General features: G+C 38.6%; 2 protein-coding genes across 2 annotated transcripts; one reads left to right on the top strand and one right to left on the bottom strand.

Moving 5' to 3' along the window:
* The first annotated feature begins 25953 nt into the window (after nt 1-25953).
* LOC104247919 (aminopeptidase M1) lies at nt 25954-35504 on the top strand. The gene is made up of 19 exons (XM_009804068.2): nt 25954-26246; nt 26582-26727; nt 27473-27575; nt 27805-27991; nt 28063-28156; nt 28410-28563; nt 28668-28772; nt 28861-28977; nt 29123-29236; nt 31818-32000; nt 32084-32366; nt 32448-32569; nt 32646-32743; nt 33742-33919; nt 34000-34114; nt 34206-34273; nt 34392-34466; nt 34783-34860; nt 35060-35504. The coding sequence occupies exons 1-19, from the start codon at nt 26022-26024 to the stop codon at nt 35243-35245; spliced, it is 2631 nt and encodes an 876-aa protein (XP_009802370.1). The 5' UTR covers nt 25954-26021; the 3' UTR covers nt 35246-35504.
* Nucleotides 35505-36382: 878 nt separating this feature from the next.
* Nucleotides 36383-42857, bottom strand: LOC104247920 (protein phosphatase 2C 50-like). Its single transcript, XM_009804069.2, has 4 exons — nt 41889-42857; nt 41483-41800; nt 41281-41386; nt 36383-37050 (listed from the first exon to the last, which is right to left on the bottom strand). Exons 1-4 carry the CDS (start codon nt 42720-42722, stop codon nt 36716-36718), a joined length of 1593 nt encoding a protein of 530 aa, XP_009802371.1. The 5' UTR covers nt 42723-42857; the 3' UTR covers nt 36383-36715.
* Nucleotides 42858-72089: the final 29232 nt, after the last annotated feature.

Below are 72089 nucleotides of genomic sequence, written 5' to 3'. Positions count from 1 at the left end.
AGCAAACAATGCACGGTATCACCCTTCGTGCTTTAACACTCTTCCTCACCCAAACAACAATCACAAACAAAGGAGCAAGGGAGTAGACAAATAATGGTAGAAATCCCGGCAAGGGAATACAATTAAACAGCTAAATCCCGGCAAGGGAACAATATCAATAAATCTCAACATCCCGGTAAGGGAGATAATCAACAAAGCAACAAACATCCCAGCAAGGGAACAATTCAATAACTCTTTCTCTTTCTTTCACTTCTTACTTTATAACTCACTTTACCACTTGAGTCAATGCTCCAAAGGGTTCAATTATCTCATATACTTTCACAATTCGTATTATAACTCGAGCCAATGCTCCTCGAAGTTCAAAGATCACAATTTCTTTCACATGCTTTTTACAACATATAGAAATCATCATTTAGGGCATGAAAGATACAACAAAAATCAGAATATCCGCAATATAAAGACTCACGATCATGCTAGACACCAACGTATAGATACTCGTCACTATGCCTATACGTCGTACTCGACAATTAGCACGTAGCAAATAAGACTCAACTCCTAATCACTCAAGCTAAGGTTAGACCAAATACTTACCTCAAACTTCCACGGCCAAATCAATCCTCAATCACCACTTTTCCTCTCGAATTTGGCTCCAAATCGATTGTATCTATACAATAATGACTTTAATACATCAATAAATGCTAAGCAATTCGAACCCAATGCCTAATTATAGCTTTCCAAGCATTCTTCCCAAAAATCGACCCCGGGTTGCTTGGTCAAAACACGAGGTTCAGACCAAAATCAAATCACATATTCACCCACGAGCCCGAATATATAATTTGTTTTCAAATTCGACCCCAAAACGAGATCTAAATCAAGAAAAATCAAAAAACCCTAACTCTACTCAATTCCCTAATTTCTACCCTTAATTACATGTTTTAAGCCTAGAAATTCAATAGATGTTGATGAAAAAAATGAAGGAAACGAGTTAAAGATTACTAACCCATGAGTTAATGGTGAAAAGATGCTTTAAAAGTCGCCCTAGAACTTTGGAGAATAAGGAGTTTGTGAAGTTTTCGTGATGGGTCAGGCTGCAATGGCCTTCGCATTCGCAGACAGCGGCTCGCATTCGTGAAGCAGGAACTGCTCGAGCCTCGCGTTCGCGTTCAAGAGACCGCGTTCGCGGTTAACAACTTGGTGGCCCCTCCCCTCAACCTTATGCGTTCGCGAGTGGAAGGACGCATTCGCGAAGGGTCTTCCCCCCCCCCCAGCTTCGCGTTCACGTCACAACCTTCACGTTCGCGAAGAAGACTTTGGGCACCTGGGATCTTTGCCTTACGCATTCGCGAAGGGGACCACGCGAACGCGAAGGGTAAAATACCTGGGCACTGACTGCAGAAAATCGGCAACTTCTCTTAAACTCAAAACTTCCCGAAACACACCCGAGCCCTCGGGGCTCCTAATCAAGAATACGTACTAACTCAACAACATCATACGAACTTATCCGTGCAATCAAATCGTCAAAATAACCTCAAAAACAATGAATCAAACCACAAAATCAAAGGATTTTTCTCAAACTTCATAAAACATCAACTTTAGCAATTTAGGTCCGAATCACGTCAAACGGACTCCATTTTCAACCAAATTTTACAGAAATGACTTAAACCATATATAAGACATGTACCGGGTTCTGGAACCAAAATACGGGCCCGATACCATCGCTTTCTAATCAGATTTCATTTCAAAATTACTTAAACAATTTCAAAAAATAATTTTACTTAAAAAATTCACTTCTAGGGCTCGGGACCTCGGAATTCGATTCCGGACATACGCTCGAGTCCCATATTTTCCTACTGACCCTCCGGGACCGTCAAATCACGGGTCCGGGTCCGTTTACCCAAACTGTTGACCGAAGTCAAATTTATTCATTTTAAACTCAAAACTTAGCATTTTTCACAAAATTTCATATTTACGCGCCCGGGCTGCACACGCAAATCAAGGCGGCTCTAAATGAAGTTTTTAAGGCCTCGGAAGCACATAATGGATAAGAAAACAGGTGATGACCCTTTGGGTCGTCACAGCTTTAAAACTCAACTGAGTTGACTTTGGTCAACATTTTGAGCAAACGAACTCAGATAAAAGTTTTGACCATTCTGGTAGTTCCATATCGTGATTTGGAACTTGGTCATATTCCTGAAATTGAATTCGGAGGTTCCTAGATCAAATTATCGCCATTTAACGGAATCTAGAAATCTAAGGCTAAAGATTTCTTAAGTTTGACCGGAGATTTGACTTTTGAGGAAAAAAAACCCCGGAATAAAATTTTGATAATTCCAATAGTTTCGTACGGTGATTTTGGACTTAGGAACATGTTCGGATTTGGATTTGGAAGTCTGTAGGATAATTCGGCACATTTTGGCGAAAGTTGGAAAATACAAGATTTTTGGAAAGTTTGACTGAGGGTTGACATTTTGATATTGGAGTCGGAATCCAGTTCTGAAAATTTTCATAGCTTCGTTATGTCATTTATGACTTGTATGCAAAATTTGAAGTCATTCGGACTTGATTTGATAGGTTTTTGCATCGAATATAGAAGTTGGACGCTCTTAGATTCATTAGGCTTGAATAAGGTTGTATTGTGGTCCGGGCCAAACGGGCCTGGGCTTTGGTGGGCCGAGCTTTGGCGGTCCTGGGCCTAACGGGCCAAATGAGTGGAACCGGCCCACTACGGTCCTAAGCCCACATGGTCCCAGACTAAATAGGCCGGGCCCGTGGGCCTAAACGGGCTTTTTCGTTCCGGGCTATTTTTTTATTTTTTTTATCTAAGGCAATTTCTTGTAAACTATATATGTATATACTAATATAAATTACTTATATATAGTTATACAAATATATATAGTATGTATATATAATTATATATTGCCTTATATAATATATATATATATATAGTGTCTTATATATAGCTTATATGTATGTGTATATATATATAGTTCAAATTAAAGTTTAGATTTAATACTCTGTATCAAAGCTGCAAGTTAAAGTTTACATTTAATACTTCAAATTAAAGTTCAATACCTTCAATATAATACTTCAAATTAATCTAACAAACTAGAACATTAAGCATAATACGTCTAATAATTTTAAAATAACACAAATTATCTCAAATCAATTTAAAATCTTAAATACGAATGTCTGGAGAATGCGCAAGACAACTCTTTATATGCCTCCTTAAAGAGCATGTGCCCTCCTTTCGACGACGAGTGTAGACTCGACCACAGTTCTTGCACTTTATTATGTAAACTTCTTCATTTTCTTCTACCACATTAAAGTGTTCCAAAATAAATGGGTGCAATCTAGAATCACCGGGCATGATTTAACTTGAATTAAGAATTAGAGTCGTATGACTATTTTGGAGGCCGATTTGAGCGAAAAAGGCATTGCGAGTAAGATTTTGCTCGGATTGAGGTAAATAACGGTTATAAATCTGGTCCTGAAGGTATGAAACCCCAAACATTGTGTCGTATAACTATTTTGGAGGTGATGCACATGCTAGGTGACGGGCGTGTGGGCGTGCAACGTAGGGATTGGGACTTGGTCCGTCCCACGAGACTATGGAATTAATTGGCCTATTGTTTAATACATGTCCCCTCTGTTTTCATAGAAATTGACTGTACTTCATGTTAGAAATCATGTTTAGGCCTTATGTGATCACCGTTGAGACCTGCGAGGTCGTGTACTTACTGAATTAACTGCTAATTGTTGTTTTGTACTCAGTCATAGCTTTTCTTGCTTATTATGTCTTCGTCTCTTGTTGTTCATTGTTGATACATGACATTACCTCTGTTTGGGCTATTTATATGATTTTGAGAGCCCGAGACACTGGAGAGATTGATGACCGAGTGAGGCCGAGGGCCTGATCTGTGAGGATATTTATGGGATTGAGCTGCACGTCGCAACATGTTGTTATTGATTTATGACTGAGTGAGGCCGAGGGCCTGATCTGTGAGGATATTTATGGGATTAGGCTGCACGCCGTAGCATGTTGTTACTAATTTATGATTGAGTGAGGCCGAGGGCCTGAGTGATTTATGCCACGAGGTGGCTTGTTATAGCGCTTGGGCTGAAGGAGCCCCTCCGGAGTCTGTACACACCCCCAGTGAGCGCAGGTACCTACTGAGTGCGAGTGCCGAGTGCTGAGCGACTGGGAGGAATGAGTGAATGTGAGGAATGAGTGATTGTGAGGTTGGAGTGAATGGGAGGACAGAGTGATGTTATTCTGAGAAAATACATTTACTTCATTACTATGGCATCGCAGATGTCATATCATTGTTTTGAAAATTATTGGAAGATATTATTTACTGCTCAGTCAAATTTGATATCTGGTTTATTGAGTACGTACTGATGTGACTTAAACTGTTAAATTGAAAGTATCACTACTCTTATTTGAAAGTTATTGAGATAATTGTATTTGCATAGCTCGTCACTACTTCTCAGTTCCTTATTTATTTCTGTTACTTACTGAGTTGGTGTACTCACATTACCCCCAGTACCTCGTGTATAGATCTAGACACTTCTGGTCACGGCGGTTGCTGATTGTGGAGTCAGACTCATGAGACTATTGAGGTAGCTGCATGGCGTTCGCTGACCTTGACTCTCCTTTCCTTTCATGTTGTACTGTTCTATATTTCAGACAGTGTTTTATTAGTCGGATGTTGTTATCATTCAGATGCTCATGCACTTAGTGACATCAGGTTTTAGGGATGGATTATTTAGTACTTTTGGAGTTATATTCTGTTCTAAAAGTTTTTATTTAATATTAACTGCTTCCGCCTTTATTTAAAAGTTCTATTGTGTTGAGATGTTGAGTTGAGGCTTGCCTTGTACCACGATAGGCGCCATCACGACGGGTGAGATTTTGGGTCGTGACAATAACTTTAATGATTGCCCCAAAGTAGCTAAACCTCGAGTGATTTGCACAAATAGGATTATTTCCATCGCCGTTTAGACTTTGTCCTTATTCAAGGAAGTTGAACAAAAATAACCTTGAAGTATAACTTTAATATACAAGTCTTGTCGAATTAACAAACTTGCTTTGTTTGTAAGTTACCAAAAAGTCTTATATAAAAACTTTTTGTAAGAAATTTCTTGAAAAATGGAGCTAAGTTGAACCATCCACAAAAATAAAGGAATAAATACGTACAGCTTATGAAATTACTTTGTCTTTTATCTTTGTCTATATGAATCTCTAGTAGTCTAGTACATAAATTTAGTACATACGAAAAAGAAAAAAGCATAACTTAGATACAAAGGCATAAATCACAATAGGGAAGAATTTCACCAATTAATCAGAGCATTTAACTTGCGTGTTTGTGTTAGATATAATTGATTGAAAGTCAGTGTAAGGTAATAACATGTTAAAGTTTTATTAATAATTTTGAGCAACGTAATATTAGTAATTAACTACTAATTCCTCCTTTCCAGTTTGTATATGAGCAGTGCTACAGCCACCTCTATTTATTAGGTTTAAGAAACGACGCCTTCTTTTAAAATACAATTTTATATGAAGATAGAAAATTATATTCCCTAGAAAATCATAATGTTACCCTCTTTTTCCTTGTCCTTCTATTTTTGTGATATATTTGTACCTTTTAAAAAAATTAATTTTAAAAAAGATTTGATGAAATGTTCTAGAATTTTTATTGATTATTTGTTTGGTGAATTAAAGAATAATTTTAAATTATAATTTCACTATAATAGGAGCTCTCAAATGATTTATTAAATTAGTCGAAGCAATATTCCAAAATAAAATAGAGGCAGAAGTGACTTACCCTAAAATCTATTGCTAGTCTTATTGATTTTGTGAAATGTATATATTAAAAAAAACTATTAGAAAAGGAATAAAAACAAACAAGCATCCTAAAAACTGCGACTCAATAGAAAAAGAAGTTAAATTAAGTGCTTTTTTAGATCTAACACATGGACATTATTAATTAGCATAATTACATGAAGATATGATTCCTAACTATAGAAGACGTGCAAGAATAATGTCAACAGTTTTTAAAAAGGGGAAACATTTATCTGTATTAAATTTTTTACATCAAGTCAAACAATTTAATTTTAGTCAAATTAAGGTAATAAGTATGTGTGTGTATTTATATATATCAATTAATCATGATTAGATAATAAAACTTGATATATATATTATGTATTTACAGAATGAATGTAAACCGACTCCATCTTTTCTTTATTCATAGAGAAGGGAATAAACTATTGTTGGGCGACATGAATAACCTAGTGTAAAAAGGAAAAAGAGAATTTGCATTTGTTTTTTCAATGGTTCTTAATGTAAAACATTATTCCCATACTATATGAAAAGCCTAGTGTGAACAGACAAGGAAGAAAGAATTTAAATTATTCTCTTGCTAGGATTCTTAAACTAAAAGCCTAATAGGATTTGGTACTCTTTTATTAAAGTAATCATGCTTTAATGTGAGTTATACACATCAAATTTTTTATAATAATAAAGTTATTCTTTACTTGCTAAAAGGTCTCGATCTCCCTTGAAAGCTAAGTTAGCCACGTATCCTAGGCCACAAAGTGACAGCTAATAATATTTTTAAGTTTCCAAATATGATGAGGAAAAAAGTGGAAAATTATCTTCTTTATATTTGTAGAAAATACTTATGAAAGTAATTGCAGACACATAATATTTCAACTCTCTGGGATGTTAGCTTTATTCATCGTTTTTAAAATAAAATAAAAAAATAAAAATTCACCCGGTCAATACGAAATTACTGAATTGCAATTCATAAATTAGAACTTTTACCCAAATAATGATACTTTAGTAACTTAAAAGCTTTAAATAAACTTTGTAGGTTATCTTAGTTGGGAAGAAATTCCCTACGATTCGTTTATCTTGAAGTAATAATGTAAATAGCATCTAGTTGGCAGATTACCTATATATTACCAAAATAAATGCTAAATTCAAACATAACTGATTGTATAAGATCCTATTATTTATTACAGAGTAGGAATAAGATTTTTTTTAATTCAAGCAGAATTACACATTCTATTACGTAAAACACGTACAAATAAATCGTTACATATGATATATAATTGTCACGACCCAAATGGCCACTATAAGTATTGTGACGGCACTTAGAGCCCATTTGGCTTAGTTGATTTAGAGTAGCCGATAAGCATTAGGTGCTGAAAAGCACTTTTAAGTGCATTAGCAGTTACGTGTCTGGATAAAAGTGCTGAAATTAATAATATTGCAGCTGAAGAACCGAGTATATGAAAAGTTTTGTTTTTAAAAGAAGTATTTTAGGGATAGAATAATAAATTTTGGTCAAACTTAAAGTGCTTATAAGCTGAAATTTGATAAGTTGGGGGAGACCAACTTATGGCTTTTGGCTTATTTTTGGCTTATAAATACTTAACTTATAAGCACTTTTAATTTTACCAAACGCGTCGATAAGCCAAAAAGTACTTATAAGCCAGTTTGACCAGATTATAAGCTTAGCCAAACACCCTCTTAGTCTCTAAGACTAAGTAAGCCGTTTATAATAACAATTCAAGCCATTTTTTTAGGATAATCGAAACCAACAACGAAATAAAGATACAATCTCCCAAAACTGGTAGTACTGAGTCACGAACTCTAACTTAATACATGAAATGATCTGAAGAAAATTAAATATACATTACTGCTCGAATAATAATTAACAGTACGATAAGAAGGAAAGACTCCAAGGGACTGCGATGACCAAACAGCCCTACCTTGAATCCTTGCGATCACACTCTAACTCTGTCCGAGTCCTATATCTCCAATACCTGGCTCTGTACAAAAAAAAAATGTACAGAAGTGTAGTATGAGTACACCACAACGGTACCCAGTAAGTATCAAGACTAATCTCGGTAATAATAATAATAATAATAATAATAATAATAATAATAATAATAATAATAATAATAATAATAATAATAATAATAATAATAATAATAATAATAATAATAATAATAATAATAATAATAATAATAATAATAATAATAATAATAATAATAATAATAATAATAATAATAATAATAATAATAATAATAAGAATCAATCAATGATATAAACAACAAGGCAACAAGAACACCAATAATATTGCTCAAACGAATAAGGAACACAAATAAAGCAAATCAATCAAGTTACTCAGATATATGTCTTTCAAATGCAAGTACTTCAATAAAATCCTTAGGATATAATCCTGCCAAATAAATATATATTTCAAAAATACTCTTTTAAATAATTAGCTTTCAACAAAAATTCTTTCAAATAATATTTTTGGAATATAATTCCTTCAAATAAATGTCACATAATGACACCTCACTTCCTAATCACACAATACGGGTCTCGGTCCACTTTCATATTTCCACGGCACCTCGTGCCCATATTTATTTCATAACTGCACGGATAACTCACGTGCCAAAAATATCAATATATATATATAAATCTGCACAATCAATTTATTTTAGAAATAGTTTGAGTGAAGAAAATGACATTGTACTTAAATTAAAGTATTAGATAAAATACTGATTTGGATATAAAAATTATTAAATTAAAATATAATGGTAATTTCTTTTATTAAAACAACTCAATCATCAAAAATTATTAAATCCAAAAATATAAATCTTTAAAGTCTCGTACTAAAAAGTCAAGCCAACACAATGCAATAAGGAGCGCAAAACACATAATCATAAAGTCAATTAGTACATCACGGAAGAAGACAAGAATTTACATATTAATGAAATAAAATCACCAAAGACAAGAACATAAATAAAGAAATATCAACGGGGCACTCTCGAGGTACCGCCTCGTAGTCCCAAATCATAAATAAACTCACAATATCCCATATCCTTATATCACCGCGGGAGCCTTCACATATAATTTTAAAGAAAATATTTTTTCCCGAAATAGCATCCCGCATTTTAGCCACCCTTATCATACCACATGACTTCTAGTAGATCCCCTACTAGCCACGTGTTTCAAGCCACCCTTATCTCACCACATGCATTTCAACACCCTGGCCTTATATCACCGCATGCGTATCAATATCACAATATTTCACAAATCGCACCTCAAGTGCTCAAATATCACAGCATAATACAACTTGCACCTCAAGTGCCCAATTATCGCAGCAAAATACAACTTGCACATCAAGTGATGACAACTTGTCACGACCCAATCCCTGAACCCGATCGTGATGGCGCCTCTCGCGGAGACAAGGCCAGCCAGACCAAAATGGAACACCTCTTTTAAACAGTTAATCATCATCAACAATAGTAACATATAATATAATATTCATAAATTGCAGAATTTAACGATAATAACAGCAGGAATCATCCCGACACAGCCCAAATTGGGGTGTCACAAGTCATGAGCTACTATAGAATCTGCTATAGGTCTACAAGTACGGAATCCGATACACCAGTCTGAAGAAAACATAAATGATAGAGGATAAGAGAGACAAGGGGCTGCGGACGTCAACAACTACCTCGTAACTCCAAATCACTGCCAAGCCTGGAAGGAATCAGCGCTCAGGTACGGACTCTGCTATACCTAAATCTGCACACACGGTGCAGAGAGTAATGTGAGTACTCTGACTCAGTGAGTAATAATTACAAATAATGGCTGAAAGTATGAAAACACGTAAAGGCACAAAGCAATTCCATATCAAGTAGTAAAATCACTTAAAGCAGTAAATCAGTGAAGAAATCAAATGATATTCCTTTTTAAAACAAGTAAGACAGGTAATTTAACAAGTAATTAACAAGTAGAAATTCGCCCCTCGGGCATAGTATCAATCGCTCAGCATAGTATCAGCCCCTCGGGCTCACTCTTAGTACAGTATCAGCCCCTCATGCTACCTCACAATCACTCAGCATAATGGTCAACCATTGTTACCTGACCAAATTGCATCATACAGTGTCATTGTTACCACTGTTTCAAATCACATGGGTACCCGCGCTCACTGTGGGTGTGCAGACTCCGGAGGGTCCCCTTACGGCCCAAGCGCTATATCAAGCCACCTCGTGGCATCATCACTCAGCATGTCCTCACATCACTCAAGCCACCGCATGGCATAAATAGTATCTCAGGCCCTCGGCCTCATATCACTCAGCATATCCTCACATATGGCCTTCGGCCTCACTCAGTCCAGAAATCATCATAAGCCCCTTGGGCATTAGTAAAACAGTAGTTCTCAGCCCAAAACATGATGTAGAAATGTCATTTAAGTTTCAAATTTGAGTAAAAGTGGTTGAGTTTGTAAAATAGTAGATATCAACAAGACTGAGTTCAAATAATAAGTCAAGCAGTGAGGAAACAGTGATAAAAATCCCCGAAGGGTTCAAATAGTTGGCACGAAGCCCAAATATGGCAATCAGCCCAAATCATGATGATAACAAATGAATTTAAGTCAAATATTCAGTAAAGTCATCAATCGGGATGGACCAAGTCACAATCCCCAGTAGTGAAAGACCCCACGCTCATCATCCAGCGCATATCTTGCCTCAATATAGCACTACGATGTGCAAATCCGGGGTTTCAAACCCTCAGGACATCATTTACAACCATTACTCACCTCAAACTGGCTAATTCTCTAGCTCGCGTTGCCTTTGCCCCTCAAATTGGCCTCCACGCGCATCGAATCTATCCGAAATCAGAACGAATACGTCACAATATGCTAAGGGAACAAAGCCCAAGCGAAAACATTCGAAAAATATCAAAAATCTCGAAATTAGCAAAACCCGAGCCCCGGGCCCACGTCTCGAAATCGGGTAAAATTTACATTTTCAGAATCCTCATACCCTCACGAGTCTAACCATACCAAAATTATCCAATTCCGATACTATTTGGTCCTTCAAATCATCATTTTACATTTTTGAAAGGTTTCACAATTTTCTTCCCAAATTCCATCTCAAATCACGAATTAAATGATGAATTCAGTGATAGATTCATGTATTCTAGCCAAATCTGAGTTAAAATCACTTACCCCGATGAATTTCTTGAAAAACCTTCGAAAAATTGCCAAAATCCGAGCTCTCTAGGTCAAAATATCAAATAAAACCCAAAACCTTATATTTATATAGAGTACCCTTCAGGTCAAACTCATGCGGTCACGTCCCACTTCATGCGGCCCGCGTCCCTCTCCATGCGGCCGCACGCTATGGTCACGCGGTCCGCGTTAGTGAAGTTCAGAGAAGCTGCCAAACTCATTCATGCGGCCGCACCACAACTTTGTGCGATCCGCGCCAGTCTTCATGCGGCCGCATTCCGTCTTTGTGCGGTCCGCATCACCGCGTGGTTCACGCGAAGCCTACCGCGGCAGCACCCCTGCAGTCCTCTTGGACCTGCTATAGCTGCTGCATTTTTTGGTTATATTTTTCAACTCCAAACTTCCCGTTAGCCATCCGAAATCACCCCGAGGTCCCCGGGACCTCAACCAAAAGCACCAACGCATCCTAAAACATCCCCCAAACTCGTTCCAATCCTCAAAACACCTCAGACAACATCAAAACCATCAAATTACATCGAGTTCAAGTCTAAGAACTCCAAGAACTCTTGAATTATGCTTTCGATCAAAAGGTCTATCAAATCTCGTCCGAATGACCTGAAATTTTGCACACACATCCCAAATGACACAATGAAGCTACTGCAACTCTCGGAATTCCATTCCGACCCCTATATCAAAATCTCGCCTATCAACCGGAATTTGCCAAAATATCAATTTCGCCAATTCAAGCCTAAATCTTCTCTACAACTCCAAAACCCATTCCGATCGCGCTCCTAAGTCACAAATCACCTCCTGAAGTTAACCGAATCATCGGAACTCCCTTCCGAGCCTTATAACACATAAGTCAACATCCGGTTGACTTTTCCAACTTAAGCCTTCTTAAAAAAGACTAAGGGGTCGTTTGGTAGGATGCATTAGATAAAATAATGCATGCATTAGCTTTGTGTATTAATAATACATTGTTTGGTAGACATTTTGAACCTATGCATTAGTTATGCAAGCATTAGTTATACATCCTATTTGGTATTATCCTATGCATAACTAATGCATAGAAAACAATGGTATTAGCAATGCAATGGATTTTAATGCATGCGTTAGCTTAGTTAAAGACAAAATTGTCCTTCAACATTTATGCTTGATTACAATATGCTAGTTATTATATTGATGGAAGTTTAAAATAATCCAAATAGTGAGATATGAAATTATATCCCTAGTAAATAAATAAATACTTAGCATATTTCCTTTTTTATAGATAAATATTTAGTTCTATTTTACATATAGGTAGACAAATTAAATAATTTTTTTAAAACTTTTTGCGATAAAAATATTTCTCAACATATGTTTCATTTAGAAAGTTGTGATGGACTAACTGTGAGGGCATTTTTGTAAACAAACAATTCTTTTAGAAATTGCACAATGCTTTAATACATCAAACCAAACAATGGATAAGAAATATGTCAGCATAACTAATACCAGCATAACTAATGCAAGCATAACTAATACCAGCATTACTAATACACCATATTCAGCATTATTCTTATGCACCCTACCAAACGACCCCTAAGTGTCTCATTTCTTACCAAATCCTCTCCGAACTCGAACTAATAAACTCGATCACATAAAACACGGATAACGAAGCGTAAAGAAGCTGAAATGGGGGAAATGGAGCGGTAACTCATGAGACGACTGGCCGGGTCGTCACATCCTCCCCAACTTAAACAAACGTTGGTCCTCGAACGAGTCAAGAAACATACCTGAAGCCTCAAACAGATGAGGATATCTGCTCCGTATCTCCCGCTCGGTCTCCCAGGTAGCCTCCTCCATTGCACCTTCTCTGAAGCTATATCCTTTGACCTCAATTTCCGAACCTGGCGACCCAAAATAGCTACTGGCTCCACATCAAAGGTCAAATCATCATCCAACTGAACCGTGTTGTAGTCCAAAACATGAGATGGATCCCCATTATACTTCTGGAGCATAGAGACATGAAATACCGGATGCACACTCGATAGGCGGGGTGGCAAAGCAAGCTCATAAGCCACCTCCCCAATCCTCCGAAGCACCTCAAAAGGCCCAATGAACCGAGGACTCAACTTGCTCTTCTTCCCAAATCTCATAACACCCTTCATGGGCGAAACCCTCAGCAAGACCTTTTCACCGACCATGTAGGACACATCTCGAACCTTCCGGTCCGCATAACTCTTCTGACGTGACTGTGCTGTACGAAGCCTCTCCTGAATCACCTTCACCTTCTCTAAGGAATCCTGAACCAAATCTGTCCCCAATAGTCTAGACTTGCCGGGCTCGAACCAACCAACCGGAGATCTACACCGCCTCCCATACAAAGCCTCATATGGAGCCATCTGAATACTCGACTGGTAGCTGTTGTTGTAAGCAAACTTTGCAAGTGGTAGAAACTTATCCCATGAACCTCCAAAGTCAATAACACAAGCACGCAACATGTCCTCCAATATTTGAATGGTACGCTCGGACTGTCCGTCCGTCTGAGGATGAAACGTTGTGCTCAACTCTACCTGAGTACCCAACTCTCTCTGCACGACTCTCCAAAACTGCGAAGTAAACTGAGTACCTCTATCTGAGATGATGGAAACAGGAACGCCATGCAACCGAACAATCTCCCAGATATAAATCTCTGCCAACCGCTCTGAAGAATAGGTGGTACACACAGGAATGAAGTGCGCAGACTTGGTCAGCCGATCCACAATCACCCAAATAGCATCGAACTTCTTCAAAGTACGAGGAAGTCCAACCACAAAGTCCCTAGTAATTCTCTCCCACTTCCACTCGGGAATAACCATCTGCTGAAACAAGCCACCCGGTCTCTGATGCTCATATTTCACCTGCTGACAGTTGAGACACCGAGCTACAAATCCCACAATATCTTTCTTCATTCTTCTCCACCAATAGTGCTGCCTCAAATCCTGATACATCTTCGCGGCACCTGGATGAATGGAATACCGTGAGCTATGGGCCTCCTCCAAAATCATCTCTCTAAGCCCATCCACATTGGGCACACAAATCCGGCCCTGCATCCTCAACACACTATCATCACTGACGGTCACATCTCTGGCATCATCATGCTGGACTCTGTCCCTAAGGAGAAGCAAATGCAGATCATCATACTGGCGCTCTTTGATGCGATCATATAAAGAAGACCGAGAAACCACACAAGCCAACACCCGACTGGGCTCCGAAATATCCAACCTCATGAACCGATTGGCCAAGGCCTGAACATCAACTGCAAAGGGTCTCTCCTCAACTGGAATATATGCCAAACCCCCCATACTCACTGCCTTTCGGCTCAAAGCATCGTCCACCACATTGGCCTTTCCCGGATGGTACAATATAGTGATATCATAATCCTTAAGCAACTCCAACCATCTCCGCTGCCTCAAATTAAGATCCTTTTGCTTGAACAAATGCTGAAGACTGCGATGATCAGTGAACACCTCACAAGATACGCCATACAAGTAATGCCTCCAAATCTTCAATGCGTGAACTATGGCAGCCAACTCCAAATCATGAACGGGGTAGTTCTTCTCATGGGGCTTCAACTGCCGAGAAGCATAAGCAATAACTCTACCCTCCTGCATCAACACACAACCAATCCTAACTCTTGAAGCATCACAATACACAGTATATGAACCTAAAGCTGATGGCAAAACCAACACTAGAGCTGTGGTCAAGGCTGTCTTGAGCTTTTGAAAGCTCTCCTCACACTCGTCCGACCATACGAATGGAGCACCCTTCTGAGTCAACTTGGTCAAGGGCGATGCAATGGATGAAAATCCCTGAACAAACCGGCGATAATAGCCTGCTAACCCAAGAAAGCTACGAATCTCTGTGGCTGAGGACGGTCTGGGCCAACTCTGAACCACCTCTATCTTCTTCAGATCAACTTGTATACCCACGCTGGACACCACGTGCCCCAAGAAAGCCACTGAACTGAGCCAAAACTCACACTTGGAGAATTTTGCATAAAGCTTCTCCTCCCTCAGTCTCTGCAACACAACTCTCAAATGCTCCGCGTGCTCCTCCCGACTACGCGAGTACACCAGAATATCATCAATGAATACAATAACGAACGAATCCAGATAAGACCGAAATACACTGTTCATCAAATGCATGAATGCTGTTGGGGCATTGGTTAGCCCGAAAGACATAACAAGAAACTCATAATGACCATATCTGGCCTTGAAAGCAGTCTTAAGAATATCTGAATCCCTGATCTTCAACTGGTGATAACCCGAACGGAGATCAATTTTGGAGAATACCCTCGCTCCCTGAAGCTGATCAAATAAATCATCAATGCGAGGCAAAGGATACTTGTTCTTAATTGTTACTTTGTTTAATTGCCTATAATCAATGCACATTCTCATCGTGCCATCCTTCTTCTTCACAAATAAAACTGGTGCACCCCAAGGGGACACACTAGGCCAAATGAACCCCTTATCTAGGAGTTCCTGAAGCTATTCTTTCAATTCCTTCAACTCTGATGGGGCCATACGATATGGCAGAATAGAAATGGGCTGAGTGCCCGGCACCAGGTCAATACCAAAATCAATATCCCTGTCCGGTGGCATGCCCAGCAGGTCTGCAAGAAAAACATCGGGAAAATCCCTCACAACTGGGATAGAATCAATACTAGGAGTCTCATCTCCAACATCCCTCACAAATGCTAGATATGAAAGGCAACTCTTCCCAACCATATGCTAGGCCTTCAAGAAAGAGATCACTCTACTAGGGATATAATAAGTCACACTACGCCACTCGATCCACGGTACACCCGGCATAGCCAAAGTGACTGTCTTAGCATGACAGTCTAGAATAGCACGACACGGAGATAGCCAATCCATGCCCAAAATGACATCAAAATCCACCATGCTCAATAGAAATAGTTCCACTCGGGTCTCTAGACCCCCAATAGTTACCACACATGACCGGTACACACGGTCTACAACAACAATATCGCCCACTAGGGTAGATACATGAACATGTAAAGCAAGAAACTCACGGGGCGTACCCAAATAACGAGCAAAGTATGATGACACATAAGAAAAGGTGGAACCGGGATCAAATAATATAGAGGCATCTCTGTGGCAGATTGAAACAATACCTGCAATGACAGCATCTGAAGCAATAGCATCTGGCCTGCTAGGAAGTGCATAGAAATGGGCCTGACCGCCCCTTGATCGACCTCCCCCTCTGGGGCGACCCCTAGCTGCATGACCTCCACCCCTAGCTGGCTGGGCGGGTGGTGAGGTAACTGGAGTAGTAGTCGAGGGTTGACCCCTCTGCTGAGATGAACTAGCCATACGACAAGGACACTGCCTCCACACATGTCCAAACTCTCTACACTCATAACAACTCCCAGGTGCTGGAGAAGGGGACTGAAGGGAACCCCTCACACCGGAGTGACCAGCTGATGCACTCGGCATAGAAGAACCCTGAGCTGACGAGGCACGAGATGAACTCTGGACTGGATGGGCACTGAGTGATGACTAGCCCCGCTGAGATCCATGATGACCATGACCCAAAGATGCCCCGCGATACTCTGGGCGGGCTGACTGAGCATGCCTAAAAGGACGACCTCTACCATGCTGAAACTGGCCCCTCGAAGAAGCACCACTATAACTGCCAGATCCTCGAGGCTTCTTGGCCTCCCTCTCCTCTCGATCCTGACGGCAAACCGTCTCAATCTCGCGAGTGATATCGACCACCTCCTCGAACGTAGAACCTAACACCCTCTCTCAGGTCATAAGAATACGGAGGTGATAGTTAAGCCCATCAACAAATCTCCTAATCCTCTCACGATCTATCGGAACCATCCAAATGGTATGATGAATCAACTCAGAAAACCTCGACTCATACTGTGACACAGTCATATCCCCCTGTCTCAACCACTCAAACTGTCTACGCAGCTCCTCTCTGCGGGACTGCGGCACATACTTCTCCAAGAAGAGAGTGGAGAACTGCTACCAAGTAAGGGGCGTTGCTCCAACTAGCCTATGCCTCTCATACGCCTCCCACTATGTGAAGGCATCCCCAGTAAACTGAAAGATGGTAAATGCCACACCACTAGTCTCAAGAATCCCTGCTGTACGGAACATCCGCTGACACTTATCAAGAAAACCCTGGGTATCCTCGCCCTCGGTACCACTGAATGACGGAGGCTGGAGTCTACAAAACTTCTCAAGACGACGCTGCTCATCATCCAACATAACTGGCATAATAAACTCTTGAGCTGGTGCAACCGGCTGAGCTGGAGGTGCCCCCGGTGTTTGTAGTCCCTGCACTACTTGCTCAGGTGTGCGAGCAGCGGGGGTCTGATTGCCTCCCCCGGCTTGTGAAGTAGCTGTTGATGTAGTGGCTGAAACTGCCTGAGCCAGGCCAGTGCAAACTGATAAGATCTGTGCCAAGGCCTCCTGAAGACACGGAACCACGATAGGCATAACTGGTGCCTGAACTGGTGCTACTGGAGCATCCATAGCGGGAGCCTGATCTGGAGCTGGGGCAGCTGGTGGGTCAACAGGTACTGTCCTCGCTGCTCTGCCACGTCCACGACCGCGTCCACGGCCTCTGGTGTCCTCAGTGGGTGGCACTGGTGGTCGTCCACCTCGTCCGGTAGTTCGCGTCCTCACCATCTGTGAGAGAATGGAATATCAGAAGTTTAGTACTCGGACCAACAAGTTCGCATGACAAGAGTTTCAAGAATATGAAATTTTTCCTAAAGGTTCTACAGCCTCTCGAGGATAAATACAGACATCTCCATACCGATCCGCGAGACTCTACTAAACCTGCTCATGACTCATGAGACCTAAGTAACCTAGGCTCTGATACCAACTTGTCACAACCCAATCCCCGAACCCGGTTGTGATGGCGCCTCTCGCGGGGACAAGGCCAGCCAGACCAAAATGGAACACCTCTTTTAAATAGTTAATCATCATCAACAATAGTAACATATAATATAATATTCATAAATTGTGGAATTTAACGATAATAACAGCAGGAACCATCCTGACATAGCCCAAACCGGGGTGTTACAAGTCATGAGCTACTATAAAATCTGCTATAGGTATACAAGTATGAAATCCGATACAACAGTCTGAAGAAAATATAAATGATAGAGGATAAGAGAGACAAGGGGCTGCGGACGTCAACAGCTACCTCGTAACTCCAAATCACTACCTAGCCTGGAAGGAATCAGCGCTCAGGTGCGGACTCTACTATACCTGAATCTGCACACACGGTGCAGGGAGTAATGTGAGTACTCCGACTCAGTGAGTAATAATTACAAATAATGGCTGAAAGTATGAAAACACGTAAAGGCACAAAGCAATTCCATATCAAGCAGTAAAATCACTTAAAGCAGTAAATATGTGAAGAAATCAAATGATATTCCTTTTTAAAACAAGTAAACAGGTAATTTAACAGGTAATTAACAAGTAGAAATCCGCCCTCGGGCACAGTATCAATCGCTCAGCATAGTATCAGCCCCTTGGGCTCACTCTCAGTACAGTATCAGCCCCTCGGGCTACCTCACAATCACTCAGCATAATGGTCAGCCATTGTTACCTGACCAAATTGCATCATACAGTGTCATTGTTACCACTGTTTCAAACCACATGGGTACCCACGCTCACTGTGGGTGTGCAGACTCCGGAGGGGCCCCTTACGGACCAAGCGCTATATCAAGCCACCTCGTGGCATCATCACTCAGCATATCCTCACATCACTCAAGCCACCGCATGGCTTAAATAGTATCTCAGGCCCTCGGCCTCATATCACTCAGCATATCCTCACATATGGCCCTCGGCCTCACTCAGTCCAAAAATCATCATAAGCCCCTTGGGCATTAGTAAAACAGTATTTCTCAGCCCAAAACATGATGTAGAAATATCATTTAAGTTTCAAATCTGAGTAAAAGTGGCTGAGTTTGTAAAACAGTAGATATCAACAGGACTGAGTTCAAATAATAAGTCAAGAAGTGAGGAAACAGTGATAAAAATCCCCAAAGGGTTCAAATAGTTGGCACGAAGCCCAAATATGGCAATCAGCCCAAATCATAATGATAACAAATGAATTTAAGTAAAATATTCAGTAAAGTCATCAATCGGGATGGACCAAGTCACAATCCCCAGTAGTGAAAGACCCCACGTTCATCATCCAGCGCGTATCTTGCCTCAATATAGCACTACGATGAATCCGGGGTTTCAAACCCTCAGGACATCATTTACAACCATTACTCACCTCGAACTGGCTAATTCTCTTGCTCGCGATGCCTTTGCCCCTCAAATTGGCCTCCACGCGCGTCGAATCTATCCAAAATCAGAACGAATACGTCACAATATGCTAAGGGAACAAAGCCCAAGCGAAAACATTCAAAAAATATCAAAAATCTCGAAATTAGCAAAACCCGAGCCCCGGACCCACGTCTCGAAATCGGGTAAAATTTACATTTTCAGAATCCTCATACCCTCACGAGTCTAACCATACCAAAATTATCCAATTCCGATACCATTTGGTCCTTCAAATCATCATTTTACATTTTTGAAAGGTTTCACAATTTTCTTCCCAAATTCCATCTCAAATCACGAATTAAATGATGAATTCAGTGATAGATTCATGTATTCTAGCCAAATCTGAGTTAAAATCACTTACCTCGATGAATTTCTTGAAAAACCTTCGAAAAATCGCCAAAATCCGAGCTCTCTAGGTCAAAATATCAAATAAAACCCAAAACCTCATATTTATATAGAGTACCCTTCAGGTCAAACTCATGCGGCCGCGTCCCACTTCATGCGGCCCGCGTCCCTCTCCATGCGGCCGCACGCTATGGTCACGCGGTCTGCGTCAGTGAAGTTCAGAGAAGCTGCCAAACCCATTCATGCGGTCGCACCACAACTTTGTGCGGTCCGCGCTAGTCTTTATGCGGGCGCATTCCGTCTTTGTGCGGTCCGCATCACCGCGCGGTTCACGCGAAGCCTACCGCGGCCGTACCCCTGCAGTCCTCTTGGACCTGCTACACCTGCTGCATTTTTCTGTTATATTTTTCAACTCCAAACTTTCCGTTAGCCACCCGAAATCACCCCGAGGTCCCCGGGACCTCAACCAAAAGCCCCAATGCATCCTAAAACATCCTCCAAACTCGTTCCAATCCTCAAAACACCTCAGACAACATCAAAACCATCAAATTACATCGAATTCAAGCCTAAGAACTCCAAGAACTCTTGAATTATGCTTTCGATCAAAAGGTCTATCAAATCTCATCCGAATGACCTGAAATTTTGCACACACATCCCAAATGACACAGTGAAGCTACCGCAACTCTCAAAATTCCATTCTGACCCCTATATCAAAATCTCACCTATCAACCAGAATTTGCCAAAATATTAATTTCGCCAATTCAAGCCTAAATCTTCTCTACAACTCCAAAACCCATTTCGATCGCGCTCCTAAGTCACAAATCACCTCCCGAAGCTAACCGAACCATCAGAACTCCCTTCCGAGCCTTCTAACATATAAGTCAACATCCGGTTGACTTTTCCAACTTAAGCCTTCTTAAAAGAGACTAAGTGTCTCATTTCTTACCAAATCCTCTCCGAACTCGAACTAATAAACTCAATCACATAAAACACGGATAACGAAGCATAAAGAAGTTGAAATGGGGGAAATGGAGCGGTAACTCATGAGATGACTGGCAGGGTCGTCACACATATCAAAACATATCACAAATTACACATCAAGTGCTCAAATATTACAACATATCACAAATTTCACATCTAGTGCTTAAATCTTACAATATATCACAAATTTCACGTCAAGCGCTCAAATATTACAACATATCACAAATTTCACATCCAGTGCTCAAATCTTACAACATATCACAAATTTCATGTCAAGTGCTCAAATATTACAACATATCACAAATTGCACATCAGGCGCCCAAATATTATAATTTGTCACATAAATCAACAATACATTATTTTTTCACAATAAGAAGCCCACGGCTCGGTCATAATGCGCACAAAAATTCTAACAAAATATCTGGGAGTGAAAATTCAACAAAATAATATTTCACAATTTAACACTTCACCTTAATATGATTTACAGCCTTTACAACTCAATATCAATTTCAACAACATGAACTGAAAAGAAATTCATCAAGGGACAACACTTTTTTTTAATTCACAACTTCATGAAATAAATAGATTTATTCATCTTATTAACTAAATTTCTCATTTATATGTAGATAAAATCAATAATGAAAATTATTTCCATAAAAATAGCAACTCAAACAAACACAGAGTTCACATAAAAGTCAAGTAGCAATCGCACCAAATTATCATATAAAAATAATCTAGACAAATAAGGAATGAGACATGACAAATAAGAGATTTAATAACTCCCAACAATTTTTCAATTTAATACATAAGGTTCTCTACGAATTTTAACCGATATAATTTGCACATATAAACCAAGTACGTACTCGTCACCTCGCGTACATGGTTTTCAATCATACAATTTCCACATAAGACTCAATGCCTAAGGGAAAATTCCCCTACACAAGGTTAGGCAAGATACTTACCTCAAATCACGTTATCTCAATCCAATAATAGACATTTTTCCTCGATTATCCAACTCTGAATGGTTCGAATCTAGCCAAAAATAATTCAATACAATCAACACAAATTATTGGAATCAATCCCATATGAAAATACCAAATTTTCCAATAAAATCTGAAATTAGATCAAAAATTGCCTGTGGGGACCACATCTCGGAATCAGACGAAAGTTACAAAATATGAACGCTCATTCAACCACGAGTCCAACCATACCAAAATTACTAAATTCCAACAACAAATCGACCTCCAAATCTTAAATATAACTTATAGAGAATTTCTACCATTTTCAACCCAATTCACTAATTTCATGATAAAAACAACAATAGATTCATGTATTTTAACCAAAATCGAGTTAGAATCACTTATCCCAATCCATATGGTGAAAATTGCCTCAAAAATTGCTTCAATCCGAGCTCCATAGCTCCAAATATGTTAAAAATGGCTAAAACTCGCGTTTTGTAATCTGTCCATGTGACGACCCAAAGGGTCATCACCTGTTTTCTTACCCATTATGTGCTTCTGAGGCCTTGAAAACATCATTTAGAGTCACTTCGATTTGCGTGCGCAGTCTGGGCGCGTAGCCGAAAAGCTTAAATATGAAATTCTGTGAAAAATGTTAAGTCTTGACTTTAAAATGAATAAATTTGACTTCGGTCAACATTTTGGGTAAACGGACCCGGACCCATGATTTGACGGTCCCGGAGGGTCCGTAGAAAAATATGGGACTTGGGCATATGCCGAAATCGGAATCCGAGGTCCCTAGCTCGAGAAATTAATTTTTAAGTTAAATTATTTTTAGAAATTGTTTAAGGAAATTTGAAGTGAAAACTGATTAGAAAGCAATGGTATCGGGCCCGTATTTTGGTTCCGGCACCCGGTACAGGTCTTATATATGACTTGAATCATTCCTGTGAAATTTGGTTAAAACGGACGTCGTTTGACGTGATCCGGACCTTAATTGAGAAATTTGATGTTTAAAAGAGTTTTGAGAAATTTTATTGATCTTGAGGTTTAATTCGATGCTCGTGATGTTATTTTGGCCATTTGAGTACACGAATATGTCCGTAGGATGTTTTTAAGGTTGTGTGTATACTTGGGTTGGAGTTTCGAGGGCTCGGGTGAGTTTCGAGTGGGCTCCGGAATGCCTTAGGCTTAGAAAGTCAGATGTTGCAGGTTCAGGAAGTTGTAGTCTCTGAACCCTCTAGTGCGGTCTACGAGAAATCGCGTGCGACAGCGGAGGGGCCAGCACGGTCGCGGTCACCTTTGTGCGGTCCGCGGTGGAGGTTGTGCGGCCGCAGTCGCCTTTGTGCGGTCTGCCCAGGGTGCTGAACTGCAGGTCTTCACGGTGGGGCCAGCGCAGCTGCGGTCGCCTTTGTGCGGTCCGCGGTGGAAGCTGTACGGCCGCGGTCCATTTGATGCGGTCCGCACTGGGGGTCTGAGAGGAGTATAAATAAACGGGAATTTCAGTTATTATTCACTTTTTCAAAACTCCAAAACATAAGAGGCGATTTTTCAAACAACCTTTCTTCTCCAAAACGTTGGTAAGTGATTTTTAACTCATTTTCTTCACTCCTTAACATCTTTTAACATGATTTCAACTTCAAATTAAAGATTTTTATAGGAGAAATTGGGTGTTTTGGGTAGAACCTAGGTTTTCTAAAATTGGGGATTTGGACCTCAATTTGAGGTCCGATTTCAAAACAAATTATATATTTGGATTCGTGGAGGAATGGGTAATCGGGTTTTGGTTCAAACCTCGAGTTTCGACCACGTGGGTCCGGGGGAGCACTTATTGGTGTAATTGAGTAACTTGTGACTAGATTCGAGCGGATTGGTGGTGGAATCAAGGGGTAAAGCTATAGTTGAGATTTGAGTGGTGATCAAGGCATCGAGGTAAGTGTTTGGTCTAACCCTAGCTTGAGAGATTAGGAGTTGAGTCATACTTGCTACTTGCTTCTTGTTGAGTACGATGTATAGGCATGGTGACGAGTATCTATACATTGGTGTCAAGCATGACCGTGAGTCTTAAATTAAAAGTTGTTGTGTTCTTAAATGACACTTAGGTTCTTTACTTAATGATCTTCTATGATTGAGCATTTTCAATAATTGAACTGAGTACAAGTTGAGTTGAGGTTGGTTATAGCTGATTCTCCCTTACCGGGATGACTAATTCAATATTGTTGTTCCCTTGCCGGAAAAATTATAACATTGTTGTGTTCCCTGCCTGGAAGTTATTATATTATTTATGTTCCCTTCCCGAGATTTCTTGTGATTATGTGATGAAATGTAAAAGGGAGCGGGTGGTATGCCTACCACAAGATATAATGAAATGGGAGCGGGTGATACGCCTACCACAAGATATAATGAAATGGGAGCGGGTGGTATGCCTCTCACAAGATATAATGAAATGGGAGCGGGTGGTACGCCTACCACGAGATATAATGAAATGGGAGCAGGTGCTACGCCTACCACAAGATATAATGAAATGGGAGCGGGTGGTATGCCTACCACGAGATATAATAAAATGGGAGCGGGTGGTACGCCTACCACAAGATATACTGAAATTGGAGCGGGTGGTATGCCTACCACAAGATATGAGAAATGGGATCGGATTGCACGCCTGCAACAAAATGAAACAGAAAGTGAAAGTTGCCTTATTTCTCTTTATCCGTGTTAGAAATTAAATTGTAGTTTCCTTACAATTCTTTGGTATTCTGTTTTATCTGCTACCCCCGGAGCATGATTCCCCTTTCCCAGCTTTGATTGCTTATTACCTGTTTACTTTTCCTCCATATAGTACATAACTGCACAGGTTTATCTGGAGTCTGGTCCTAGCCTCGTCACTACCTCGCCGGGGTTAGGCCAGACACTTACCAGCACATGGGGTCGGTTGTGCTGATACTACACTCTGTGCTTTTTTGCACAGATACAGGTCTTGGACAGCAGCAGTAGCGCGGGAGCCAACTTTCAGTCCAGTGAGATACCGAGGTAGCCTTGCAAGCGTTCGCAGGCCCGTCGCCTCCTCTATCTTTATTTCAGTCTGTTATCTCATGTATTCGAGACCAACATTTTATATTTTTCTTTCAAACGGTTGTATTTAGTACTCTTAGAAGTTCGTGAGTAATGTGACACCAGTTCTTGGGTAGAGGCATATGTCGATTTCCGTATTATTGTTTGGTTTCTTTAATTTAACTCTTCCATACATTATTAAATTCCGCTGTTTTCATACTATCGCTGATAATCGTTAAAAGAAGTGATTTGTTAATGAAGTAAGCTGTTAAGGATTGGCTTGTGTATCTCACATTAGTAGGTGTCATCACGACTCCCGAGGGTGGGAAATCTGGGTCGTGACAGTCCAGGTAAGTCGCAGGTGTCGAATACGACTTATAAATCGCATTTGGTAACAACGATTTGCCTCTGCCCCAGAATACAGCATAACCCGCCTTTGGTAAATCAATCATAAAGTTTTGTACAAATATCCAAATGATGAACGGTTTGAAGCGTTAGAAACTAGACTCAAAGACCTTTAATTTGATAGGTTGTGCATCACATAACACCTTATATATATGTAGATATGCTCGTCCAAAGTGTGATCTTGTGCGTGCTCATTTAGAATTTTAGTCTATCTTGAAATTTTCCAACTTGGCTTAGACTTGGGCTTCTTCTTACACCCCAAATCACTTATAATATACTTCATACACTTATTATCATATCCAATTGATATCCATCATATTAATAGTCCGTCTTTGCACACAAAATAATATAATTGGCGCACATCAACTTTCTTAATAGCTTAAGCACTTCAAAAAATATTTTGGAGTGTTACAATAATGCATGGCGATATTAGGTTATAAGCTAGTGATTATAATGTTGAGGCAATCCATTTTGCATGAGCCTTCAACTCATATTGAGGAACGACAAAATAAAACGATTTTATACATTGAGAAATCTCATAAACTATTCGTTGTTCACATATTAAGAGAAAATGATTAATAAAAATAAAAATAATCGTTTATTAAAAAATTATTGTATAATAATTGGACAAATTTTGGAATGAAGTTCTTCATTTTGAACCAAGATAGTGTATATAACATTATCGTTTTAATCAAAAAAAATAGACATGTTTTTTTACTCTACGAAAAGAGATAAACCGAAAAAGAAAAAAAAACAAATTATAAAATACTAAAACGTTACAACATAGGATTACACACTTCATAGTAAAAACTCTATAAATACTACACAACTCCCTTCATAGTAGTCATCCAGATCCCAAGATATATTAACATAGAGAAAAAACCCAACAATCTTAAGATTGAACAATGGCGGAACACAAGTACAATCAATTCAAAGGACAACCTCGTCTTCCCAAATTTGCTGTTCCTAAAAGGTACGATTTAAGGTTGAAACCAGACCTTGTCGCCTGTAAATTCACCGGCGCCGTTGACATCTCCGTTGATGTTGTCTCTGACACCAAATTCATTGTCCTCAATGCTGCTGAACTCTCTGTTGACCCCAAGTCCGTTCTCTTCAAATCCTCAACCAAGGTGATTTTCTTGATTGAACCCTTTTCAAGTTTGAAGCTATGTGTGTGTGTGTGTGTGTGTTTGATATGTGAGTTTTTTGTTGTTTGTTTTATTGACCATGCTTTAATCTTCAAACAAAATGCTTATCTTGATTGACCCTTTTCAAGATTGAAGCTTTTCTTTTTATATCAAAAGTAGTTTGATATGTAATCTTTTTGTTGTTTGTTTTATTGACCATGTGTTTGTTCATGATTGACCCTTTTGAAGATTGAAGCTTTTTTCATCATAAGTAGTTTGATATGTGGTTTTCTTGTTGTTTTGTTTTATTGAACATGTGTTTGTTTTTGTGTGTATAGGTATTCCAGGCATTGGAGGTGGGGTTGATTGAAGAGGATGAGATAGTGGTTGTGGAGTTTGGAGAAAGTTTGCCACTTGGTATTGGAGTTCTGAATATGGCGTTTGAAGGAACGCTGAATGATAGGATGAAAGGGTTTTACAGAAGGTATTGATTTTTCCCATCTTTAGACAGAAGAACTAAATGTTGAGATACTTGGTTTTTTAATCTGCTGTAGTGATGACTGTTGATTCTCTTTTTCCAAGTATAGATGGTTATTGATTGCTCATGAAACATTTTCATTGTATTGTTGTCTTTTATATTTATGAAGGATATCTATCTATTTGTTATACTGTATAAGGATTAGGGCAGATACTGATTAATTCAAGGGTTATACCTACTTCTATAATCTCTATGCGGAAGATACGTTGGCGAGGCCCCAACATTACTATGTGGCGGCGTAACTGTATTAGTTCTAGATGGAGCTTGTTGATGAGGGAGCCAATACATCTATCAGACATTTTTATTCCCCTAGCAATTGTTGGTAGTCCTCTAGTATTTTTGGTTTAGAGACAAAGTAGGAGAGGAAAATGTTGCGGTTCTGTTTATGTTGTGCCACTGCTCACAAGCGGCAACCAAATAACAACTGTTTCTTTTAAAAGATTAAGGGTCAGGTGGTCTACTGACAGCCGACTTTCACAGAAAATTTATGTGTTACTCCATTATGATTGTGCTATAATTATGTAGATTGCTTAAAGGTCTAGAATGCATGCTCACAACCAAGAACTAGAAAACAATGTTCCTCTACTTTAGAAGTCAACTGAGAGGATAATTTTGCGGCTGATCTACGTGTTACTTCAATATGATTGTGCTACATGTAGATTGCTTAACTGTATTGATTGGTTCTTTGCAGTACCTACGAGCATAATGGGGAGAAGAGGAACATGGCTGTTACACAATTTGAACCAGCTGATGCCAGGCGTTGCTTTCCATGCTGGGATGAACCTGCTTGTAAGGTATTGCCAGCATTTGACGTTCTCCTTGTTTATCTACTCAATAATGTTAATTGCTATTGGAACCAGCTGATCGTAAGATATTTAGCTATAAATGCAACAAAACACATATGAACTTGATGATCTAATAACTTCTCTTTCTTTTTCTAGTCTTTGTTAAGTATTTTATTTGTTCCTTACAAGATTTGGTTGTTCAGATTTTTCTTTGTCTTACTTGATGTGAACTATCCAGGCCACCTTTAAAATTACACTAGACGTACCATCGGAACTGGTAGCTCTTTCTAACATGCCAGCTGAAGACGAAAAAGTGATGGGGAATCTTAAAACAGTTCAATATCAAGAGTCTCCGATCATGTCTACATACTTGGTGGCATTTGTGGTTGGCTTATTCGACTATGTTGAGGATTATACATCTGATGGTACTTATACTGGTCTTACTGAATATGTCTATAACCTTTTTTTCTTTGCTAATTAACATCACTTTGTGCAGGAATTCCTGTTCGAGTATACTGTCAGGTAGGCAAGGCAAATCAAGGGAGCTTCGCATTACATGTTTCTGTCAAAACGCTACCCCTCTTCAAAGAGTATGCATCACTTTCACTATATATGTTTCTCTCCTTGTATTTATAAAAAGGAAACTAATGAAGAAGAGGATCATGGAGGATTAAAACTTGGAAAAAATTTCCCTGACGTAATCCAGGAATTAGTTTCTAAATATTCTTATTGATAATATACTGTTATTCCAGCTTAAGTTTCCTTTTTGGTTTGTAGGGGGGGGGGGGGTTCTAAACAACTGCTTGAAAATGTATTCTAATTTGTGGAGTAAAACACTCGCAGGTACTTTGGTGCACCATATTCACTTCCCAAATTGGACATGATTGCCATTCCTGATTTTGCTGCTGGTGCAATGGAAAATTATGGTCTTGTTACATACAGAGAAACAGCATTGCTTTATGATGATAAGCATTCTGCCGCTGCTAACAAGCAGAGGGTATTGCAAATTTGTTGGGAGTTATTTGGCTTCCTATAATACGTGGTATTAAACTGTCTGATTTATATCTTGGACCTGTTGAATAAAATTTGGGTTTTCTTCAGGTTGCGACTGTGGTGGCTCATGAGCTTGCTCATCAGTGGTTTGGGAATCTTGTAACAATGGAATGGTGGACACATCTATGGCTGAATGAGGGGTTTGCAACATGGGTATGCTGCTTTTCTTAGAAGTATATGCTTTTGTACGTTGACTGGGTCTGTGAGCTGTTCATTCTAATTTTCTCTGACCGGTATTCAGGTGAGTTATTTGGCGACTGATAGTTTGTTCCCAGAATGGAAAATTTGGACTCAGTTTCTTGAAGAGGCCACTGAGGGACTTCGTCTAGATGGGCTTGCAGAATCCCACCCCATTGAGGTATGAAGCAACATTCATTCCAGTTCTTGTATTATGCTAAATTCAAGATGCATTTTTGTGCTTAATCACCAGTTATTGACATCTATTAGAGTATTAGTTGGGCTAGCTTTAGAATTATTCTACAAATCTTATTTTGTCTTACCAGGTTGACATCAATCATGCCGGAGAAATTGATGAAATTTTTGACGCGATTAGTTATAGAAAAGGTGCATCTGTCATTCGGATGTTACAGAGCTATCTTGGACCTGAAAGTTTCCAGGTTTGCATTTCCATTATTTACTATGTTAACATTCTTTTCTTTTGTCTTCATTTAAACCCCTTTGTGCTATATTTCTGTCCGCCATTTTGTTGTGTTTTTTTATACATATACTGGTTACCTGACTAACACTTGTGTGTCGGATGATGGAGATGGAAAGTGGGAGGGTGAATTAGAAAGAGGAACTATATCATTCAATGCAATGCCCCTTTTTAACATCTTATCTTTCCTAACTGGTGATTGTAAAGTATTATTAGTAGAAAGTTCAAACGGCTTCTTGACTAAGTTACACTAAAACTTTGCTTGCCCTTAATTATTACTCCCTCCACCCTGTTTGACTAGGGGCGTAATTTAAGAAATTAAAGAAGACCTTTGAGATATATATATATATATATATATATACACACACACACACACACACATAGAGAACAAAAATTATCCTTGTGGTGGTGAGAGTTCCACATGCTTTTTCATGCTCTTTCCTTGCAAAAGAATGAACGTTTATATCATTACTTAATCAACAAATGAAAAACAGAATGAACATTTATATCAACTTGTCCCAAAAAAGAAAGGTGCCACTCTTTTTTTAGACGGAAGTGTGTCACCTAAAACGGACAGAGGGAGTATTATATATAAGTCTTTCTCTGAGTGTTTGTGATCGTTACTGTGTGGATTAACTGCTATTCTGGTAATAAAGTCACATTAGTCTAGAGTTTTGGATGAAGAGATACTTGTATCTTCAACATTAATTGCATAGTGAGAAAGTAGTACTGTCTTTTCTATATTCTTGGACTTGATAAATGGTGTATCTCATAATTACTGGAAATTTAAATATTTGACTTTCCAAAGGTAAAATAGGTATTGCTAATCCCATCAAGGTAGTTAAGACTTAAGAGTAGTCAGCACTGAAAATGCATTTCATTGCTTGAGTATAGCGACTTAAAGTTATTCCATTGAAGTATTCTTTAATGAGTGAATTTAACAAACGCAGCAGTGAATGCAGTACACATGTCTATAAAAGTCCTCCTGAAAGTGATGTTTTATGCACCCAAGGGTGTGACCTAGTGGTCAATAAAGTGGGTGAGAACCATGAGGTCTCAGGTTCAAATTCCAGCTGAGGCAAACAACACTAGGTGATTTCTTCCCATCTATCCAAGCCTTGGTGGATAGAGTTACCTGGTATCTGTTGCTGGTGGGAGGTGGCAGGTATCCTATGGAATTAGATTAGTCGAGGTGCGCGCAAGCTGGCACGGACACCACGATTATAAAAAAAAGTGATGTTTTCTAGTGAATTAATCGGATACTGCTGTCAACCACCATTTTTTAAACAGCAGCCATTAGTTTGTCAAAAAAGAAACTTCGCTATTGCGTATCTCCTCATTGACCATCCTTCTAAAATATATGATCTGGATTTTCTCTCAAGTCATTCCCAAGAGGGGTAGTTTCAAGTACCTTGGATCGGTTATTCAGGGGATCGGGGAGATTGACGAGGATGTCACACACCGTATAGGGGTGGGGTGGATGAAGTGGAGGTTAGCGTCGGGAGTCTTGTGTGACAAGAAAGTGCCACCGTTACTAAAAGGTAAGTTTTATAGAGCAGTGGTTAGGCCTGCAATGTTATATGGAACTGAATGTTGGCCGGTAAAGAACTCACACATCCAGAAGATGAAAGTAGCAGAGATGAGGATGTTGAGGTGGATGTGCGGGCATACAAGGATGGATAAGATTAGGAATGAAGATATTCGAGAGAAGGTGGGCGTGGCCCCCATGGAGGACAAGATGCGGGAAGTAAGACTCAGATGGTTCGGGCACATTCAGAGGAGGAGCACTGATGCACCGGTGAGGAGGTGTGAGCGACTGGCTGTAGTGGGCACGCGGAGAGGTAGAGGGCGACCTAAGAAGTATTGGGGAGAGGTGATCAGACAGGACATGACGCGACTTAGGATTACTGAGGACATGGCCCTTGACAGGGAATTATGGAGGTCGAGCATTAAGGTTGTAGGTTAGGGGAAAGTTGTGAATATTTCTACAGCACAATAGAGTGAGACTAGCCAGTTAGGAGTTAGACTAAGAATGTCATTGGTCGTCTATTGATGCAGGGCTTTACCTGCTAGTTTTACTATACCAGCCATCTATTTCGAATTTCGTATTTCGTATTCTGTATTTCATATCTCTTATATTGTTGTTATTTTATTATGCATTTTTATGGTACTAATATATCGACTCCTATTGCTTTTTTGAGCCGAGGGTCTCCTGGAAACAGTCTCTCTACCCTTCGGGGTAGGGGTAAGGTCTGCGTACATATTACCCTCCCCATACCCCACTTGTGGGATTATACTGGGTCGTTGTTGTTGTTGTTGTTGTTGTAATATGATGTAGAAGCCATTGCTGATTTTTGAGCTCATTACACAAGTTGTAATGTGGCTATACTGTAAATACCACCAGCATATGCTTATTGCTGGGAAAATTAAAAAAATTCACTTTACTGATTAAAAAAAGATTTTCTTTCCAGAATATCATGTAGCTGTTGCTTGCTTGTAAGGGACTGATGAATTTGTCTCTTCTAATTTTTTCATGAAACCAGAGGGCACTTGCTTCATACATAAAAAGATATGCTTGCTCAAATGCGAAGACAGAGGATTTATGGTCTGTCCTTCAGGAGGAGTCTGGTGAACCTGTGAACAAGTTGATGAACTCCTGGACAAAGCAACAAGGTTACCCAGTCGTCTCTGTCAAAATAAAAGACCAAAAGCTGGAATGTGACCAGGTTATCTTGTTTCTAAATCAAATGCATATTTCCATTACCCAAGTCTTGTCTTCTCCATACTAACTTGTGTTTCCGTGCACCAGACACAATTTTTACTGAGTGGTTCTCATGGTGATGGGCAATGGATAGTTCCGTTAACACTCTGTTGTGGCTCTTATGAAGCTCGTAAAAGCTTCTTAATGCAAGAAAAGTCAGAAGCCCTTGATGTAAAGGACTTATTATGCTCATCTTCTTCTAAAGGCAATCCCTGGATAAAAGTTAACGTGGACCAAACAGGTTTTTATAGAGTTAAATATGATGATGAGCTATCAGCTAGACTCAGATATGCCATAGAGAGCAAGTGCTTATCAACAAATGATAAATATGGTAATAATTACTGCATTTTTGTGAAGTCTAATATTTAATAATTAAAATCGACTATTGATGGGATTATGTTGTCCTGAACAGGCATTTTAGATGATTCATATGCATTATCGATGGCTTGTCATCAGTCTTTGTTGTCTTTGCTTGCCCTGATGGCTTCTTTCAGGGAGGAGCTCGACTACACTGTTCTATCAAACCTGATCAGCGTAATTTCTCTACGTTATAGACCTCTTTAGTTATCAGTTCGGTCAGTCCAAAATTAACGGTTTTCCCTTCATGCAGATAAGTTACAAAGTTTCAAGAGTTGCAGCTGATGCTGTTCCTGACTTGAAGGATCACATAAAGTTGTTTTTCATCAATCTTTTCCAGTTTTCTGCAGAGTATGTTACTTCTTTTTCGAAACTACAAAGCATGTTACCTTATCTTTGTATTTTTGGTCATCGTCCAAGATGCAGTTCAAGGGGGAAAGAAATCCTGAAACAGTGTAAAAGAAAGAGAGAATAGCGCATAGTTGGAGTGATTCTACTTTTAATGTTATAAACATGGATAGGTGAATGTCTTCTAACTAAAGCTATTGGATATAGCAGAGAGCAACATAAATCAGAACAGAATTATGCCTGCTCTGGCTTTCTTGACATTCACGGGTCAAGTCTACAACAACAACAACAACCCAGTATAATCCCACTTAGTGGGGTCTGGGAAGGGTAGTGTGTACGCAGACCTTACCCCTACCCTGGGGTAGAGAGGCTGTTTCCAAATAGACCCCCGACACCCTTCCCTCCAAGAACTTTCCACCTTGCTCTTGGGGAGACTCGAACTCACAACCTCTTGATTGGAAGTGGAGGTTGCTTACCATCAGAGCAAACCCTCTTGTCTATGATAAGAAAATGAATTTCTATTCTCCGAGGCTATACTGGGTTGTTGTTGTTGTTGATTCTCCGAGGCTAGTTCCTGACAAAAAAGATTTAGAACTTGCATCTTGTTCTCTTTTGTCTAGTAGCTCTAATTCTAAGTTAGGAGGACTTGGGAGCTGTTTATAAGCGCTGAAATCAATTTAGAGATATAGTTTTCTTCTAACTAGATATCTTCTGTTTACCTATCTAGAAACAAGAAATCTGCTGCCAATAATGCCTTTCGAAAAGAATGAACGGGTAAACTGGTGTGTTAAATTGGTCACATTTACCCTTTATTCATCTCCTCAAACCGGGAATAGACATCACAAATAGAAAACTTTAGAGAAAAGGAAAACTTGTTTATGGAGTTGGAAGAGGGAATTTAGTCTAAGGCTCCCAGTTGAAATTAGATACTTGACCATTAATCTCATATTCCAATGTGGCACTAAAGGTTTGCTTCTAATTGGACTTTCCTTTATCGACAGGAGACTTGGTTGGGACCCTAAACAAGGGGAAAGCCACCTTGACGCCATGTTGAGAGGGGAGCTTCTGAATGTTCTGGCTGCCTTTGGACATGACGAAACAATAAATGAAGCAATCAGGCGCTTCCACATATTTTTGGACGACAGAAACACAGCTGTTCTTCCTCCTGACTTGAGAAGGGTAACTACACTTGAATATATTGTAACTCAAAATTCATTTCTTCTGTACCTTATGCAGATCCTAATCCCTCCCCTCTGCAGGCTGTTTATGTAGCTGTGATGCAGCGGGTGGATAAATCAGATAGATCAGGGTTTGAAGCTCTTTTAAGAGTTTACCGAGAGACTGACCTCAGCCAAGAAAAGACACGGGTTTTAAGTAATCTATCAACTCATGCCAATTATGAAATTAAATGTTTTGATTATGAAACTTTATGTCCAACCAATAAGTGCATTTTCTTGTTCTATAGGTTCATTGGCATCTTGCAGGGACCCCGAAATTATCCTTGAAATTCTCAACTTCTTGTTATGCTCTGAGGTATTCTTGATTTTTACATGGCACTGGATTATCTCTCTTTATCTCTTTGTGCACAGAGAGTGTGTGTATTTTGTTTCAACAAAATGTTCGAAGTGTAATCTGTGTTTGGAAATTTTAGGTACGGAGTCAAGATTGTGTTCACGGGCTTGCAGTTAGTTTAGAAGGCCGCGAAACTGCGTGGAAATGGTTGCAAGTGAGTACTCCCTTTCCTAGAAATATTGCATTGCATTCCTCGAGTTATTTCTTTTATTACTAATTCCTAATAAGATACCTTTGAAAAAATGTTCATTGTAAATTGTATTAAATTGTTACTTGTAAAAACGTAGGCTGTAAGACTGAGGAATTCACATTAGTCCAAAGTGCAATTATTTCAGGAGGAGGAAGTGCAACATGTTCTTATAAAATTACTAGTGTCAAATGCTGCATTTCGTAACCAATAGATTTCTCAGAAAAATGCAATGAGGCATGATTCTTGATTTTTTGTCTTCTAATAAATTGTTTGAATACAGGACAAATGGGATCATATCCACAAGACTTACGGCTCTGGATTCCTATTAACCCGCTTCATCAGTGCAACAGTGTCACCGGTTTGTTTCTGCTCCTTTGCCATCTTTCTCTAGCATTTGCATGCAGTTGCTTACTATTTTATTATAGGACAACTTGATTCAAAAGCTATATCTATGGCATCTGCCTTGTTGTGTAATCACAAGAAGCATGGAAAACAAATTTTATAAATTACTCACTACATAGTCTTTGATCTTTTGGCTCAATCTTTCTTTTCTTCAGTTCTCATCCTATGAGAAGGCAAAAGAAGTTGAAGAGTTTTTTGCTAGCCGTACCAAGCCTTACATTGCAAGAACGTTGAAGCAGAGCATCGAGAGGGTTCACATTAATGCAAACTGGGTTCAAAGCATTCAAAAGGAGAAGAATCTTTCCGAGGCAGTGATGGAGCTAGCGTATAGGAAATACTGAAGTAGCTGTTGTTGAACTTAGTGTCCCCTTTAGGGAGTTTCTAGTTTCCATCAATAAGTTAATCATGGTACTTTTTTAAATGGTTATGTCTCTGAAAAAACGATAAAAGCTCTGATGATCCTTTGTTGAGCAAACTATAGGCTAGGTTACATATTTAATAAATCGTGACGGTTGATTTTGAACTGCTTTTGTTGTGCTCAGATGAACCAGGTCTAATATATGAGCAACCACCAATGAAGATACTATCTTTTAGACCTTAGCATTTCTGTTTGGAACACAAGATTAACTACCTCATACTTGATAATCAGCCTATGCATGCAATATTTCAGGGAATTGGATCAGACTCCTAGCATTACTGTGCATTGGTTAGCATATTTGCGCAGTTCCAGTTTACAAGTCACTTGGCTTGTCCTTCTAAGCTCTTTGTGGTGGCTTGAGATTATCATATCCCACATCTTGCTATAAAATGCATCTCTTTACTGTATTTTAATTTTGCAGTTCATGTTTAAATGATATAATAATTCTTGCATATGCAAAATTAGTTGGTAGTAATAGGAAGTGTAATTTAAGAATGTAATCTGATGAAGTTAATTTGCACCAGACTCAAATGTTCACTGAATAGACAGGCAAAGAGGCAACTGTAATAGTCCCTTTAGGCCACTTCAAATCATGGACCATTAGAACCTCTTTCTTTCCAGTGACCCTTAGGTCCTACCATTATGAATGAACAACTCTAAAACCACTAAGGAACATGATTGGCAAACAGTTGATTCTAAAATGGGATTAGCTCCTTGTTGAACTATCATTGATCCACAACCAGAGGCGGATGGACCATAGATTTTTTATAGGTTTATTTGAACACATCATTTTCTGCACGGAGCATAATAAACATGAAAAATACCAAATTCTGAACCTATAATTTCAAATGCTGAGTTTAGCAGTAAGAACCTTAAGTTCAAAACCATCAAAAAACACCAGATTCGATGAGTGAATGATGAACTGGTTAGTAAGTATCATATACGGTCATCTAGTTTCTTTCGTTATCTGTTCATCATATAAACGAGATACACCGCATTGAATATCGGTCTTCTTTGATCGAGTCAACTTATTCTGTCTATACTCTGAAAACCACATACAAAGTATAAATAGATATGCATCTTTTGAATACAATTCAGAAGAGATCTCTTTACTTGCTCATTACTGTTTCCAAGTAATACCGAGGCAAATAACCTCACAGAGCCTTTAACTCGGAGGAATAATGTATGCTCCTACTTCAAACAGCTAAATGAAGAAAACCTACATACAGAGAATGGAGCAAGTACTACAATACATACAGAAAGCTACTCTAATGAAAACCTGAAGTCCCAGATTCCCCTGGTAAAAATTAAAAGGGCTGGATATATTCAATCATATGAAGTCAATACTGTGAACCTATAATTGGAAACAGCTGATTGAGAGATTTCAGTTATGTTAGGTTTTGCTCTTAAACTTTCTTTGGGCTTTCAAGTCCACAACAATCACCGTTATGTTGTCCTTGCTGCCCTTTTGAGTAGCTCGATTTGATAAGCATTCTGCTGCTGCCTGTGCTGCTGGATCAATTCCTTGGCCCCTTTCCAGGGTAAGCGTTACACCATTCTTTTTATGCCACAGGAGTATGCGCTTGCGAGCCAATTCACATGCCTCTTCATTTGACATAACATCCCATAAACCATCACTTGCAAGAATAAGGCATTCGTCGTCCTTGGTTCGAGGTATGAACATTACTTCTGGATCAGGAATTATCCAGGGCTTCAAGTACCTATCTCCTGCAACCAAAAAGCCAATAAAATAAAATGTAAAGGAAATAGAAGAAAGACTTGCTTGCTAACAAAATTAGGAGAGGGATTAGCATTTAGAGTCCTTGATAATACGATGTTATCACTATAGGGTAATTCTCATGTCAAATAGAAGAAAAAAAGGAAAAGCAGAGTGTAGATTGAATACGCAATATACTATTCTAGCAAGCTCACGGAGTAATCCTTTCACAGCTTTGCATTTAAAGCACACATTGCAAAAGCTTAAGATACAATAAAAATAGCTTACATCAAATCGGAGATGTTAAGTCACCAGCGTGTCACATTCCTACACAGCTTGATGACAGAAGTTGGGGCATATATTGGCTATAAGTTTAATCATGGATATCATAGATTAGTTAAGCCTCTGGAAATAATGAACTCACATACAGCAACTTAAACTACTCAATGCCACTTTGGCTTTATTTTTCAGTTGACATTAGAAACTTGAGTATATGATCATCGACACTACTATTTTTAAAAAGCGAAGAGTGCAAAAAAGCGACAATCTCCATGGGGCTTGAAGACAAAAGCATGAAGTAAAGCGCACAATCACAAAATTAAAAGAAATAGCAAACCTATATGAATTTGGTATTATAATAATCAAAATGCAATTAAAATATTTAAATATTTAATTTCAGTATCATATATACATTAATGCTGATATTAGTCCAATTTCTCAAACTTGAGATTCAGAGAACTAAGTGCTTCTTGTTGGGATCACCTTCGCATCATTGTTTGAAGCGAATAGCTTCAATCACGAAGTAATAGGTGGTGGCTTTTAATTAACACTGATCGACACAAATTTCCATCTTATAGGCACTGTAATATCCTCTTCAATTTACAAACCTGCATGTTCAGCCTTCAGCGACAAGAGTTTGCACACGTCTAGAAGCAAAACCAGGCTTCAGCACAGGTTTACAATTTGTTGGTCCTTTATGTAATGCTGGACCGAAGAAAGAATGAGAAAAAGAACATTCTAACATTTAAAGTTACACATCAGATGGCAAAGGCACACTTAGTCATAGGTATAAAAAGAATTGCATGAAAGACAAAATGAGCTCTCTTCTCATCACAATCACCATAATCAAGGAGCACCTCCCTGGGGACCAGGAAACAGAAGGTTCCCATGCTTCTTTTGGTTCTGTTTTATTTACAATTTTTACCAAGTCGAAGTTCATAGCTCAAGAATTGCACTAACCAGGGTCAGACAAGTGATGATCAGAAAACGAAGAAGGCTTGCAGGAACATAACCAAATCAACCAAAATGTTTGTGGCCACACGACCAAAGACATGACTGATGGAAGGGCACAAATTCTTACTCTTTTTTTCACGGAGACAATATAAAAGGAGAGCTTGGTTTAAAATTTAAATCTCTTAAAAACAGAACTTATTTCTCATCGTATGTTAAACCGCCTACCTCCTATATTCTATGACACTTCTTCTGTTCGTTAACATTGAATAATTGTTGATTAATGTGAAAATAGAGGAGAAAAGAGAGGAAACTTCTAAATGATTTTGGTAATAATATACAAGTGTCGCTCCTGAGTTCTTCCATCTACAACATGGTAAGTATATTTCTTACACCTAAATAGGTAAGGAGTTAACATACAATTAAATGCAAAATATTTCGCGATATTCTAGGAAATATTACGAGACACTCCAAAAATCAATTACTGCTATTCAGTGAATGTAGATATAATGTGAATTAGTAGACACATCCTAAAATATAATCTCATTAATCCATTTGATATTCAATATGCCCCTCATACTGAAGGTGGTGAAACAACTTGAATTTGAAAATTGAAACGGGGAAGTGATGTGACAATAGACGATGTGAGCTGACGAGATACTAACTAAACAATGACGTATTGTTGGAAAACGACATTGTATTGATTGGAAAGACATGATGGACGACAACATGTGCTGACAAGAAAATGTCACTGGAAAAGAGACGTGGCGCTGACGGAAAATGTTGCTGGATGGCAACGTTGCACAGATCGAAGAGTGATATATCGTTGAGCAATTATGCTATGTTTCTTGGATATGGGTGCGGGTATCCGATACGTCTGTCGATCTAGAGGTCGGATTCGTCATCACAAGAATTTTGGGACTTGGGAGTATGGATCTTTAGTGCAAATAAGGGTGCCTGGATACAGCTAATAAATATAGAGGAATACTATATACGTATATATGACAATTAGTTATATAAAATGTTTATTGCACAATTATAAATTGCTATAAATACAGTATTTTTATAAATATGGTAATATAATTTATATAAAAATCTGAACATAGAAAAGTAAGTATTTTTGTTAGAAATTTGGTTAGAATCTATCATAATATATTTGTGCTTGTTAGCTTTGTCAATAACTACAAAGCAAATAGTATCTATGGTAGAAATAACTGTGGTCTTAAATGACTAGAGAGCGAAGGTATTTGTGGTTAAAATCAAATGCTTTATAAACACTTAATATTTTATTTATAAGTTAACTTGTATAATAACAAAGACTTCTAGTACATACACACATATATATATATATATATGACATAAACCAAAAACCAAATACACAACCAACCTATACTTCTAGGCCATAAGTGTAGTCAAAGAACCCAAAATCAGTTGACCAAACCCGGTGCGGATCCCCCACCACACCCAAAATCGTGTAATATTGACACAACCGCAACAAAGATCTTGAGGGATACGAGCAACATAACAATTATATTGACATTTCAAGAAATGTGATACACACTGCCTAAACAATAGCCCGGAAAGTGACCAGCATAGGTGATACTGCCGGAACAATCATCGAGAAAATGTAAGTCACGAGAAATGAGATAGAGGTACCATTAAAAAGAACATTGAAAATAGACAATAAATGTAAATTATTACAACAACGAAAATTTTGGTAAGGTAGAAGATTTAAGGCGGCACATCATATTTTATAGTATCCTATAATGTATGGAATATTCCGCAATATTCTCCTACTTCTATGAATCTAGACATGTCGTAGATCTTGACACATTCTAAAATGTAACTTCATTACTCCTTTTGGCTTACAATTGCATTCGTCAAAATAATAATCTACACATTGTTCACAAGTTGGCACCATAATAAAATTCAAATTCAAACTATGACCCGACGAGTTCCCTAACAAACCAACTTATTCACAGATCATCTATCCATGTAAGCAAATGAAAGACAGAATGAGAAGCATAAGTAAAACAGGAAGGAGAATGGCACACTCTATTCTCTTATTGGAGGGAAAGGAGAAAAGCACTACACTAATCAGTTCTCTAACGAAGAATATTAGCGTGTGTGCACTTATTTTAACAGCCGAGACACTACCTTGTCTTGATGTATCTTGAACAAGGCAATTTGCCAGTTCCAAAAAACTCTTCAAAAACACCATCACGATCAAGAAAAGGGAAGGGTCCTGCACCGAGTACCTAAGCACACTATGGGCTTCTCGAAGTACAATTGAGTTTTGCTAAAGCACCAACGTTTAAGATAAGTATCCAAAATTTTACTTGTAAGTTGTAACAAGCCTGCGCACTGTAGAACTAGTATAAGCTTGTGGCTACAACACATTATGAAGCCAGTGCTCTACTTTTTTCCGAAGCCATTGCTCTACTTCTATATGAGACTTCCTTATCTACTATAGGAATATGGGAAACAGTAATTGGTACAATTGTATTTTCTTTAGCACTTAAAATCCTCCCCAGGATCGTTTCCAAATCCTAACTAGACAAGACTTTTGTGGTAGCTTGTGCTGGCATATATGCAACTTTATTACTAATGTTGATCTAAATCTATACAGCACAGGGTTTCCAGTTCCATGCTTCAGTTAGTGCACACTGTTATACCATTCCTAACCATCTGGGCCATAAGAGCCTACGGCCTTGCCACTATAGAATGGATTATTAAACCATATCCCGGGTCTATATTACATGGTCTAAAAGACTAGCATTGATGATCAAGCCCCATTCTCTATTTTGTTACTAGAAGCATCTTCTTTGTTTACTCTAGGAGCGTGGATAACCAATAACTGCAGTGTCAAAGTATTACTATGACGTGCATTGCTGATATTAGTTGTACTATGGAGGATGCTGAGTGTTTGATACCAATAATGTTGAGTACACACGGATACTTTAGTCATTATTTGCAAATGCTAGATAATAGGGTAGGTAGGAGAAACATACCAATAGACCTAGACATTGCAAGAACACCAAAAACACGATGCCCATTCCACTGTATAACCTTCCCTCCAGCTGCTTCAATCCTTGCATATTCATCTTCTCGGTTCGGCTAATAAAGAGAACATAAAAAGAAAATTGGCACCGAAGGATTAATTAGTGACATCACACGTAATTAAAGTCAGACCAGATACACTGTTTCACTTACTTTGTGATCCACCGACAATGCCATGGGTTCCTTCCCACGGCACAGAACAGCCCTTGAATCACCACAGTTTGCTACTATTATGTGCGACGAACAAACAATGGCAACAACAGCCGTAGAGCCTACAGTTTCTGCGGCAACAGCCTCACGATTTCCCGTCCCTCCAACCTCATCATCAACCTTGAGAAAACAGTTGGTAAATGCCTTTTTCCATTGGTCCTGGCAATTTTGCCTAATACTTTCATCATTAAGATTCGCCATAAATTTTTCCAACTCCTCAGCCAATACAGCATGAACTCGGTCTCGGCAGTAATTCGCCACCTGGAAAATAAAAATCCCAAGTTTGTATCAAATATATATGTAAATTCAATGAGCTAGTATAACAGTGTAAGTAAAAAGAGAGAGAAACCTGAGAGCCACCGTGGCCATCATAAACTCCAAAGAAATGAGCGGTCAAATGACTTAAGCATCTACTCACTCCATCAGGAACACGGTCGCCGACTAGCATCTGTAGAGGAATTCTCAAGAACCTAGGAACAGTTGCTAGTGCATCTTCCATTTCTGGCCTCCTTCCACACACAGATGTAAAACCCCATAGGGGTATATAATCCACTTCAAAAACACTGCGACTAACTGCTGCACTTAACCCTTTATTTAAGGGTAACTGAACAACAACTTGAGATGATTTTGAGCTGGAGCCATCCGTAATCTGCTCCTCAAGTTTGACAGCAAAGGGCTTACTCACGTTATCATCCTCAACACCTGACTCTACCAGATCTCCGGGCTTAGCTATAAGTTCAACACTACAAATGCTTTTCTCAGCATCCACAAAATTCTGACCATATATGTCAGAAGCTACCTCAAAACCTATAAAATCATCACCACATAAACTACTGGAATCACTCACCACAGACAGGGAACAAGACACCTGATCACCGTCCAACGATAAGATCTCATCATCCTCGCTTTCCCTAACAACAGCATCACCAGCAATCCAGTTGTTTCTATCATTTTCAGATATCATAGGGAGCAAAGGAACGCCCTCGCTCCTACTTGATGATACAGTATCACTAAGGTCTTTCTCAGCAGATTCTGCATACAAACTTGTAGTAGTGTCACCCATTGAATTTAGCCTAGTGGCATCCATATGACTACTACTTCCTATACTTGGGGGGTTGCGAAAGATCAAATTATTACCTAATCTAAATGGCAGAGGAGCAACCGCCAAACACATCTCCTTCATCAAAATCACTATCTTGACAGCAGTTAAAGTTACCCTCTGACATTACACAACCTGTCATTGTCAAACTAACTGATCACCTTTTTTCCCTTGTATCAACAATAATTTTCTCATACCATTTTCCATTGCCTAGAAAGATCTAACAAAAAAGTTCTTTCTTTAAGCTCTGATTCTTGAAATGGAAATTTTGTCAGTCAGATCTGGTAAACAAAAAAGTAGTAACACCAACTAACTACCCCCTTTTGGTAGAAAATTCACCTAAAAATTACCAAGCTAAGACTTGTCAGCACTTCACTTAATTCTGAAGACAATAACCAATCAAGATCCCAAAATCCACTCAGTAACTCAAAACCCACATAAATCTTGATACAAAAAGACCAAAAATAAAAAAGGAAATAGGGTCATGTGAAATTGTAAAAGAAGCTAAGAATCACAAGAAACGTTGAAAAAGATGGTAACCTTTTGTCACATAAAACTTGAGAGTACCTTGGATCTGAGGCAACCCTATAATAAGAAACTTGAAAAATTAAGAGTCTTTTTCAAACAATTATGTAACGAACAAAATATAATAAATGGGGATGGAAATAGTAGTACAAGATGGTAAACTAGAAACCACTACCTAATCCTTCCCTCTCTTTTTTCTTTTTTTTTCCCCTTTTTTTTCAAGAATATTTTTGTTCACAGTCCACACACCTCAGCTTCACTTTCCTTCTCATCCCCAGAAGAGTAATACTAGTATAGTTTTGCCCCAATTTACTTGGAAAGAGAAGGGAGAAGCATCAACAATTGAAAAATGGGGTTTGTTTATACAATGAAACAGTTCAATGTGATCATTAAAAAGACTTCCTCTTCTTCTTTATATTTTTTATTTTCATTAAATTAAATGTAATTTTCTATCTTTCAGTTGCGTTTAGAAAATTGTGTTGATGCTACGTGGACGGTGGACTAAAAAATTCATTATTTTATAGTATATAAGATGAAACAAATAAAAATGTTGTTTTTTGACACTGCTACCTCCTATTTTAATATGCTAATCAAACTATTTAATTTTTATGTAGATTTCACCAACAACTCTTAAATTTTTTTAAATAAAATAAAATTTGTGCATAAATATAAAATACTAAAAGTTTTATAGTTGTTTTTTTTCTTTTTATACTACAAAGGTATGATTATTTTTGGCATTAGGAGTATAAATAATAGTAAAACATAATTCCTACAAATTGAAAAAATGAAATAAACAGAAATCAAAAAAGGACAGATGTCCAATCCAAAAGAGCATATTAAAGCCCATCCACCCATCTTTGCTCTTTCACTATTCTTTCTCCAATTCAATGCCCCACCATTTGTATTTTTGGCTATTTGGTGAACACAATTATTTTTTATGGAGTAATAATAAAACTAGATCTTTTTTTTTTTGTTGTTGGTTCCCATTCAATCCATTAAAAGGGGAAGATTTATATATCAAGATTTTATTCATTCTCAAGATTCAAATTCGAAATTTTTTAATAAAGGATTTTTAGGAGGGAGAATCTTGACGTAACCAAAAAAGTTGATATCATGTGAAAGAGGTCATTGGTTCGAGTCATGGAAATAACTTATTGCAAAAATACAGGATAAGATCGCGTACAACAAACTCTTGTAGTCCGATCCTTTCCCGTATTTCGCGCATAATGAGAGCTTAATACCCTGGTGAAATCCTAGCCATTCCACCACAAGCATTAGTGGTGGAAGATCACATCGTGTATACATCGACCATTTCTATTGGACAATTTGTTACGATCAACAAGTTCATTTAAGTGTTTACTATATCGGAGCATATGAAAACTTACATTCAGTATTTTAGCTGGAACCCAAATGCAAAACCTCATAGTATTATTATTCTTATACCTCAATCATTCTTTGTGTGGACCTTTTTGATGGATAACTTAATGGAGAACGTGTCCTTTATACATTCAACAAAAGTTCCACTTAGAGAGGCTCTATCCAATGTCCTTTCTTCACTAGGATATAATTTAGATTATGTGCTCTAGTCATATGATACAGATGTGGCAATTTGAGCTCAAATTCATTTCCAATTCATTCAAAATTAGGTTGATTATTGACTCGGTCATTTGTTAAACTCATTCTATCTCGTTTCATTTAAAGTTTGGTTGATTTTTTATCCAAATTAATCTATAAATAACTAAAATATCTTTAGAATAATTTTTTTTATTTGAAATATTATAGATGACCATAAAAAAAATCTTATTTGTTAATTAAATAGTAATTCATAGAAAAACAACACACATTAATTAAAACTTTGTAAGATTTGGGCGGGCTGGATTATGACCCAAATTTTAATCCATTTGGACCTATCCCAGCTTAGCCCAAGTAATTTTTGGACGGGTCATTGGCCAGTCCAATTATTTACTCACTCTATTTTGACTCGCTCAAAATCAACCAACTTGCTCATTTGACTCCCCTACTATACTATAAAGGACTGTCATTAATTTTAGAAAATTTTACCTCCTATAGCAAAGGTATACTCCTTATCTATTAATGCTAGAAACTGTAGGAGAAGATTAGAAGCAGAAGTTGCTACTGATAAGTTGGGGCTATTTATGTCCAACTCTCAGATTTCTATATTTTTGTACATAACTCCATTTGGTAATGAAATTATTATAATTACCACAATAAAAAAAAAAGTAAAATCACAGTCAAGGGTAAAGCGAAAACTCCTAACTTTATTTTTAAAATCAAACTCCCCCTCAACTTTGAACAATACATATTTTCCCCCTCATTTCTCAATTGACCTTTTAAAATATCTATTTTCCCTTTATATTATCATCATTTATTTCTCTCTTTTTTAATATCATAATATTTTTTATTTTCTAAAAATATAATTTTTTTTAAAAACTATCTAATAACTAAATCTCATTTTCAAAATTCAAAATTAAAATACTAACCAAGCATATAACTTGATGTTGAATAGTAAAACTGATGAGTAGAATAAAAAGATAAAATGTAAATATTTGCTCGTAGCAAAACTCAAAATTTATTTACACATTTGAGAATAAAAAATAGTGGAAACTTTATATACTCAATGCAAGTAATAAAAAAATTAGTTATTAAAACAAAAGTAGAGTTTATAATAAAATTTTAAAATATTATCTATTTATATTTTAATTAACTTTAAATTACATATTTAATAAATATTTCATTAGTGACAATCAACTAATATATATACATGTATATAATAGAGAAAAAAGTTCAGGGGTGGAACTACATGAGGTAAGAGTGTTCAATTTAACCCCTTCACCATAAAATTAGACTGCACAAATAGGACAAAAATGGGCTTTATAGTTATATATAAATTATTGAATATCCTCGACATAAAAAAAATATTATAATATAATGATAAAGGGGATTCAAAAATTATTCTAGGTCACATGTTTAAATCTTAGATATGATATTTTAGTTTTTTAAAAAGAGTACGAACTTTTGGCTCAGCCACCGAGAAAATATAACTTAAGTTTGTACCTAATGCATGTTTTATAAAAATAACGTCGGATTTTGTAACAAATTTTACAAAAGAAATATTTTATTTATTATTTTCATAAACTCAAATTATAATTTTAATAAGGTATAACATAATTTAAATTATAGGTGAAATCATAAGACATTATCATATATAATAAAATATAATTACATGAGAAGGAAATTAAAAATGGCAAGGGCAAACCAAGCGCTGTGTAGGATAAAGGGGGGAGAATGTCAATTATTTATAGTTGGAGGGGAAGTTTAATTTTTAAAGTAAAGTTGGGGGTATAAATAATTTTGACAAAGAGCTTTAATCCACTTTTTATTTCAATTAGAAAATAATTTACACATGTTCCTCAAAACAAAACATCATCCTAAACACTTTGTATAATAAATCTTATTTAAAATTGCATTTGGGAGAAATGTAAATATTTATTTACTGGTTTTGCTTGTACAGTTGAGATATTGACATTAATCTTCATTCCATATAATTAATTTTTTCCAGATCAGCTTCTTTCAAACCAAAGGTAGAATTGAAAAGAAAACAAGACAGCATTCGCCTAAACATAATCAATTTCTTTTCTTTATTATTTGCATATAAATAAAAGAGTACAAGGGTCTAATCTTGAAGTATTTGATTAAAAAAGAGTTAATTCAAGGATTTGGTCTGATCTGGTCCTATCTGTAATTAGGTAAATCTGTGATTAAAAGAACCGAGGTTGGGCTTTTGTTGATTAGTAGTAATACTATTAATCAGCTAAACAGATGATGACATAGAGAAGCTTTGTAGTGGTTGGAAATAAAAGATGACCTCATTCTGATTGGATTTAGATGATGTAAGTGGCAGGGTCGCTCGAATGAAATTTTGTAAGCGATGCCAAAATCTATACAAAAACGAGAATAATAACGCTAATTATCACTCTTTTAAGCAAGAAATAGTCTTAGTCTATTGGTTTATTGAGTCTTTAAGTAAAAAAGGTCATTCAAGTCTACTTCATCACATATTCTAATCACAAGAGCTCTTTCAAATATTTGAGAAAAAGTTGCACTTTGTTGAGGTTTGACCCTTTGACATCCTAGAGCAAAATCAAGCATATAACCAATACTCCAAGAACCAACAAGGATAGTGGTGGAGTCGTAAGTACTCTTTCATCTTTAACCAGAGGTCTCGGGTTCGAGCCCCTGGGTATAGAGTCACCTTTGTTAGGGAGCGCTTTACCCCCTAATATGGGACTTCCCAGCGCGAATCTGGATTTAGACGGGCTCCAATGTGGGTACCGAACGTCGGGTGGGAAACCAAAAAAGAAAAAAAATACACCAAGAGACAATTTATGTCAAATAATGTCATTTTTTCCTACTTATCCGTTTTCTTACAATATTAATACATATAATTAGTAAAAAATTTGGACGAAACGGTGTCGCGTGACACCGCTTCGCTAAGTGTGAATCCGCCACTGCAAGTAATTCATAGTAGATACTTTTTAGTTGGAATTCTTTCACTCTTAAAAGAAAATTGCAATTAGTAAATCGAACAAAAAATTGGTAGGTTTTAAGTAAAAGTTCGGTATGAAGTTCCTTAAGATAAAAAGAGAACATAATAGAGGTATATTATAAAATTAAAAAAATAAACATATTAACTGATTGTAATTATGCTCTCAAATAAATTAACAAGTATAAAACTATTACATAAAAAATATTCATAGAACAATTATAACAATTAAAAAAGTTAAAAAAAGAATATGAAAGACAAATTGAAAGTGAGAGCAAAAGGGGCGGTTGGTGAGGAAGAGAGGAAATGATAAAATACTTTACTATATCGGTTCTTAACCTATAGTGTAATGTTCCGAGTTAGGTAATGATCATGACACTAATAAAGTAATAATAAAAGTAAAATACTATTAATTTTCTCAAATATTTTTCTTCTTAAATATCTCAATTATAAAGTGTGTTTTTGAAACTCATGAACATAATGAATATGAAAAAAAGGAACGCTCTCTTTGAAAGAAAAATTTAATCGTTGTTGTTTGTATAAATGTCGGTTTAAACCACTGAAATAAAATGGAACATGAAGGAAAAAAAGAGTTTAGAATATGAATAAATTTGAAGGAGTTCCAAAGTAGGGAATGTAAGTAAAATGAGTAGATAATATTGATTAAGAACAAGAAGGAAAAAAGAATAACTAATTAAAAATATTGTTTCGTGGTAAGCCACTGCTTTGAAAGCAATTTCGGCTCGACTAGGTGCAAATCATTAAGACCTATTGCTCCCCAAGGTTTTGCAGCACCTTCAAATACGTGCATTCGTGGCTGAAAGTTTAGAATTTGCACAAAACAGTTGCCCAGAAAGAAAAGAATATCAAGGTATTTTATGTATTGGATAATTCACAAAGAAGACTGTCTTTTTATAGGCAAAGCTGTTGGACAGTTACAGATGAAAGAATTAATTTGTAGTTGTTACAAAAATTAAAATGGAGCTATTACAAGAATTAAACACAACTGTTACAGAAATTAAAGCATGACAGTTACAAAGAAATAAATTACGTTACAAAATTCAATTCGAAGAGAATGAATTTGGACATATTCTGGTAAGCTCAAAAATAAAGAAATAATTTTAGCAAAACTATATTTGGAATAGGCCTCACATATATCTCGCACACAGGGGGAGGCAAATCGACCCGTTTTACCTTCACGACCAATTTCTCATGTGCGCGAGAACACTCTCTTTTACTAGCTCTTTACAAGCCCAACAAAGAGCAATTCAATATAAAGAGAAGGAAAAGACTTTCCACCACCAATAAAGGACACTTTGTCTTTCACAAAAGACAAAAAAGTAAAAAAATAAAAGAGACCACAAAAAAATCTTTGACTTTGCATTATAAATAATACCAACATGGAAAACACAACTACTTTTTGAATAAAATGGTAAAAAGTGTCTACCTCCTAAGGAGGTCATTTGATATCCAAATTTTGCTTAACAATAGCAGAATAAGGGTGTGTTTGGTACGAAAGAAAACATTTAATATTTTCCAATTTTTCTATATTTGGTTCGCTTAAATATTTTAGAAAACATTTTTCTTATGAACTCATTTTCCTCCAATTGGAGTAAAATATTTTTCTTATCAAGAGAAGGGAAAATATTTTCCAAGACTCATTCTCAACTTTCCCCACCTTATTCCCCCTCACCAACCCACCCCACACCCACCCCACGCCTACCCACCCCACCCTCTCTCTCCAAAATGGCTTTTTATTCAAAATTTTAATTTTTTTCGTCACCACCCACCCTGCTATCCCTCCCCACAAAAAAATTCCACCACCCCCATCCCATCCCGCACAATTCTTTTTTTTTTCTTTCAAATTTCAGTTTTTCTGCTACCACCCACCATACTACCCCTCCACCCCACCCCTCCCCCACCCACAATAACCTTTTTTTTTGTAATTTTAAATTTCTATTTTTTCGTTTTTCTGCACATACCCCCCCCCCCCCCCCCCCCCCCAAAAATATTTTTTTTTATATATATTTTCAGTTTTAGTTTTTTCATCTTTCGGTTTACAGGTTCGAAATTTTACAAGTTCCAAAGTTATGAGTTCACGGGTTTATGTGTTTGGAAGTTTACGGATTAGAAATTATAAAGTTTACGAGTTCAAAAGTTCGCGGTTTCGAAAGTTCAGCGGTTCGAAAGTTTATGAAATTTGTGAGTTCGGAAGGTTGTTGGTTCGAAAGTTTATGGCTTCATGTTTATTGTATCTAAATTATATATGAATACTCTTGATAAGTTATTTTCCTTAATTTGCGTACCAAACATCGAAAAATGAATAAGATTACTACTTGTTTTTCGAGAAAATATTTTCTTGGAAAACATTTTCCGTTATACCAAACGCACCCTAAGTGGAAAAAGTCGGGATGAGCCAAACAAATATGAACTCATTTGAGCATATAATTTAAAACACATTCGCTAACTCTAACCCTGAAATAATACATAATGCATTTTTTAAGTGCATATTTTTCGTGTATTTAAAGTCCTTTCGAGCATAATTTTCGTCCATAGGAGGCCACTTTGCACCTAAAAATTCATTTGGCCAATATGTGGCCGTTTTTCTAGTACTTGAGTTATTTTTATTAACTTCGACTTCTTTTATCTTTCGTATATGATTGTCTTTTAGGCTTCATAAGCCTTCTTGTTGATTTGTTGGTGTGAAGTTGGATAGAGTAATGTAATCTTTTTTAGTTAATTGATAGAGGTATGTTTTAGACATGAGTTTAGGAGTTTACATGTAATTAATTTTTAGTAAACACTTTATTAGATTATTATTTTTTTATATCATTTTTTCTGCAATACTTTTCTCAATATTCTCAATGCTTGAATGGTTCAATATGTTGCCTTTCTCGTATTTTAACATTCCCATGCAAGTGTTGCTACTTGGGAGTTGTAATTTACTATAGAGTTTAACTTCTCCTATACATCCGTAAGTAATCTCTTATTACTAGAGATTGAGTGCATTTTTGCTTATTTTAACCTTAACCTTTTTACTCATATGTCGATTTAAGATTTATTGAATCTTTTGTCTCTAAAATTCTAATGCAAATTAATCACGCCCAACTATGCCTTATAAAAAGGACTAAGCAGTCGTTGCAAATATATTCCGATCAATAAGTCCGAAGTCGAATCCCACGGGGAATTAACCTATTAAGCACAACTAATAGACTCACACAAATTCACGCAATCAATCTTTAAAAATATTTAAATAACAAATTGGATGTTTACTAACTAAATATCACGTAATTAAAAATGCAGTAATTAATAACTAACTACGAACAAGTTGTAGACAAGTATTGGAAAGGTCTAGGGTTTTGATTTTCCCTATTGTCGGAATTCTCCCCCTACGTTTTCTATAATTTTGCCTAAATATTCTCTACCGATCGTAAGTACTCTGAGTTTCGTAGCTCTCTCTCTCTCTCGAGAAACTACCATAATTTACTAAACGTATTTCTCTCGAACTATGCTAGCTGGCACTAATTTACCGCTCACTATGATCGCATCAAGATTTCGTTATCTCTAATCCCGCCTTTAAACCCTCCATATTGGTTTTTCAAATACATTAGGAGTGGTGTTGTTCAACAACTACCTAAATGTGTACTCTCTCTCGAGCAGTACACACTAAATAAGCACAGTCAATTGAGGGCCTTCAACCAAAAACAATAATAATATAGTTGAACAAGTAGAGAAAAGTAAATGACGAATTTATATTAAATGCAATGGAAAAATCATTCTTCAATAGGTTCCATCAAACCTTAGATTAGGAATTTAGCTACTCATACTCATAGTAACAATATCCCACGTGTTTTGCATAAATAAATTACAAAGTAAAAATGAAGGAATGTAGAAATCGGCGATTCTATCTCCCAACAAGTGTTCCACGAGATATTCTTGCCTCCGGTCGCAAAACTCCTTCAAAAGTGGTGTTTAATGTCTATTTATATGTGTAGGGAAAGACCCAAATGACATAGGCCAAGTCTTAGTCAAACCAGGAGGAATGAATAAGCCTTTAAAATCCGGAGTACGCCCGCCTCAGACCATGCCTCATGAGGCTCCACACAAGATGGACCTCACCCCAGACCACATGTCGCCAGCCTTCACGCGAGGTGGACCTCGCCTCATCCCTCACATAGCCTGCTCCCACACAAGCTCAAAGGCTCGCTTTGCCAGCTGTAACGCGAGCTCATAGGCTTGCTTCGCCAGCTTCCTCGTCTTTTCACTACTTAATGCATTCTTTCTTCTTCCACAGTCTTTTGTGATGACCCTAAAGGTCATCTCTTGTTTTAGAAGTCTAAACTGCATTTCAAGGCCTTGAAACCTCTTTTTGTCTCACCTCGAATTGCGTACATAGTCCGAGTGCGTTTCCAGAAAGCTTTTATGTGAAATATAAGAAAATTTATGAATTTAGCCTTTAAAATTGGTTAAAGTTGACTTTGGTCAATATTCTTGGTAAACGGATCCGGACCCATGATCAGATGGTCCCGCAGGTTCTGTAGTAAAATATGAGACTCGGGTGTATGCCCGGAATCGAATTCCGAGGTCCCAAGCCCGAGAAAAGAATTTTTAAAGAAAATTATTTGCTAGAAAATATAAAGGCTTTTAGAAGTGAAATGATGTATTTTCTTGATGGTATCGGGTCCATATCTTGATTTCGTTTCCCAGTACAAGTTTAAAATAATAATTAAGTTGAATTTGTGAAATTTGGTAAGAATCGGAATTGGTTTGGTATAAAACGGACCTATAGATGAGAAAATAGAAATTTCAATGTTCTTGGGTAATTTCATGAATTTGAGGTTTAATTCGTAGTTGTTGATGTTATTTTGATAATTTGATCACACGAGCAAGTCCATATGATATTTTTAGACTTACGTGCATGATTAGTTTGGAGCCCCGAGGGCTCGGGTGAATTTTGGATAGGCCGTGGAGTGAATTTGGACTTAGGAAAATTGTTGCAGGTTGCAGGTCTGGTATTGGTGTCTGATCCCGCAAGGGATCGCAATTGTGAAGTCTGATAGTTTGGAAATTGCGAGGGGCTGATCGCAATTGTGAAATAAGCCTTGTCCAGCCTTGCGAGCATTTCTTCGCAAATGCGAAGCCCTCAGAAATCCCCAGCTGTCGCAAATGCAACAATTCCTTTGCAAATGCAAAGGTAGTAGAAATTATCAGGGTTCGCAATTGTGAACCTCTGGTCACAATTGCAACATCTGCACCGATAAGTGGGATTTTTTATGGGATTTCATCCATTTTTCAAATTCTTTCAAACCCTAAACTCTCTTGGGCGATTTTTCCAAAGAAAGATTCTTCTCCAAATCATTATTAAGTAATTTCTAACTTATTTTCTTCAATCTATAACATCTTTTTATATGATTTCATTTCAAAATCAAGGGTTTTTCATGGGAAATTGGGTGTTTTTGGGTAGAAGTTAGATTTTTCAAATTTTAGAGATTTGGACCTCGATTTGAGGTTCGATCATGCTTAACTTGATAATTATTAATGTTGAACAAAGCTTATGAAAGTTTTGTGGTAATTGTTTATTATTGAGAATTGACACGAGTTGAGTTTCATCCTTGTAAAGTAATTGTTGAAAACGAGATTGGTTATAGCTGAATCCTTTGCCGGAATGTTATTGTTGATATTGTTGTTTCCCTTGCTGGGGCATATTGTTTCTATTATTTGGGTGAGGAAGAGTGTAAAGCACGAAGGGTGATGCCGTGCATAATATTGTGAATGAGTGTAATGCACGAAGGGTGATGCCGTGCCGATATTATGAGTGTTAATGCACGAAGGATAATGCCGTGCCATGATTTGAGAGTTAATGCACGAAGGGTGATGCCGTGCCGATATTATGAGGATTAATGCACGAAGGGTAATGTCGTTCCATGATTATGTGAGGTAAAACACGAAGGGGTATGTCGTGTCATTCTATTGTTTCATATAGTGAGGATGAGAGTAAAAGCACGAAGGGTGATGCCGTGCACGTGTTACCATTTCATTATTTTGTTGATTTAGATATGATGCTCATTATGCTCATTTATTGATGCTCCTTTATTGGTTTATTGTTAGAATCTGATATCCCCCGCAACATGTCCCCTTCCCACCTTATTCTGTTGATTCTTGTTATTATGTTTATGTTTGTATATGATCTATCTGCACATGTATCTGTGATTGTCGTGTCCTAGCCTCATCACTACTTCGCTGAGGTTAGGCTCAACACTTACTCAGTACATGGGGTCGGTTGTACTGATACTACACTTTGTACTCTTTTGTGCAGATTTCGGTACCGGACTCGGTGAATAGCTGAGGTAGCTCCCTTTAGTCCCTAGAGACTAAGGTAGATCTGCTGGCGTCCGCAGAGCCTGAAGTCCCCCTTCCCTAATTTAGCTTTCTGCTGTCTCCTTTTATTTTTTCGAGAACAGTTATACTTTCTTTTCAGACCTGTATTTGTAGTAACTCGTAGTGGTTCGTGAAGTTGTGACACCAGATCCGAGGTTAGACTTGTAGTGAATTATTTGATCATGTTATAACTCTTCTGCATATATGATCTGTTTAACTTTAGTTTTTGGCTTATATCTGTTTAGGTTGAATGGTAACTGTGTAGAACCTTAATAATTGGCTTACCTAGCTTTCACGAGTAGGCGCCATCACGACTCCCGATGGTGGAATATTTGGGTAGTGACATCTTCACACACACTTTATTCATTAAATCTTCCTTTTGCTCTAAATTCATCTCCAATTCACCTACACATAAAATAGACTCCACTACACACAAATAAAGTGCAGGTTAACATTAAAGCACATTAAATGCAAGGTAATGAGTGTACTAAAATATGGAATTATCGCCACATATTAATACCTCACACTTAAACATTGCTCGTCTTCGAGCAATCAAACTACACTAATAGACACGACCTTTTAAGTGATTCCCTTAACTCATCACACTAAGAATGTTTAAAATAGACTAAGTACAAAGGTGTAACATCTTTACCTCAAGATTTGACTCACAAATACCATGTCTTATTCACAATTCACTTACTTACTCTAACACGGAGGTTAATGATACTACCTTTCCTTAATGAATCACATGCCCTCACCCAACAAAGAGCTTAATTCCACACACAATGAATTTTAAGAACGTAGGAACTCAAGATAGGAAAAAATTCACTCGCTCTCAGAAATAACATTCATATGCCACAAATGATGCACCATAGGCTTGCCCATGGTGTAATACACCACTAATCGAGCTCATTCAGTTAGGATCAAGTAAGACTTTAATTGGTTGTAATGTAGGCTGCGGGTCGGGTAGGATACATTTGGATATGAGTGACTACACATCCCTTAAGCACTTTAATACATATACTTTAACACTCATGTCCATACTTATGTCAAACCAAAACTCTACCTTAACTTTAATTTATACTACCCCATACTTCTTTAAGCACCAGTATATCACTAGCCACCACCATCAAGAATTATTTTTCATATAATACAACTATATTTTTTTCCTTATTTTTTTTCTTTCTTTCAATCCAAGTGGCTTTTATTGACATATTTTTTTTCTTTTCAAACGGTGCACCTTTCTCCTTATTTTATTTGTTCCACTCAAAAACCAAATCACCACCGCACACTTTAACTTTACATAATTCATCACAATTCAAGTACTCATGAAAGATGACAAGGTTCAAATATATGGCCGATTCAAACAAAGGGATACGAATTGTAATGCGGTTACAAAAACACAGGATTATAGGCTCAAAGGGGTTAACTATGTTACATAACATTTAGGCGGGTAAACTATATATGTGTGCAATCAAATGCAAATTTCTTAAGATACAGAGCTGTCGCACCTCCTTTTTCCGCCCCCGCGAGGGTGCAAGGGAGTTTTTCCAATTAAAGGACAATCGAAACGGGATTGGTTTATTTATTTCAGAGTCGCCACTTGGGAGATTTAGGGTGTCCCAAGTCACCAATTTTAATCCCGAATCGAGGAAAAGAATGACTCCATATTACAGTCTGCGTACCAGAAATCCGGATAAGGAATTTTGTTAACCCGGGAGAAGGTGTTAGGCATTCCCGAGTTCCGTGGTTCTAGCACGGTCGCTCAACTGTCATATTCGGCTTGATTATCTGATTTTATACAAATATGAACTTATGTGCAAATTTTAACTTTTTACCGCTTTCATAATTATTATTATTATTCTTTTACAGGGAATTATAACGTGGTGAAAATATATCTCGAACCGCGTCACAATCAATGTACCCGTGGTCGTCGACACACTTTGATTCCGTTGAGATTTGGATTTGGGTCACATAAATGTGCACCCGAGTTTAAGAAAATTAAATTATTAAAAGTGTGTCTAAAGTGACTAGCGTATCATTTACTTTGGGTAGGGCCGTGAAATTTTATTAAACGGTCCATCCTGAAGTCTAAGCAATTTTAAAGCAAATATTTACTGAGGGCCCCGTAATTTTGTATTTTTCATTTGGCGAGGCTCGTCTTATTTTTAAGAGGTCATCCTATAGCGGCTACGTTTTCTATTTTTGCTTGCTTCTAAAATAAATGAAAAGGTCCTAACTTATTTACATACCTATGAATTATTATAGTTGAGTTTCGAATGTATTTTGTTGAAAGAGGGACGCGATTCGAGTTGTCTTTTTGGCAGTTATGGGCCCAGGCCCAGCGCACACTGTATGGACCGGACCTGGGCCATTCCCTTTTCGATGAGGGCCTGTTTAATTTATTTGACTTAGGCCCAACATTTATGAAGCTGAAATGGGAACCAGTGTTACTTTATTCTAAACGGTATTGTTGCAATTTATAACGAGACAGCTTACTAAAGGAAATGAGATTAACTAACAATGGATAGTTCAACACTTAACATGCGTTAGAAGATATGCTAACCACAAACATCGCTAAAATTCAAGATACTGCTTACTACACTATCAACCCTTTTTATCTACCAGCCTATATGCACAATATGATATTAAGTCGCCATACATGACACTTAGTTATACATGAAGGCTACCTTCATTATCCTAATAGAAGATGTGAACTATTATACACAACTTAATGTTCAATATACAGGCTATGTATAAAAATAAAAACAACTTCAATTCTTCTCTTTTGTATTCATGTTTCAACTTTCAACTCACATTGACAGTGTATCAGTGGTGTACCTGGTATTGAGAAAAGCAAAAGAAGAAGAGGAATGATCAGTGGGAGCAGTAGCATACACAGCAACAACAACAACAAGAGAAGCAGCACTCAGCAGCAAGCAACCCAGCCAAACAGATGTTTGAAACCAAATAAAACCCAACAAGAAATTCCAATAATGACCAGTAGAGAAGCCAGCAAACAGATTTAAGCCAAACAGAAATCCAGTAAACTCAGAAAACCCACAACACTCAAATGAAACAGTATTAAACCAACAGGGAAACCCAGAAAACCAAACTGAAAACTCAGTTGTGTCCCAACAAATAACAGGCTAATCAGAGAAAGAAAACAGATGCAGAAAAAACTGGCTTCTGATATTTGTGTTCAGAAATCCCAAACCTCTCTTAAACCTCTATTAAACTGAAATTAAGCTAGCCTATTCAAGGCTTGAAAATCCAGCCTTGTCTTCTGATTTTCTTTTTATCTCTCAACACTCAAAGCTGTCCAACTCTCCACTTAACTGCCCAGCCTTAATTTCTCCTCCCCTTCACTCCCCTCAACTGAACTATTTATAGGCTAAATGCAGTCCAACCCTTTGCCTTGTTTTTACCCCAGCCCTCAACTCTGCCCATAACTCCTTTAAACTAATCAAAAATGCCCAATGCCCATCCTCCTGACAGCCCCCTTAGCATGTGTTTTCTGCCCAAAGGTATGGGCAGCCTATAATATTTTATCACCCTCATGCTACCAAGTTTGGTTCCCCACTATTGCATTAGTTTAATCCTATTTCAGTACCCTATTGTCATTAAAATAAGCTTAATGAGTGACCCTCTAAGCAGACCCCATCCTTAACAGCCTGTTAGTATGTTACTAAATTCCCAGGATTACCCTTTAACCCTTGCATATTACTGTACTACCCTAAGCCTTACTTGTCTGAACTTACCAACTATATAAGCTTAACACTGATTTCTGATGGATCTCCTAGGTTTCTACAACTATATCCAATACTCAACCTAAGTTCAATTCAAGATCAGATCACAAAGGGATGTCAATCGAACCAAATGAGTTGGTCATATTGGGAGCCAAACCTGACCAACTCAAAGTAAAAAAATGCAAACAGGCAACAACCAATAAGTTAAGATCAAGGCATCAATGAACAGGCTTCTATGGCAAACTATGAAGATCATGGGGTTACTGAATAAACAAGCAGTCTAGTTCAAAGACAGAAACTGAACATATTCCACAAGTTAATTACAAATTAGCATACAGATGCATAACTGACAAACATACATGGAGGACATTAATGACCTACTATCATGTTTCCCTTAATTTTAAACAGATTAATTGACGACACTTATTTAAACGACAATACAAGCTATAATAGACAACAAAGCACCAAAACAAATTAAACCCTATCCCAGGGTTCACAAGATTGACAGAAAAATCAGAAACAAAACCAAACCAAACATGAAAGGCGGACGGAAACTATAGGAGAACAGAAGAGAAAGGAAAATTACCTCGGGGATTCAAAATTAAGACTGACCCAAGCTCGAACTCGGACTCGACCATTTTGGGGTCGAATGGACTTTAATCGAAGTGTTCTCAACTGAGAACACCTCGGTTAAAGTCTATTAGACCCCTATCTTTTGTTGATTTGGACAGACCCCCACAAATCTGTGTTCTAAGGTTCTTGGGGGTCAGATTTGGGATTTGTTCAATTCTGTTCAGATTCGAATGGAACCACGGTCGTTCAGGGGGTGAGGAAGGTCAAGAGGTGGCTGGTGTGAATTTGGGACTCATTAGGTGATTTAGGGTTTTGACTCGAATCTTTGATCGAAGATTCGAGAACCCTGGAGATGATTCGAAGTTAAGTGACCAGGGATTCGTGTTCAGGGTGGTTTGTAGGTTCAGTGGTGTAGCTATGGTGACCGGTGGCGTTGTTGCCGCCGGGTTTACGTTGAAGGGGAGCTATGGCAGATGCTAGGGTTTTGGGGGGTGTTTGGGATCGTCTCTCCAGGGAGGGGTGTTTGGATAAGGGATGGGGTAACAGGGTTAGGCTTATATACGACTTAGGGGGGTTAGATCCTGGCCGTTGGATCAGGTGAGATCGATGGCCAGGATCTATTCACTGAAGGGGGACGACGTCGTTTGGGCATAGTGGTGGGTGAGACCGGGTATGGGAAAGGATCGGGTCAAGTCAACGGGTCTAGGGGAAATCCTGGAGCCATTGGATCAATGGAGATGGACGGCTCAGATCAACATGCCTGAAACGACGTCGTTTGGGTAAGTAAATGGCCTGATCTGGGCCATTCATTTGAATCGATCAATGGCTCAGATTGGAGACGCCAATACGACGTCGTTTGGAGGTGTCTCTGTAAGACTGGCTTGGGCTGGGTCAGTGCAATGGGTTTGGGCCTGGTTTGTTTAATTCTTGCCTGGCCCAAACCGAATTTCCTGGTATTTCATCCCTTTTTCCCTTTTCTTTGATTACCAAAATTAAAACAAAATCCTAAATAAATTGTAAAAATCATAAATAAAATTACACACACATTTCTGACACCCATACCAATTAACCCACAAATTAAAAATAAAATCATACAATGAAAGACGCTTATGCCTATTTTTGTGATTTTCTTTCTTTTAAAATAAAACATGGTTTAATTGACTCCAAAATGCACAATTAAATCTTGAATGCGCACGCAACATGTATTTATACATATATATATTTATATCAATCACAACAACAACAAGCATTTACGGACCAAATAATTACCAAAATGTCACGTAAATTCTAAAAATTGTACACAGATGGATTTTGTTTTATTTTTTGATTTTTTTGGACTAATTTCCGTGAAGCAAAAATCACGTGCTCACAGCTGCGCCTCTTTGGCCAAAAACACAAAGAGTTTTCGTGCAAAGATAAAGTGAGCGGATACGAGCGATTTTTGCCCTGTTGGAGTATTCCGTGTGAAGCATTTTTTTTGTGCATTTTTGAAAGATTTGACCGAACCTTTGCTTCAAAGGTTTCCTACATATCCCTGGCTAAAAGGGAATCAGGTCAATGTAGTTCGGGAAGTTTTGGTAGCTGGGACTACCTTGGGACTGCAATGTTACTGCTGCTGCGTGCTGTTATCCTCTCATTATACAGGTGGGCGCCTATTTAACTAAGACATAAAAATATTCCTCTCATTATACAGGTGGGCGCCTATTTAACTAAGACATAAAAATATTCCTCTCATTATACAGGTGGGCGCCTATTTAACTAAGACATAAAAATATTCCTCTCATTATACAGGTGGGCGCCTATTTAACTAAGACATAAAAATATTCCTCTCATTATACAGGTGGGCGCCTATTTAACTAAGACATAAAAATATTCCTCTCATTATACAGGTGGGCGCCTATTTAACTAAGACATAAAAATATTCCTCTCATTATACAGGTGGGCGCCTATTTAACTAAGACATAAAAATATTCCTCTCATTATACAGGTGGGCGCCTATTTAACTAAGACATAAAAATATTCCTCTCATTATACAGGTGGGCGCCTATTTAACTAAGACATAAAAATATTCCTCTCATTATACAGGTGGGCGCCTATTTAACTAAGACATAAAAATATTCCTCTCATTATACAGGTGGGCGCCTATTTAACTAAGACATAAAAATATTCCTCTCATTATACAGGTGGGCGCCTATTTAACTAAGACATAAAAATATTCCTCTCATTATACAGGTGGGCGCCTATTTAACTAAGACATAAAAATATTCCTCTCATTATACAGGTGGGCGCCTATTTAACTAAGACATAAAAATATTCTTCTCATTATACAGGTGGGCGCCTATTTAACTAAGATATGAAAATATTCCTCTCATTATACAGGTGGGCGCCTGTTTAACTAAGACATAAAAATATTCCTCTCATTATACAGGTGGGCGCCTATTTAACTAAGACATAAAAATATTCCTCTCATTATACAGGTGGGCGCCTATTTAACTAAGACCTAAAAATATTCTTCTCATTATACAGGTGAGCGCCTATTTAACTAAGACATGAAAATATTCCTCTCATTATATAGGTGGGCCCCTGTTTAACTAAGACATAAAAATATTCCTCTCATTATACAGGTGGACGTCTATTTAACTAAGACATGAAAATATTCCTCTCATTATACAGGTGGACGCCTGTTTAACTAAGACATAAAAATATTCCTCTCATTATACAGGTGGGCGCCTGTTTAACTTAAGACATAAAAATATTCCTCTCATTATACAGGTGGACGCCTATTCAACTAAGACATAAAAATATTCCTCTCATTATACAGGTGGGCGCCTATTTAACTAAGACATGAAAATATTCCTCTCATTATACAGGTGGGCGCCTGTTTAACTAAGACATGAAAATATTCCTCTCATTATACAGGTGGGCGCCTATTTAACTAAGACATAAAAATATTCCTCTGCCTGTTTAACTAAGACATGAAAATATTCCTCTCATTATACAGGTGGGCGCCTATTTAACTAAGACATAAAAATATTCCTCTCATTATACAGGTGGACGCCTATTTAACTAAAACATGAAAATATTCCTCTCATTATACAGGTGGGCGCCTGTTTAACTAAGACATAAAAATATTCCTCTCATTATACAGGTGGACGCCTGTTTAACTTAAGACATAAAAATATTCCTCTCATTATACAGGTGGGTGCCTATTTAACTAAGACATGAAAATATTCCTCTCATTATACAGGTGGGCGCCTATTTAACTAAGACATGAAAATATTCCTGTCATTATACAGGTGGGCGCATGTTTAACTAAGACATAAAAATATTCCTCTCATTATACAGGTGGGCGCCTATTTAACTAAGACATAAAAATATTCCTCTCATTATACAGGTGGGCGCCTATTTAACTAAGACATAAAAATATTCCTCTCATTATACAGGTGGGCGCCTATTTAACTAAGACATGAAAATATTCCTCTCATTATACAGGTGGGCGCCTGTTTAACTAAGACATAAAAATATTCCTCTCATTATACAGGTGGGCGCCTATTTAACTAAGACATAAAAATATTCCTCTCATTATACAGGTGGGCGCCTGTTTAACTAAGACCTAAAAATATTCTTCTCATTATACAGGTGAGCGCCTATTTAACTAAGACATGAAAATATTCCTCTCATTATATAGGTGGACCCCTGTTTAACTAAGACATAAAAATATTCCTCTCATTATACAGGTGGACGTCTATTTAACTAAGATATGAAAATATTCCTCTCATTATACAGGTGGACGCCTATTTAACTAAGACATAAAAATATTCCTCTCATTATACAGGTGGGCGCCTGTTTAACTTAAGACATAAGAATATTCCTCTCATTATACAGGTGGACGCCTATTCAACTAAGACATAAAAATATTCCTCTCATTATACAGGTGGGCGCCTATTTAACTAAGACATGAAAATATTCCTCTCATTATACAGGTGGGCGCCTGTTTAACTAAGACATGAAAATATTCCTCTCATTATACAGGTGGGCGCCTATTTAACTAAGACATAAAAATATTCCTCTGCCTGTTTAACTAAGACATGAAAATATTCCTCTCATTATACAGGTGGGCGCCTATTTAACTAAGACATAAAAATATTCCTCTCATTATACAGGTGGACGCCTATTTAACTAAAACATGAAAATATTCCTCTCATTATACAGGTGGACGCCTGTTTAACTAAGACATAAAAATATTCCTCTCATTATACAGGTGGACGCCTGTTTAACTTAAGACATAAAAATATTCCTCTCATTATACAGGTGGGTGCCTATTTAACTAAGACATGAAAATATTCCTCTCATTATACAGGTGGGCGCCTGTTTAACCAAGACATAAAAATATTCCTCTCATTATACAGGTGGGCGCCTATTTAACCAAGACATGAAAATATTCCTCTCATTATACAGGTGGGCGCCTGTTTAACTAAGACATAAAAATATTCCTCTCATTATACAGGTGGGCGCCTCTTTAATTAAGACATAAAAATATTCCTCTCATTATACAGGTGGGCGCCTGTTTAACTAAGACATAAAAATATTCCTCTCATTATACAGGTGGGCGCCTGTTTAACTAAGACATAAAAATATTCCTCTCATTATACAGGTGGGCGCCTGTTTAACTAAGACATGAAAATATTCCTCTCATTATACAGGTGGACGCCTGTTTAACTAAGATATAAAAATATTCCTCTCATTATACAGGTGGGCGCCTGTTTAACTAAGACATGAAAATATTCCTCTCATTATACAGGTGGGCGCCTATTTAACTAAGACATGAAAATATTCCTCTCATTATACAGGTGGGCGCCTTTTTAACTAAGACATAAAAATATTCCTCTCATTATACAGGTGAGCGCTTATTTAACAAAGACATAAAAATATTCCTCTCATTATACATGTGGGCGCCTATTTAACTAAGACATAAAAATATTCCTCTCATTGTACAGGTGGACGCCTATTTAACTAAGACATAAAAATATTCCTCTCATTATACAGGTGGGCGCCTGTTTAACTAAGACTTGAAAATATTCTCTCATTATACAGGTGGACGCATGTTTAACTAAGACATGAAAATATTCCTCTCATTATACAGGTGGGCGCCTATTTAACTAAGACATAAAAATATTCCTCTCATTATACAGGTGGACGCCTATTTAACTAAGACCTAAAAATATTCTTCTCTTTATACAGGTGGGCGCCTGTTTAACTAAGACCTAAAAATATTTCTCTCATTATACAGGTGGGCGCCTATTTAACTAAGACATAAAAATATTCCTCTCATTATACAGGTGGGCGCCTGTTTAACTAAGACATGAAAATATTCCTCTCATTATACAGGTGGGCGCCTGTTTAACTAAGACATGAAAATATTCCTCTCATTATACAGGTGGGCGCCTGTTTAACTAAGACATGAAAATATTCCTCTCATTATACAGGTGGGCGCCTATTTAACTAAGACATGAAAATATTCCTCTCATTATACAGGTGGGCGCCTGTTTAACTAAGACATGAAAATATTCCTCTCATTATACAGGTGGGCGCCTATTTAACTAAGACATAAAAATATTCCTCTCATTATACAGGTGGGCGCTTATTTAACTAAGACATAAAAATATTTGAATTTATTTGCTCGTTCCTCCGAGAAAAATTTTGACAACGGCAGAAAATTTTCTGCCCCGGTTTTGGTGACCTTTCTTGCGGCGTGTCTTTCTGCCATTATCAACCTTTATTTTCTTGTAGCAGACAAAGAAAATTTTGTTAGTTTTAACATGGTGAGCAGCCGTGTCATTCCTGCTGGGGGATGATTTTTCCTTTTCCCCTTCTGTGCTCCCAAGACTGGTTGGGGATAAAATTGCTTGCTGGGGATGATATGTTCTGCTGGGGATGGTTTTCCATTTATCCCTTCCCCGCCTTCTTGTTTCAGAACGAGCTGTGGGAGTCCTTTTTTATTCTAAAACTACTCTCTTAAAAGTTTTATTATTTCCCAGAACTGCAGGGCATAGGATGTTATCACCTGGGGATATCCTTATTGGGGACAGGACTGTTAGGGTTGTCTTGAGCGGGTCGATTCTCCCTGCCTCCTTCCCCCTTTCTGTGGTGTCTGGCCACCTCAGACCTCGGTCCATGATCTATCGACGTTCTGCTGATGGATCTACTTGGAACTTGCTCCATAAGTCCCCCATCCATCGTTTTCCGCTTTTCTTCACGTCCCCCTTAACTTTCTTAGCCAACTTGTCCTTTGGTTTTGCAATAAACGCCTTTTGTCTTATTGCCTCATCTTTGGCCTGCCCCATTCGTATTTTGCTTTTGTACCACTTTGGCCCCTGGTAGTAAACTCTGAAAAATCCTTTTCAAAACAAATTTCTGGAAAGAAATGAAAATGATAGAAAAGGAGAAGAATCTTTCTGAACAAATGCTGGGGGGGAAGAAGAAAAGGAAAGAACTTATCTGGTATGACTGGTCCCTATGATCATGTCGTGCACTACAGATTCCCGACCCCGTCTATTTGTATTCATCAATCTACCTGATGGCCTTACTTGCTGGGGATAGATAGGTGCCCACCTCTTCGCAAATGCGGATCCTATTGCCAATCTGTCTTGTCGCCTTATAGTGCCCTTCGAGGGTTTTCACTAATAAGACTCTCTCTTTTCTCTCAGCTCCCATCGCCTTACGGTGCCTGTGAAGGTTTTCACCGATAAGACTCTCTCGTTTTATCTCTCTCATCTTTCATCGCCTTATGGTGCCCGCAAAGGTTTTCACCGATTAAGACTCTCTCATTTTATCTTTCAACGGGTGATTGGAGTGTTGCCGATATGACTCTCTCTTTCGGAGATTCTTTTCGGTCATCAATTCATTTCCAGTTCATGACCCTCTTCTTTGCTGGAGATCAGCGTATTATTCTCGGCTTCCATTGGCCTGGCTTGGCACCTCTCGGATATTGATCAGGAGGACTTTTTGGGCATCGATGTTGGTTTTGTGTGTCAAATATTTAACTTGACTTTGATGGGTGAAGTGTTACAACTCTTGGAATCAAACCCTTTTTGGATATTCAAAAACATAATTCCTGCCCCAGTTTTCTTGCTTGGGGAATTTTATATTTACACTGTGTTGAGCTATGCATATTATGCACACTATGATCGAGCCGTGAGGCGCCTACGTATCCTCTTTGAGGAATCAGGTCGAACGTAGTTCCCAACGCTTTTGTTTTTCTTGTGATCTTTATCTTTTTTTTTTCATTTTTCTCTTTTTTTTTTTAAAAAAAATCTTCTTTTTTTTCCCCCATATTTTTTCCCATTAGTGATTCCAAAAGAGGGGTATGAAAGAATAACTCAAGGCTCAAAAGGGGGAAGCAAGGGTTAAAAGTATTTGGATAGAAGAAAGAATTGCCTCCGTCATTTCATTATCCAATAAGTACCGAATATAAACGAACGAACCAATAACTACCATAATCAAAGAAATCACGCATAATATCTTTTGACTGCATCAGAATTGATAGCCATGTCGACACACCTTCCCTCAATATCTATTAGACACAAAGCGCCGTTGGACAATACTTTGGTCACGATATAAGGCCCTTGCCAATTTGGGGCGAACTTGCCTTTTGCTTCGACCTGATGCGGGAGGATCCGTTTCAATACTTGTTGCCCTACTTCAAATTTTCTGGGGCGCACCTTCTTATTGTATGCTCTTGCCATTCTTTTCTGATACAACTGGCCATGACACACTGCTGCCAATCTTTTTTCATCTATTAAGCTCAGCTGCTCTAGTCGAGCTTTGACCCATTCATCGTCGTCAATCCCGGGTTCAGCGACAATTCGGAGGGATGGAATTTCAATCTCCGCTGGTATTACTGCTTCAGTTCCATATACCAACAAATAAGGAGTTGCACCTATGGAAGTCCGGACTGTAGTGCGATAACCCAACAAAGCAAAGGGTAATTTCTCGTGCCATTGTCTAGATCCTTCCACCATCTTCCGCAGTATCTTCTTGATGTTCTTATTGGCTGCTTCGACCGCTCCATTCGCCTTGGGATGATATGGGGTGGAATTGCGGTGTGTAATCTTAAACTGTTGGCATACCTCTCTCATCAGACTGCTGTTAAGATTGCCCCATTATCCGTGATGATCACTTTTGGGACCCCAAAGCTGCAGATGATATGGGAGTGAACAAAATCTACCACTGCCTTCTTAGTTACCGACTTGAAGGTTTTAGCCTCAACCCACTTGGTGAAGTAGTCGATGGTCACCAGAATGAACCTATGGCCGTTGGCCGCTGCCGGCTCGATAGGCCCAATGACATCCATTCCCCATGCGACAAATGGCCAGGGCGCTGACATCGTATGCAACTCTGTCGGCGGAGAATGAATCAGATCTCCATGTATCTGACACTGATGGCATTTCCTCACGAAAGTGATACAGTCATGCTCCATAGTGAGCCAATAGTACCCTGCTCGAAGAATCTTCTTTGCCAATACATATCCGCTCATATGTGGCCCACAAACTCCAGCATGCACTTTTGCTATAACTGTCGTGGCTTGACCGGCGTCTATACATATTAGCAATCCCAAGTCTGGGGTTCTTCTGTACAACACTCCTCCACTGAGGAAGAAACCATTCGACAAACGCCGAAGGGCTCTTTTTTGGTCCCCAATGGCCTGCTCTGGATATATCCCCATCTTGAGGTACTTCTTTATGTCATAAAACCACGGCTCGCCATCCACTTCCTCTTCCACCATGCTGCAATAAGCGTGCTGATCACGAACCTGGATATGCAAAGGGTCAACATACATTTTGTCAGGGTGGTGTAACATCGATGCTAAGGTGGCCAATGCATCGGCAACCTCGTTATGAACTCTCGGGATATGTTTGAATTCCACTGATCGAAATTGCTTGCTCAGATCGTGCAAACATTGTCGATATGGTATGAGTTTCAAATCCCGTGTTTCCCATTCACCCTGAATCTGATGCACCAGGAGGTCCGAGTCTCCCAAGACCAAAACGTCCTGGACATCCATGTCTGCAGCTAGTCGCAGACCCAAAATGCATGCCTCATACTCAGCCATGTTGTTGGTACAATAGAAACGCAGCTGAGCTGTAACAGGGTAGTGACCTGTTTCCGAAATGAGTACTGCTCCTATTCCAACCCCTTTCGCATTTGCGGCTCCATCAAAGAAAAGCTTCCATCTTGGTTCCTCGGGTAATTCCAGCTCACCTGTGTACATTACTTCCTCGTCTGGGAAATACGTCCTCAACGGCTTGTATTCTTCATCAACGGGATTCTCAGCCAAGTGATCGGCCAGCGCTTGGGCTTTCATGGCCGTCCTCGTCACGTAGACGATATCAAACTCCGTGAGCAAGATTTGCCATTTTGCTAACCTCCCTGTAGGCATAGGTTTCTGGAAAATATACTTTAACGAGTCCAAACGGGAGATGAGGTAAGTAGTATACGAAAACAAGTAGTGTTTCAACTTCTGAGCCACCCAAGTTAGGGCGCAACATGTCCTCTCGAGTTGAGTGTACTTGACCTCATACACTGTGAACTTCTTGCTAAGATAATAAATGGCCTGCTCCTTCCTTCCTATGATGTCGTGTTGCCCCAGCACGCAACCAAACGAATTCTCCAGGACCGTCAGATAAAGAATTAATGGCCTCCCTGGCTCAGGTGGAACCAACACAGGTGGATTGGACATATACCTTTTAATCTGGTCGAAAGCCTCTTGACACTCCGCCGTCCAGTCTACCGCAGCGTCTTTCTTCAGCAGCCGAAATATGGGTTCACAAGTCGCCGTGAGTTGAGCGATGAACCTGCTGATGTAATTTAGTCTCCCCAACAGACTCATTACCTCTGTTTTGTTCTTTGGCGGTGGTAAATCTTGGATGGATTTGATCTTGGATGGATCCAATTCAATACCCCGTCGACTGACGATGAATCCTAACAGCTTTCCTGATGGAACCCCAAAGGCGCATTTGGCCGGGTTGAGCTTAATATCATACCTTCGAAGTCTTTGAAAAAATCTCCTTAGGTCTGCTACATGGTCTTCCTGACGCCAAGACTTTATGATCACATCATCTATGTACACCTCAATTTCTTTGTGTATCATGTTGTGAAACACAGTAGTCATTGCTCGCATGTACGTTGCCCCAGCATTTTTCAGTCCGAATGGCATGACCCGGTAACAGTAAGTTCCCCATGGTGTAACGAAAGCTATCTTTTCCGCATCTTCTTCGTCCATTAAGATCTGATGATATCCTGCATAGCAGTCCACAAAGGATCCGATCTCGCGCCTGTCGCAATTATCGATCAGGATATGAATGTTGGGCAACGAAAAATTATCCTTAGGACTTGCTTTATTGAGATTGCGGTAGTCGACGCACACCCTGATTTTCCCATCCTTTTTTGGCACTGGTACCACATTGGCCAACCACTTGGGATATCGAGTGACCCGAATGACCTTCGCCTGCAGCTGCTTAATCACCTCTTCTTTGATCTTCACACTCATCTCTGTTTTAAATTTTCTTAGCTTTTGCTTGACCGGAGGGTATACCGGGTCAGTAGGCAATTTGTGAACCACTAGATTGGTGCTTAATCCCGGCATATCATCATATGACCATGCAAAAACATCTTTGAATTCCATGAGGGTTTTGATTAATTCCTCCCTGACGTTTGGCTCAATGTGGATGCTGATTTTGGTTTCTCTGACATTATCTACATCCCCTAGATTCACAACCTCAGTGTCATTTAGATTAGGCTTGGGTTTCTCTTCAAATTGGCACAGTTCTTGGTTTATTTCTTCGAAGGCTTCATCCTCGTCATATTCAGACTCATCGTCACAATCGACCTCTTGTATCATTAAGTCGGAGTCGGATTGATTTATTAGACTAGGTCGAAGATCCACTGTGCATGCCATGTCATTAGTACCAGTAAAAAGAGAACTGTTCAGAAAGAAAAAGAACAAAACAAAATTAAAACGAGACAAAAGAAAAGAATTTTATTAAAATTGCGGGATAACAGGGTTCACACTTTTACAAAACAAAAATAAGAATTGGATTACACCCTGGAATAATCCGAAACAAAAAAGCAAAAATCAAAGCCTACTACCAGGACTCCCCGGATAGGAAGAGGAGTAACCGTCCAATTGTTGGTTTTGGCCTCAGGCCCCACAAACTGTATGTCCGCTCTGCTGGAACTCTCTCCAACTTCTACCATATTGACATCAGCGAATAGCCTCTCGAAACTCTGATTCAAATCCCCGTCTATCCCAATCAATGGTCCGGGAGTTTCCGGGATCGGTGACCCCTTGGCACTTGCTCTAACAAAAGATCTTGAGAGACGTGGCACAGGTTTGGGAAGAAACCAGACTTTCTTCTTCATTTTCCGCGCTCGCTTTACATCTGCCGCAGTTGGTTTGAACCCTAACCCAAAGGTTTCCAAATTCTTGGGCAGGGAGACAGATTGGACAATCCCCTGAAGCTCAACCCCCAGGCCTTTTCCCGGCACAAACCCATTACCCAGCATTTCTGAAACCATCATGATCGTTGCGGAAGCTACCCTAGGGTGCTGAATGATCTCACCCTCAGAAATCTTGTTTGCCGACATTGCATCGAAAATCTGGTAAACCCAGGGACCCTTGTCATCATTGGTCTATATGAAGGGCACAATGGCGCCACCCATGGTGCACGCAGTGTCCTCGCCATGCAGTACGACCTCTTGTCTATCCCACTCGAACTTGACCATTTGATGCAAGGTGGAAGGCACTGCTTTAGCTACGTGGATCCACGGTCGTCCCAACAGAAGGTTATAAGATACCGCGACATCTAATACCTGGAACTCCATGGTAAACTGGACTGGACCGATGGTCAATTCGAGTACAATATCCCCCACGGTGGCTGTTCCATTTCCGTCAAATCCTCGGACGCAAATGCTATTCTTGTGGATTCTTCCATGGTCGATGTTTAACTGGTTCAGGGGGGATAATGGACAAATATTGGCACTTGAGCCGTTATCCACCAATGCCCGAGTAACTGCCGAATCTTCACATTTGACAGTTAGGTAGAGAGCTTTGTTATGCTCCGTGCCTTTCACTGGCAGATCATCATCTGAGAATGTTACCCTGTTCACCTCGAAAATTTTCTTGGCAATCATTTCTAGGTGATTTACAGAAATCTCATTGGGCACATGAGCTTCATTCAGTATCTTCATTAGGGCCCGACGATGTTCATCAGAATGGATTAGTAATGATAGCAGCGAGATCTGGGCCGGTGTTTTCTTCAACTGTTCGACTACGGAATAATCCTGCACTTTCATCTTCCTCAAGAATTCCTCAGCTTCTTCTTCGGACACAGGTTTCTTTGTTGCAGCTGGGTTGGGTCTTCTCAACTCCACCGGAGCAAAACACCGTCCTGATCGAGTCAGCCCTTGCGCTTCACAACTATCCTCCTCCACTTGTTTTCCCTTGTATATCACCACTGCCTTCTCATACTTCCAAGGCACGACCTTGCTATCAATCATTGGCAGTTGGACTACTGGCTTTATGGTGACCAGTTCCCTGTATACCCCTTTCAACACAACTGCGGGTGTGGGTGGAGTCCCCGATATTACCAATTTGGCTGGCTCTGGTTTCTTTGTTACGGTGGACAGACTCTTTCCCAATATCACTACAGGCTTGACGCCTTCCCCCTGCGACTGTACCCCTGGTCTTCCACCGGTCGATCCCTCTTTCGGAGCGGCTTGGATTGTCATCACTGTCTGTGATGGTCTCATTGGCTCTCCTCCCTTGTATACCAACTCGATCATGTGAGCTTCGCAGTGTACTGGCAATGGGTTTTGGTTGATGTTGGGCGCCTCCGGTGCCTGGACCTCGATTTTGTTGGCATCAATAAGATCTTGTATTGCCTGCCTCAGCCTCCAACATTTTTCAGTATCATGCCCCAGCATTCCTGAGCAGTACTCGCAGCTTATCGATCTGTCCAAATTTTGGGGTGGGGGGTTTTGCTCTCTAGGTTCGACAGGACTCACCAAACCCAGCCGTCTCAATTTGTGGAATACGATGGTATAGGTCTCTCCCAACTCAGTAAAGGCTCTATGTCTCTGCAGCCTGTCATTTCTAGCGGCTTGACTCCCTCGAAAGCCTGCCCCCGGAGGACTCCTGTATGTTATTGGTGGAGGATAGGTGTTTTGCGGTGGTGCATGTGTGTTCTGGGGAGCCGGCGCGCGCCATTGCGGGCGAGCCGGAGGCAGAGTGTATGTCTGGGCTTGGTGCACGGAGAAGTGTGGTTCTTGAGGTGGGTAGTAGTGCTGTGGTGGGTTGTATGGGTAGTTTGGCCTGTGGGGTCTGGGTTGGTTGTAGTATGGTTTGCCGGACCTGGACCAACTGCTTGCCTCAATCGTGGCAATTTCTTCTTTCTTCCTCCTTCCCAGTGCACCTCACGTGCCGCTCTGAATAGCCTGGGTCGTTGCCTTGAGCGCCGAGTAATTCAGGATTTTGTCAGACCTCAGACCCTCCTCTATCATGACCCCTATCTTCACTACTTCATTGAAGGATTTTCCAACCGTCATAACCAAGTGACCAAAGTAAGTTGGATCCAGTGTTTGCAAGAAGTAGTCCACCATTTC

The sequence above is a fragment of the Nicotiana sylvestris genome, chromosome 8 (genome assembly GCF_000393655.2).
Source record: "Nicotiana sylvestris chromosome 8, ASM39365v2, whole genome shotgun sequence".
Classification (NCBI taxonomy): Eukaryota; Viridiplantae; Streptophyta; class Magnoliopsida; order Solanales; family Solanaceae; genus Nicotiana; species Nicotiana sylvestris.
This window is presented reverse-complemented; position numbering and strand designations above follow the sequence as displayed.

Excerpts from the sequence above, each read along its gene's own strand:
- LOC104247919 (XM_009804068.2), top strand. The coding sequence starts at position 26,022 with ATGGCGGAACACAAGTACAATCAATTCAAAGGACAACCTCGTCTTCCC. Across the intron at positions 27,576-27,804 it reads GGGATGAACCTGCTTGTAAG|GCCACCTTTAAAATTACACT; the intron begins GTATTGCCAGCA and ends TGAACTATCCAG. Across the intron at positions 32,744-33,741 it reads CTTTTCCAGTTTTCTGCAGA|GAGACTTGGTTGGGACCCTA; the intron begins GTATGTTACTTC and ends CTTTATCGACAG.
- LOC104247920 (XM_009804069.2), bottom strand. The coding sequence starts at position 42,722 with ATGAAGGAGATGTGTTTGGCGGTTGCTCCTCTGCCATTTAGATTAGGT. Across the intron at positions 41,387-41,482 it reads CATTGTCGGTGGATCACAAA|CCGAACCGAGAAGATGAATA; the intron begins GTAAGTGAAACA and ends TCTCTTTATTAG. Across the intron at positions 37,051-41,280 it reads TGCAATGTCTAGGTCTATTG|GAGATAGGTACTTGAAGCCC; the intron begins GTATGTTTCTCC and ends TTTTGGTTGCAG.